The sequence below is a fragment of the Miscanthus floridulus genome, chromosome 2, assembly GCF_019320115.1.
Source record: "Miscanthus floridulus cultivar M001 chromosome 2, ASM1932011v1, whole genome shotgun sequence".
In the NCBI taxonomy this organism is placed as follows: Eukaryota; Viridiplantae; Streptophyta; class Magnoliopsida; order Poales; family Poaceae; genus Miscanthus; species Miscanthus floridulus.
The window spans coordinates 27,443,147-27,515,235 of NC_089581.1; the positions used below are offsets into that span (position 1 = coordinate 27,443,147).

Consider the following 72,089-nt stretch of genomic DNA (forward strand, 5'->3'; position numbering starts at 1 on the left):
TCCCAGGGGGTTCACCACCAGCATCACATCCCCGATATAATGCAAAGTGGAGTTAATAATAAGTATAGTGGTGTAATATGCAAGCAAGCAGGCAAGTAAGCATATATAAGCGAGCGAATGCGCAAAGCAGGGTGACGTGGTAGAGTGGGTTGCATCAGGGTAATAATGGCTCAGGTAGTAGCATGCATCAAAGTACTATCAAAGGAATAATTATAAAGCGCTAGCAGTTCTAGATATTATGCAATGTCTAATAGGATTCTCTAAAAGAGGGTGCTGCCATGACACCTGCGATGTAGAGGTAGTAGTGGCACAGTTCTCCATTCGTTGGTGTTCCATTAGCGGGGTCACCTCCTCCTGCGTTGACTCCATTCCACGGTCCTTGTCGTCGTCCACGTCCTCTTGGTCCGATCGTCAGCTACTTCGCGAAGCGACACGCAAGGCAAAAGAGCACTCAACACTCGAAAAGACGACAAGACGCAGGAAAATCCAATAACACCAGCGAGGCAATAAGAGATACACGGCTTAGCCCTCTTGGCGGTTATCCGATTTCCTCGGGCCGCGATTCACAAGTTGTGGTTTGCTAAGCACAAGCTTAAGTCATGGCCAAGCCGGTATGGCTTTACGATAAACGGCTTAAGCCAGAGCTTATCCAGAGCAAACACCACAGCTCATGATTTTTCGATCCGACGTCATTGACTTGACGGGGATTGGAAGTCGAGCCCCAAGAAAGAAGAACGACGGGGTTCGGCTCTTATAGCCTTATCCTGCAAGTCACAATTGGACACGAGTAGCAAAAAAGAACGATTAACACTACTGTGACTTGGCTCCAACGTACTTCGGCTTGCCCGCTATGGTAGATTGCGGTAGCGCAAAGAGATTGGACAGCAACGGGTTCTCTCGATCCTCATAACATAATAACGTTGGGAGCCGAGAAGAGAGTTGCTCAGCAAAACAAAAGAAATGGGGTTAGCTATGCACATCCATGTCATGTTCTCAGACACATCTTCGGGAGAGATGGTTCTAGACGGCCGATCGGGTCGACACGCACGGGTCCGAGGTACGACATAGACTATAGCTTCGCTAACTAAAAAGAGATAGTTCGGTCTTTGATCCAATCGCCATGGACAAGGCGGGATCGAACAGGGCGGGCTAATAGGGCAATAACAACATAAAATGGAGGTCTACTCCTTCTAGCACACACGCCACGACAGAAGACAGGGCATCGGAAGGAGCGACAAACACCGAGTGCGCAGACCACTCGTAGGGTACCCGACCTGGGTGCACTGACACTAAGATACCTCTCAGATTCGAAGCGGTGCAGTTGTCACCGCGAGAATCGGAGAAACGTGATGGTCAAACGGGGTACAAGCATACAAGGTCTTGAGCACGGAGAAGCAACTAAAAAGCAAATGAGTGGCGTAGCTCCATGGTCAGGGCGAGGCAAACTCGCGGCCACAAGCCATACCAACATGTGTTGGCATCCATCGTTCCACGATTGTTATCTCCCAGGTCATCTCCCACAGGCTAAGTCACGAAAGGCTCGATGTGAGCGGGTGATATCCGCATTGATATCGATATCGATATCGAATCCATCGCGACCATGTTCTAGGGCCAAAGGCAGGAGCTAACACTCGTGGTACTATGAAGCCAATCTAAAAAGCGACGGGTCGAGTTACACTCGGCATCACAGTCATGGCGAGACGGATCCCGCGATCGTAACGTCCGAATGAGGTACGATCCCTCAGCCGGCTCGGCACACAGGCAACAACACCTTCAATCAGCGATAAGAACCAAACACGACCGAAGACGCAACAACTCGACACAACTGCGGAGTAGCACATACCATAGCGAGGGGATAGGCGGACCTGCACAAGGGCATGGTGTAGATAGATATAAATAGATCAAGATCATGTAATGTAAGTGGACGAACGAGTATAAGAATGAGCGGGAAGGGGCTTTCGTCGGTGGTCGGAGATGTCACCGAGGTGGTCGGAGATGTCACCGAGGTGGTCGGTGAGATCACCGTCGTGGTCGGAAGGCTGTCCGAGGTGGTCGGAAGGCTGGCCGAGGTGGTCGGAGAGCTTTGCCATCGTGGTCGGTGAGATCGCGGAGGTGGTCGGAGTGATCATCGATGTGGTCGGTAAGATTGCCAAAGTGGTCGGAAAGGTTGCCAACGTGGTCGGAAAGGTTGCCAACGTGGTCGGAAAGGTTGCCAACGTGGTCGGTGAGATTGAGGTCCGACAAGGTAGATGTGCATATACGGGAAGATAATAGACGGGGCTTTCCATCGTCATGGTAAGGCATCGACTAAGGTTCGATAACTCAAAGATCCAGAGGTAACGACTCGCAGTAGACGGAGTCACAGCTTGCATCTGGCCAACAATGGCTCGCTATGGCTTGATACGACTTTTAGTTAGCCGGTCTCGTGGGCTATGGTGGGCCGTGGTTGGCCGGTCATGGCTACAGATGGCCAAGGGTTGGCTACGGGCGTCGAGTCATTGGCTTAGGCATATATCACGGGCGTCAGGTGCTAGGGTCCCGTGGTGGCAATCCAAAGTTAGTCCGTGAGCTGCGCGAACGTGAGTGAGCGCAAGCATTGCGTTGGCTCACCATTTGGAGGGATCAAAAATACTTAAGGATGGGTTCATGCCGTAAGGTTTGTTTTTAGAAAATTATGAAACTGGTTTCATAATTTTAGGAGCTAGGATGAATTTTTGGCGAATTTCAAAAGGTGGCCAAGAATTTCTGAAAATCAGAAAAAGGATGGAAAGGGCAGGCTTCGAGTGGGCTGCTTCTCCCTGCTGGTGGCCCATGGCAGGGGCTCGCGTGCGGGCCACAAGCCGGAGTGGGCTGGGTTGGCTTGCTGGCCGGCCCACCCGCGGGGAGGAAAAGGAGTAGAGGGGCCAGCTCTTGGGCTCCAAGCGTTCGGCGCGGCTGACAGCCCAAGAAGGGAGGAAGCCCAAGACTTGAAGTAGAGTAGGCCGTCGGCTTTAGCCTACCGGTGCTCGGCGGCTTGGGGTAGCGCCGGTGCGCTGCGTGCCTGCACGTCGTGCACGCCGGGTGGCGGCAGGACGGGGACAAGGCAAGGACGTGGTCGTGTGGCTGCTACTCTGTTGGTACGGCACCGCGCGGAGATGCGCTCACCGCGGCGGTTGTGCGCTGCGGTTAGAAGCGAGGGCCAGCATGGCGATCCTTGATGGCGACGGATGGCGGGGCGTCGGCGTCACTACGGAGAACTGGAGGTCTTCGGCCCTGGTTTGCCGGCTGGGTGCTCACCACGGCATGGCCACCAGCGTGGTGGCCGCGGTGTCCGCGTTGGCATGCACGCTGCGTGGGCGCAAGCGTGCTGTGCGCGTGGGTGTGTCCGGGGCATGCCAGCGCGACGTGCGTGTCGGCCAGCGTGAGGCGCATGGCGGCAAAGCATAGGCCAAGTCATGCCCGAGCGCCATGGGCGCGCGGCGAGGTCGGACGACTGTGACGGTGCCGTCGGTAGCTCGTGGCGAAGCCAGAGCAGCGGCGATGCTGGGCTGTGCAGCTGTTCCTACACATGTACGTGACCCAGTGGTGGCGGTGAACAAGGCGTTACCTAGCGTGAACGTGCTGTGTGAGCGGTTGCACAGGCTTAAGTCCACGTAAGGGCGTGTACGGGCGCGCTAGAACGTGCTCGTGCGGTGTGTGGGGCGATGCGTCCGGAGCCGGCGTTGGCTCAGGCCTTCGCGTTCCAGAGTGTGGAACGCCATGGCCGGCGAGAACGGGCGAGGCTGGTAAGGAAGCATGGTGATGCTCATCGGTGGATGTGGTCGAGGACGTAGTCGTGGACGCGCCGTTTGTCGTGGTCGGTGCGGTTCGGTAGGGGCGTCGATGTGCGCTTGCGGTCGCTGCGACGCGGGTCAGTAGGCCGGTGTCGCGAGGCGGTGCTGCAGCGCTTCCGGTGCTCAGCACGTCGTGGGTGGCGCTCCAGCGCGGCGGTCACGGGCTGCGCGACGAGGAAGGGCCCCTGGACGGTGAAGGCTTGGTGACGCAGCGTTGTGCGTCGGCGTTCGCCGTCCGCGTGGTCGAGGTCGTGGCGAGGACGGACAGCGTCGCGTGTTGGTGTGGACGCGACGAGCGCGGCGACGGCGGACGCACGACGCGTGGGCACAGCGCAAGGGCATGGCGTCGCTGCAGGAGAGGCTAGGGCAAGGGAGGGAGAGATGTGCTTGGTGGCGGCGGCCGCAGGGAGAGATGGCGAGGCCGAGGGCGGCGTCTGGCTTTTGTAGTGCGGGGCTTAGGGCTCGGCATAGGCCTGGCATGCCACGGGCGGCAGCGATCGCAGTGAGGAAGAACGTGGCACGCATCGGGCGGCTGCTCGTGGGAAACTTCGAGAAGATAAGGTAGGTGAGTCGCGGCGTGGTCGAGCAGTGCGGCTTGGTGCTCGTCGCGACGTGGGGCGAGGCGCTGCGGAGTCCAGGCGCATTTGCGTCGCGGCCAAGTTGTTTCTACGGCTGGGGTCAGAGCGTGGCTTGCTTTCGCAGGGCACGGCGCGGTTGGTCGCGGTGCGTACCTGCGACGCGGCTTGAGGAGGGGGCCCGGTGTCATGCGCGCGGAGGCATCCAAGGGGCTGACGACGTCGCTTGGCTTGGACAGAGAACTAAGGACGGCGCAGGACGTATGGAGAAAGAAGAATGGCGGAAGCAGTGCGACGGAAGGAAACGGCATCGTTGATTTGCTTTTTCCCCAAGCGCTGACAAGCGGGTCTCGTAAGGGAACAGCCTCACATGCAGAGCGGCTTCGCTTGCGTGCGGTGTACGCGGACGGAGGTGAGGTATTTCGGCTGGCTTGTGGGTCCACTGATGGGACATCGACATGCAGCGGCGCTGCTTAGTTCTATACGGTGCTTCTGCGTGCATTGGGCACGTGAGGGCAGGATGGGCTGGTCGTTGTTGCTCTAGGGCTAGGCCGGATTGGAGGCCAAGGCCGAAGAGGAGCTAGCTGGGTTCCGGTATTTGCTCATGGGGCAAAAATACGTATACACCATACACATATATATATGCGTATAGAGCCTTGCAGGGTGCTTGTGTCAATCATGCTCTTGCTGGCTGCCTGCTACTTACGTGGTTTATGTTACCAAACAATGGGAACAGGAGTATGCAGCTGGAGTAGAGTGCCGCCGCACCTTGCGCATGCACAAGATGAATGGTAGAGGGACTTAGGGAGTGAGGGTCCGTTAATTAGGAGATCAAGTAGGGATTTCGAGAGAGGTCATAAAAGAATTCAAAAGATATCTGCGAGGAACCCGACTAAGATTATTGAGGAGGGTTACTTGCTACGGACTTGTGCACTCCAAACCACAAGACTCAAACACGAGGCAACGCGAGAGCTTCGGCACATTCTACAAACAATTCTATATGCATGCAACGTTTAGTCAGTGGGTTTGACTCATGTTTGACCTAGCATCTACATGCTTCACACAATTACAGGAAAAATTTTAGAAAGTTCGTGTTTTTGACTTCACCAAAAAACCCGGGTTGTTACAGTCCACGCTTCTTACAGGAATCTCGTCCTCGAGATTATGGTGTTGCTCGGTCGGTGATGAGGCGGGGTGCTGCCTTCGAAATCCAAACTTCTGTCGTGTTGCTTCTTGATTGGGGTAGTTATTCCATAGAACCTTGCAAAAGGAATTGTCATCCTTTTGTTTTCTTCGATAACTCAATCCAAATTTGTATGGGGTGTCCAAGGATCTCTAGAGGTTTTGTCTAGTCATATGGCGGTCCTGGTTCATAGTCCGCTAGGTTAGCCAGGGTCCTGGAGTCACATATAAATAAAATAGCTTCTATATTCGTCACTCAAGCAATATAAACACAAGAAGCAAAAAGAAGCAAAAAGATCCAAGCACTCAAGCAACATTACAATTCCTATATGCATAGTGTTGACTTAAGGCGACTCCTAAGCCTTTGAGTCTCACACATCTATCGATCTTGCGTGGGCGACATAGGGGATCATTTTCTAGTGGTCAACTTTTTAGATCGGGGATAGTCAGTTAGTAGTAGAACTCAAGGTAGAGACGGGGAATCAAGTGTTAGTAGCTATGACTCCACTACAGATAGAATGTTTGGCTTCTAAACTAGTGTTTGGTACTAAAGGTCTCGTCCTAAGGTCAAGTATGGCTCTGATACCAACTGAAACATCCTCAATTTTCCGCGAAGGGAAAATCCACAGAATGAATTATAATATGATGAAACCAATAGTTGATTCCATTATATTATCATATATCAGTCGTTATCACAGTCATACATCGTAAGATTACAAGAATACAAGATATTACATCTCTGGGAACACTCCTATTACAGAGTTAATCTAGCGGAAGACTATCGAGTGAAGGCTCCTCCTTCACAGGTCATCATCAGAGTTGGCGTAGTGCAGCATAGATTCCATCTCCGAACCAAACTTGAGCGTAGGCACGAGACCTCCTAATCCTTCTAAAGTCAGCATCTCTGAGAAGCAGGAAATCTGCACACCGCCAGATGTGTGCAGGCCATGGTCAGCACCAATGAGCTTTAGTGGAAAAGATAAAACAAGAGGATCTGGCGATCCTAACATTTGGCTGTGGTTTGCATCCTTAGCGCATGAGAAGTAAGTAACAGTAGTAATGTAATAATAATGTCTAGTTTTTCAACACAATTCCCAACCACACACATCCACATCCATCCATATCCATCCCCAACCATCCATCCCAAACCGTCTCCATACCACCACACCTTATCTCATCTCACACACTCAGGTCGACAGGCCAACTCCCTCTCGGCACTTGTCTCAACGGCCCGCAGCCCCTGGCTCACGGCCGGAAAATACCCCAAACCCTGGAGGGAGGAAAGAAGGACTCATCTCCTATCTAGTTTAAGCGAAACCCAGGAAAGGTCCATAGCCGACAAGTCGGCATATGTATCGATCGATCAACCATACACTCTGCAGAGGTTTTACATACCCACAAGATAGCCATCCTCGACGGTGCCCCGTCTAGGCAGATTTCGGCCGCTTGCTAGCCTAGAACGATGCCACCCTACCTCTCAGCCCTGGTACATCCCAAGTCTAGTCTGGGATGGCTGATACTGTGAGTCGTAGACAGAGCCGGGGCCCTCCAGATGTCAAGAGCCATGTCCACAAGGCCTCCTAAAGTCCCGGAAGGGTGTGGGGGAAAACCGCGCACCCCGTACCTCCTTGCACACGTTCGCCTAGCAGTAGTGGCATTGTTCTACCAAGTAGTCCGACTGTCCCGCACCATATAGGGCGAGTGGGATGTAAAGGATTCCCGATGAGTCTGAGTACTAGTAAGTCCTTAGGGATTAACCAAGCCAGAATGTCTCCATCAGGGTTTCCATTTTACGTGCCACCACAGCACCTCCACCCTGGGCTCCACCTCTCCGAGGTTCACACCCAAGGCCACCTCCAATTACCATTTACCCGCCACAGGTATTCCATATCCAAGTGCCCAGGTAGCACCACATGGCAAGACTCGCCCCAGGCTCGTCGTTATTCTAGCTCGGTCGACACAACCCTCACTCTCCACGCACCCAAGACGCACGCAGCACGCTCACACACCACCAAGTCCGGCACCCATAGCCAAACCATTCCCAGGGGGTTCACCACCAGCATCACATCCCCGATATAATGCAAAGTGGAGTTAATAATAAGTATAGTGGTGTAATATGCAAGCAAGCAGGCAAGTAAGCATATATAAGCGAGCGAATGCGCAAAGCAGGGTGACGTGGTAGAGTGGGTTGCATCAGGGTAATAATGGCTCAGGTAGTAGCATGCATCAAAGTACTATCAAAGGAATAATTATAAAGCGCTAGCAGTTCTAGATATTATGCAATGTCTAATAGGATTCTCTAAAAGAGGGTGCTGCCATGACACCTGCGATGTAGAGGTAGTAGTGGCACAGTTCTCCATTCGTTGGTGTTCCATTAGCGGGGTCACCTCCTCCTGCGTTGACTCCATTCCACGGTCCTTGTCGTCGTCCACGTCCTCTTGGTCCGATCGTCAGCTACTTCGCGAAGCGACACGCAAGGCAAAAGAGCACTCAACACTCGAAAAGACGACAAGACGCAGGAAAATCCAATAACACCAGCGAGGCAATAAGAGATACACGGCTTAGCCCTCTTGGCGGTTATCCGATTTCCTCGGGCCGCGATTCACAAGTTGTGGTTTGCTAAGCACAAGCTTAAGTCATGGCCAAGCCGGTATGGCTTTACGATAAACGGCTTAAGCCAGAGCTTATCCAGAGCAAACACCACGGCTCATGATTTTTCGATCCGGCGTCATTGACTTGACGGGGATTGGAAGTCGAGCCCCAAGAAAGAAGAACGACGGGGTTCGGCTCTTATAGCCTTATCCTGCAAGTCACAATTGGACACGAGTAGCAAACAAGAACGATTAACACTACTGTGACTTGGCTCCAACGTACTTCGGCTTGCCCGCTATGGTAGATTGCGGTAGCGCAAAGAGATTGGACAGCAACGGGTTCTCTCGATCCTCATAACATAATAACGTTGGGAGCCAAGAAGAGAGTTGCTCAGCAAAACAAAAGAAATGGGGTTAGCTATGCACATCCATGTCATGTTCTCAGACACATCTTCGGGAGAGATGGTTCTAGACGGCCGATCGGGTCGACACGCATGGGTCCGAGGTACGACATAGACTATAGCTTCGCTAACTAAAAAGAGATAGTCCGGTCTTTGATCCAATCGCCATGGACAAGGCGGGATCGAACAGGGCGGGCTAATAGGGCAATAACAACATAAAATGGAGGTCTACTCCTTCTGGCACACACGCCACGACAGAAGACAGGGCATCGGAAGGAGCGACAAACACCGAGTGTGTAGACCACTCGTAGGGTACCCGACCTGGGTGCACTGACACTGAGATACCTCTCGGATTCGAAGCGGTGCGGTTGTCACCGCGAGAATCGGAGAAACGTGATGGTCAAACGGGGTACAAGCATACAAGGTCTTGAGCACGGAGAAGCAACTAAAAAGCAAATGAGTGGCGTAGCTCCATGGTCAGGGTGAGGCAAACTCGCGGCCACAAGCCATACCAACATGTGTTGGCATCCATCGTTCCACGATTGTTATCTCCCAGGTCATCTCCCACAGGCTAAGTCGCGAAAGGCTCGATGTGAGCGGGTGATATCCGCATTGATATCGATATCGATATCGAATCCATCGCGACCATGTTCTAGGGCCAAAGGCAGGAGCTAACACTCGTGGTACTATGAAGCCAATCTAAAAAGCGACAGGTCGAGTTACACTCGGCATCACAGTCATGGCGAGACGGATCCCGCGATCGTAACGTCCGAATGAGGTACGATCCCTTAGCCGGCTCGGCACACAGGCAACAACACCTTCAATCAGCGATAAGAACCAAACACGACCGAAGACGCAACAACTCGACACAACTGCGGAGTAGCACATACCATAGCGAGGGGATAGGCGGACCTGCACAAGGGCATGGTGTAGATAGATATAAATAGATCAAGATCATGTAATGTAAGTGGACGAACGAGTATAAGAATGAGCGGGAAGGGGCTTTCGTCGGTGGTCGGAGATGTCACCGAGGTGGTCGGAGATGTCACCGAGGTGGTCGGTGAGATCACCGTCGTGGTCGGAAGGCTGTCCGAGGTGGTCGGAAGGCTGGCCGAGGTGGTCGGAGAGCTTTGCCATCGTGGTCGGTGAGATCGCGGAGGTGGTCGGAGTGATCATCGACGTGGTCGGTAAGATTGCCAAAGTGGTCGGAAAGGTTGCCAACGTGGTCGGAAAGGTTGCCAACGTGGTCGGAAAGGTTGCCAACGTGGTCGGTGAGATTGAGGTCCGACAAGGTAGATGTGCATATACGGGAAGATAATAGACGGGGCTTTCCATCGTCATGGTAAGGCATCGACTAAGGTTCGATAACTCAAAGATCCAGAGGTAACGACTTGCAGTAGACGGAGTCACAGCTTGCATCTGGCCAACAATGGCTCGCTATGGCTTGATACGGCTTTTAGTTAGCCGGTCTCGTGGGCTATGGTGGGCCGTGGTTGGCCGGTCATGGCTACAGATGGCCAAGGGTTGGCTACGGGCGTCGAGTCATTGGCTTAGGCATATATCACGGGCGTCAGGTGCTAGGGTCCCGTGGTGGCAATCCAAAGTTAGTCCGTGAGCTACGCGAACGTGAGTGAGCGCAAGCATTGCGTTGGCTCACCATTTGGAGGGATCAAAAATACTTAAGGATGGGTTCATGCCGTAAGGTTTGTTTTTAGAAAATTATGAAACTGGTTTCATAATTTTAGGAGCTAGGATGAATTTTTGGCGAATTTCAAAAGGTGGCCAAGAATTTCTGAAAATCAGAAAAAGGATGGAAAGGGCAGGCTTCGAGTGGGCTGCTTCTCCCTGCTGGTGGCCCATGGCAGGGGCTCGCGTGCGGGCCACAAGCCGGAGTGGGCTGGGTTGGCTTGCTGGCCGGCCCACCCGCGGGGAGGAAAAGGAGTAGAGGGGCCAGCTCTTGGGCTCCAAGCGTTCGGCGCGGCTGACAGCCCAAGAAGGGAGGAAGCCCAAGACTTGAAGTAGAGTAGGCCGTCGGCTTTAGCCTACCGGTGCTCGGCGGCTTGGGGTAGCGCCGGTGCGCTGCGTGCCTGCACGTCGTGCACGCCGGGTGGCGGCAGGACGGGGACAAGGCAAGGACGTGGTCGTGTGGCTGCTACTCTGTTGGTACGGCACCGCGCGGAGATGTGCTCACCGCGGCGGTTGTGCGCTGCGGTTAGAAGCGAGGGCCAGCATGGCGATCCTTGATGGCGACGGATGGCGGGGCGTCGGCGTCACTACGGAGAACTGGAGGTCTTCGGCCCCGGTTTGCCGGCTGGGTGCTCACCACGGCATGGCCACCAGCGTGGTGGCCGCGGTGTCCGCGTTGGCGTGCGCGCTGCGTGGGCGCAAGCGTGCTGTGCGCGTGGGTGTGTCCGGGGCATGCCAGCGCGACGTGCGTGTCGGCCAGCGTGAGGCGCATGGCGGCGAAGCATAGGCCAAGTCGTGCCCGAGCGCCATGGGCGCGCGGCGAGGTCGGACGACTGTGACGGTGCCGTCGGTAGCTCGTGGCGAAGCCAGAGCAGCGGCGATGCTGGGCTGTGCAGCTGTTCCTACACGTGTACGTGACCCGGTGGTGGCGGTGAACAAGGCGTTACCTAGCGTGAACGTGCTGTGTGAGCAGTTGCACAGGCTTAAGTCCACGTAAGGGCGTGTACGGGCGCGCTAGAACGTGCTCGTGCGGTGTGCGGGGCGATGCGTCCGGAGCCGGCGTTGGCTCAGGCCTTCGCGTTCCAGAGTGTGGAACGCCATGGCCGGCGAGAACGGGCAAGGCTGGTAAGGAAGCATGGTGATGCTCACCGGTGGATGTGGTCGAGGACGTAGTCGTGGACGCGCCGTTTGTCGTGGTCGGTGCGGTTCGGCAGGGGCGTCGACGTGCGCTTGCGGTCGCTGCGACGCGGGTCAGTAGGCCGGTGTCGCGAGGCGGTGCTGCAGCGCTTCCGGTGCTCGGCACGTCGTGGGTGGCGCTCCAGCGCGGCGGTCACGGGCTGTGCGACGAGGAAGGGCCCCTAGACGGCGAAGGCTTGGTGACGCAGCGTTGTGCGTCGGCGTTCGCCGTCCGCGTGGTCGAGGTCGTGGCGAGGACGGACAGCGTCGCGTGTTGGTGTGGACGCGACGAGCGCGGCGACGGTGGACGCACGACGCGTGGGCACAGCGCAAGGGCACGGCGTCGCTGCAGGAGAGGCTAGGGCAAGGGAGGGAGAGATGTGCTTGGTGGCGGCGGCCGCAGGGAGAGATGGCGAGGCCGAGGGCGGCGTCCGGCTTTTGTAGTGCGGGGCTTAGGGCTCGGCATAGGCCTGGCATGCCACGGGCGGCAGCGATCGCAGTGAGGAAGAACGTGGCACGCATCGGGCGGCTGCTCGTGGGAAACTTCGAGAAGATAAGGTAGGTGAGTCGCGGCGTGGTCGAGCAGTGCGGCTTGGTGCTCGTCGCGACGTGGGGCGTGGCGCTGCGGAGTCCAGGCGCATTTGCGTCGCGGCCAAGTTGTTTCTACGGCTGGGGTCAGAGCGTGGCTTGCTTTCGCAGGGCACGGCGCGGTTGGTCGCGGTGCGTACCTGCGACGCGGCTTGAGGAGGGGGCCCGGTGTCATGCGCGCGGAGGCATCCAAGGGGCTGACGACGTCGCTTGGCTTGGACAGAGAACTAAGGACGGCGTAGGACGTACGGAGAAAGAAGAATGGCGGAAGCAGTGCGACGGAAGGAAACGGCATCGTTGATTTGCTTTTTCCCCAAGCGCTGACAAGCGGGTCCCGTAAGGGAACAGCCTCACATGCAGAGCGGCTTCGCTTGCGTGCGGTGTACGCGGACGGAGGTGAGGTATTTCGGCTGGCTTGTGGGTCCACTGATGGGACATCGGCATGCAGCGGCGCTGCTTAGTTCTATACGGTGCTTCTGCGTGCATTGGGCACGTGAGGGCAGGATGGGCTGGTCGTTGTTGCTCTAGGGCTGGGCCGGATTGGAGGCCAAGGCCGAAGAGGAGCTAGCTGGGTTCCGGTATTTGCTCATGGGGCAAAAATACGTATACACCATACACATATATATATGCGTATAGAGCCTTGCAGGGTGCTTGTGTCAATCATGCTCTTGCTGGCTGCCTGCTACTTACGTGGTTTATGTTACCAAACAATGGGAACAGGAGTATGCAGCTGGAGTAGAGTGCCGCCGCACCTTGCGCATGCACAAGATGAATGGTAGAGGGACTTAGGGAGTGAGGGTCCGTTAATTAGGAGATCAAGTAGGGATTTCGAGAGAGGTCATAAAAGAATTCAAAAGATATCTGCGAGGAACCCGACTAAGATTATTGAGGAGGGTTACTTGCTACGGAGTTGTGCACTCCAAACCACAAGACTCAAACACGAGGCAACGCGAGAGCTTCGGCACATTCTACAAACAATTCTATATGCATGCAACGTTTAGTCAGTGGGTTTGACTCATGTTTGACCTAGCATCTACATGCTTCACACAATTACAGGAAAAATTTTAGAAAGTTCGTGTTTTTGACTTCACCAAAAAACCCGGGTTGTTACAGCTCATCCGCTGTAGCCCCACCGACCGACCCTTAGGTTTTGGTGTTTGACGCCAAAGGGGGAGAGGGTTCGAGTATGTAGACTCAGGGGGAGCGACATTTAGGGGAGCTAGTTATCTAGTATTAGCTTATTATATACATTTGGAGTTTTATCTATGTGATACACTATTACTATTATGCATTCGTGTGTTACTTTCATGCATATTATTATGCCTATGTGATAGTGATATCTACGTGATTGTGATATATGACATGTGTGCTCTCTACTTTACTTTATTTATATGTCATATTACTTGTGTTATGCTCATTTGCCTTTGCTTCCGTGTTTATACTCCATAGCAAATGAGCTTTGTTACTCGTACTCATGCTTAATTCATATCTTTTGAGTACATTGTGTTGGCTTGGGTCATATAAGCTTGACTAACACTTTTGTTCTTATCGACAAAAGCTTATATGAACCAAGCCCATCAAAAACCTCACTCTTTCACATAATCGAGGTGGTATTGTCATCAATCACCAAAAAGGGGGAGATTGAAAGCATCTAGGCCCCTAGTTGGGTTTCGAGGATTAATGACAATATAAGATTACTATGACTGATGTGTGTTTTGCAGAGGCAATTAAGTTAGGTCATGGTAATGGAGATCGCTTCGGCAATCGAGATGGTCATGCCCCTATGATGGAAATCATTTCGGTTTTTAAAGGATGGACGATAAGGTTAAGGATGACTAGTTTTAAGTGTTGATTGGAGTTGGAGAGACACTTAGAGTAGTTTAGGACTTTGTTTTTCCTTTGGCCATACTATTAAGGGGGATATGGACGGGTAGCTTGACCTAAGTGAGTCTAGTGAGTTAGGTGTGGTGCACACTTGTTAAAACTAGCTCTAGGTAGTTCCTACGAATGCCTAAGATCCATTGGAGCAAACTTCATTCACATATGATCGAGAGTTGGAAGTGAATGGAGGGTCAAATACTGACCGGACGCTGGCCCCGGTGCGACCGGACGCTGGCCGTAGGGTTCGGTCAGTTCATTTGATCAACAATCTGTGTTCGGTGCGACCGGACGCTGGAGAGGTCAAGTGACCGGACGCTGAGGCAGCGTCTGGTCGACTCCAGTAAGGTTCCAGAGAAGGGAATCTACGACCGAACGCGTCCGGTCAGTACTGACCGGACCCTAGGGGTTCAGCATCCGGTCGAGTATAGTAAGGTTCCAGTAAGGGTTTAATGCAACCGGACACGTCCGGTCATTAGAGACCGGACCCTGCCAGCGTCCGGTCAACACATTTTCACTGGTTCGCGGGTTGACCTGATCGGAGCGTCCGGTCACCCCGCAGAAGCTCATAACGGTTCGTTTTTCAGGCTGCCTTATAAATAGAAGCTCTACTCGTGTGTGGAGTCACTTTTGCTTATTCCAACAGCTGAGAAACACGTTTGTAAGTGCTAAGAAGAGCAAGGTCCTAGTGAGGTGATTGAGATTTGAGAATCCAAGAGAGTAGCCTCATTAGTGAATCAAGAGTAGCAAAGTGTGCATCCATCTTCTCATTAGGCTTTGAGTGGTCAAGTGAGAGTTCATGCTTGTTACTCTTGGTGATCGCTATCACCTAGATGGCTTGGTGGTGATTGGGAGCTTGGTGATCACCCGGTGGAGTTTGTGGGTGACCCAACTTAAGTTGTGAGCGGCTTTGGGTGATTCACCGTGACGGAGTGTCGAAGAATCAACCCGTAGAGAGCACTTGATCCTTGCGCAGATTAAGAGGGAGCTACACCCTTGCGCGGGTGCTCCAACGAGGACTAGTGGGGAGTGGCGACTCTCCGATACCTCGGCAAAACATCGCCGCGTTCCTCTCTCTCTATTTACTTTGAGCATTTACTTTGAGTATTTACTTTGAGCAATTCAATACTTGTCTTTACATTCATAGAATTGCCATGCTAGAGTAAGTTTGGAACATAGGTTGTAAGTCCGTTGTGCGTTAGTTTGATAGAAACACTTTTCTAGGCACAAGGAGTTAATTGGGCTATCCGTAGGATTTGATTATTGTAAGAAAATTTAGAATTAGCCCAATTCACCCCCCCCTTCGGCATCTTGATCCTTTCAGGTCCAACATGTATGTGCCTTAAAAACCGAGATATATAATAGAACAAAGAATAACAATGACATATGACAATAAACTAATGTCCTAGTCTGGAACTACAGCGATATACAAAGCATATATAATATTCATAAGTGACAAAGGGATGGCTTAGCCTTACAAAGCATATATAATATTCATTAATGAAGAACAATTCTCATGTACATAAAATAAATAATGACTAAAAAAACAAAGTTGTACAGGCTGCCACGCTAGTTAACTTCATCAGCTGGATATATTCATTGAAACAACTCAATCGATAAAAAGTGAACCTATATTTGCAGCCCTAACCTCCGCCCTCCGTCCCCCCACTGCCACGCCCGCTGACGCCGAAGGGGTCACCTGCTCGATAGCCCACGCAAAGGGTTTGTTGCCTTTGTGCCCTCACAACCGCAGCCACCCTGCCCTCGCCCCTCTTCCTCACACACCGCCACCGCCACCCTGCCCTCGTCGTCGCCAGCCACGGTGGCCTCCCTGTCCTCGCCCCGCCATCGCCGCCCTGCCCTCGCCATCACCTACCGCGGCAGCCGCCCAACCCTCGCCCCACTGCCAACATCGTCGCCCTACCGAATGACGCTGGTGTCGAAGGTGCATCCTAGCTTCGGCACCTACCCTGCCACCGCCACTACCATCGGGAACGACGGTGATGAGTCTAAGATCCAGAAGGCACGCCCCATCGTCCTTGCCCATCACCCGTAGTCTCCTCCTACACCACATTCGTCTTCATTAGGATCCCCGGACGGGCTCCATCACTACCGTGGAAGTCCATCCTCTTCAACCGGACCCTCGGCCTCCGCTACGACGCCCTCTTCACCCACATCAATCACTAGCAGTTTAGCATCAACCACCGCTGCCTCCATAGATCCGATCCAAGGCCAATCGAAAATGATATAATTGGTTTGTTTGAACCACAAGAAAGAGTCGGGGAGCAAGGACCTAGGCAACGGCCACAGATTTGGAGGCTGCAAGATTGGCGTGGAAAGATGGGGAGGGGAGGTTGGATCTAAGGTGTTGCACGGCCGCCATCCCTATTCGCTAGTCTGTTCAGTGATGGTGGAGAGCAAAACCCTTCACCGGATCTACATGGTCCCGCCGTTCGCTAGGGACTAGTGAGGAGGGGTCTGCGTGCCCTCGCCGTCGCCGCCCTACCCTCGCCCTCACACACTGCCGCAGCTGCAGGCTCGTCGGAGCTATCACCATGAGCCAGGAAAACTCCAGGGTGGGTGTGGCGGAGCTATCGCCATGACGTCGACTGTCAAGTGCTGGAGCTAGAATGAACTACCAGTGTCAGAAGAAGAAGATATTCATCTAGTAATTCAATCATCCACCCACTATACTACTCAAAACAATATCCTTCTATTATAAATTTACCATTTTACCTTTAATTACATAAAAATTCAAAAAAATCTTTTTTATGCTGGTCCCACCAATTTAGTATGCAGCTGGTGCCTATGATCCCACCAATTTAGTAGGCACCTGGTGCTTTCTCCCTCGTTGCTTCTTGATGCCTCTGTTTTTCTAGGATCGCTCCTCACCCGCCGTCTTATTTTTCCCCACCATAATAAAAATTGTCTTTTTAATATACATTAACCGGTAGGGGCTTCTTGCCATCTTTCAAAAAAAAATTTGACGAAGCCTGAATTGCTTGCCACTGGCTCATGATTAAGAGACCAAGAGTCAAAGAACCAACAGTTGGGCCGGTGACGTATTCATGCATCTTTGCGTGTAAAACTTGGATCGCAGTGTACTGCACGTCTGTACCCCCGCTTTGAGAGTTAAAACAACGCCATATTTAGTCCACCGAACTTCTGAATTTGACACTATATAAAAAGAAGATTTCTCATCATATCAAATTTATGGTATATATATGGAGTATTAAATGTAGACGAAATTAAAAACTAATTGCACAGTTTGGTTGTACTTTACGAGTTGAATCTTTTGAGCCTAATTAGTCAATGTTTGGACAATAATTCACAAATACAAACGAAACACTACAGTAACGCATTAATTATTTGGCCACTCCCAAATCCAAAAACTAAACGTGATCCAAGGCTGTGTTTAGTTGCCCAAACTTTGCACATTCAAAAAGCAATGTGCACTGTAGTGGTACTATAGTATTTCATTTGTATTTGGTAATAATTATCTGACCGTTGACTAATTAAGCTTAAAATGTTCGTCTCGTAAAATATAACTAAACTGTGTAATTAGTTTTTTTTACCTACATTTAATACTTTATATATGTGTTCAAAGATTTGATATAATGTAATGTGATGAAAAATCTTATACCATACAAACTTTAGAGGTGCAAAATTGGTGGACTAAACAAGGGCCGCCCGTTAGCAGAGTATAGGTCCAGTAGAGCAGGAGCATAAATGCACACACTAGAGTAGAGATCTAGTGCAGGAGCAACCAATCAGGAAGCTCCACAAGTTCAGAGGGCTAAGAGACATAAACCCCCCTTGGCGTCTCCGTTCTCGGTTCTTCCATCAGTTGATTCATGGCTGGTCTCTTTTACGGTTGAAAGGCGCGTGTTAGTGATCATCATTCATCAAAGCTTGGGCTTGGCATCAGAGGAAGCTGCAGGTACTCCATATTTCTTCCTTCCGTAGCTTGGGTTTCCCAAGATGATCCAAGATTATCATTCATCAGTTTCATCTTCCGTAAAAGATGGCAAAGATCAGGCTCGACTATGGTGTAGTGCGGAGCCAAGCGATTACGAGAAATTTTGCCTATGGATTAGGCCATTTGCCTCTTTTGCCTTGAGGGCCTAAATCCCTCGTTTGGGCCTATTGATTTGTTTTTTGGACTTTTCTCTTGTACTTTGATTGTTTTCTCTTCTCTGTCAATATATTTGTCTGGCATAATCCTGCCAGCAATTTTCGAAAAAAAGTTTCATCTTCCGTAGCTTGCGATTAAGTAGTACTTCTCCAACTTCGTTCGTTCTGTTCTCTGGCATGTCCTCGGCATGCTTCGGTGTGGTAGAGATGAGAAAGCCTGGTAAGAGAAGCAGGGAGAGCAATGCATATTTCTATCCGGATCACAAGGATGAGAAGGACAAGTATTTCTTCAAGGTTCTGGTCGGTGATTTTCGTGAACGATTGGTAAGTTTTCAAGTCCGTCCACTGTCTTCCTGGGAACTGTTCTTCTCTGCCTGCTCAGAAGTGGGAACATTGTGTTAGCAATTCCATCATCTCCCATCTTTGTTCATCTGCTCCAAAACTAAGTCCCTAGTCCCGGAAGAAACCTGAATGCAAAGATTTGGTCTCTTATAGATAATTTGTGCCGTATTATTGTTCTGAAGCTATATATGCTAGAATATTGTTCATTTGTAATAAATACTAGATTTTGACAGGAATGCTTGTGCAACCTGAGAATATTTATTGGCCCGGTTCTTGAACATGTTGGACATATTAATACTAGATGTGGGCAACTAAAGTACTACTCCGTATCTGTTTTGATGTCAGTATCAGCCAACTTCTTGCATTGAAGAGAGATATATAAGAGCTTGTTCCATTTTATTGCTGCAGGCCATACCTGATAAATTCATGCAACATTTCAGAAGACTAATAGCAAACAGTGTTAAGATAGAATCACGCTGTGGACACACTTTTGATGTTGAAGTAGCTAAGAATCTGGGCAAAGTAGTCCTTCAAACGGGATGGAAGGAGTTTGTTACTGCCCATGACTTGAACATGGGGGACTTCTTGGTTTTCAAGTACGATGGGACTTCTCGATTGAAGGTTTTCATATTTGATCTTAGTTGTTGCGAGAAAGTGCCTCCATGCCTTGTCAAGAGAAATCATACCTGTGGCAGAGAAACAAGGGAAATGCACATTGAAATTTCAAGCAGTTGTGGAGATCTTCCCTTGAATGTCACTGCTAGTTCATCAACCTCCCCATCCGACTCATCAGGTTATGAGTCACTATGTTGAATTGAACCAACTTGAGTAGGATTTACTTTACAGATCATGACCTCACATTTCTTTCTCTTTGTTTCTATGTAGGAGATTCTGTATCTCCAGAAGACCAGAAATCACATTATGTTCCAGGTTACATCCTCCCAAAGGGAACCTATCTCACCTGTGTGCAGATGAAGAAACTGAAAGAGAGAGTCCGAACTAGTACTTCTACTATCCCCATCTACGGATGCATCGTGAAGAAGAGCAATCTTCGTAGGGGATCTCAGGCTATGGTGAGCTTGGAAACTTTGTTGGATTGATATTCTACTGCAATAATGCTTCATTTTGAAAGCATGTTGTTGTAGAACAGGCGTTTCCCAGCTTTATGAGGGAGCGAGCTACGATTTCAGAAACAGGGATAGGGGAACTGAAGTACCAGTGGGAGGAGAATTGGACTTCTTAGCAATCAGCCAATCACCATCTTTTTCCTACAAAGCCATAGCCCAGCAAATCCCTTGCAAGCAAAGTAAAAAAATAAAATAAAATAAACCACCTAATCCTTCTCCCATTTTTTCTTGGCCAGGTCAATATGACATTAGTGAATAAAATCAGAAAACCAAGTAGAAAGAATATCTAATTTTAAGATTCAATTTTTGAATCTTTAATTTGAAGTACTACTAGCTCTAAACAAATTTCCTTGAAGAAATTTACAATCTTGATGCAAGTACTTCCAGCTTGAGCTATTTCTCAGTTGACTTTTACACTTTCCTATTGCAATCAGGGCATACCAAGAGTATATGCTGATGTATATCTACCATTTGAGAACCAAACACTGATGCTTCAATGCTGTGGTGAGAGTTGGGACGTGCGGTGTATAACTCATAAGGGCGGACTCAGAGGCAAAAGTCTTGCGCAAGGGTGGAAACAGTTTGCTCGTGACAACAAGTTGCAGGTGGGAGATCTCTGCCTCTTTGAGCTACTTGCAAACACGAAGTACACGATGAATGTGCATATCATTCGCGCAAAATGAAATTTGGCAAGCAGTTGATGCTGTTGGTGCAAGCTTAGCTTTTGCAGTATGGTGGTAGAAGTGATTTTAGTTTAGAGCGACTAGCTTGATATCCATGGCTTGTCCATCCCCTGTTCGGGCAATTGGTGAACTCATGTTCTGCCTAAGTCCAGACTCGGCACTCCAGACTGTTTCCCGTGTAATCCATCTGTGTTTTTGTTTCTGCTGTGATGTACTTAATTAGCTACTGCAACGTCAAGCCATGACTGTTTCACTTGTAATCCATCAATGTTTTTTCTTTCTGCTTTGATGCAATTAGCTACTGCAACGTCAAGATATGAGCTTGCTTGTGAAAGATACGAAATTTCTCCATATCACTAAAAGTTAACTTGGGCGCGTTTATTTCCAGTCTCATAATCTTGCCGGCAGCACGGCGCATCATTGTCATCCCCGTGCTCTCGAACTCCTCTACGGTGTTGGCGAGCACCGCGTCCGTGCGATACCCGTGCCGTTTGGCCCGCTGGTAGAACGCCGTCCACCGGTCGCGCAAGCCAGCGTGGAGGAGGAAGACGGGCGACAGCTGCGACCGGTGGAGCACCACGTCCGGGTACTCTGGCAGGCGGAGCAAGCCGTCGGAGCCGAAGGGCAGCGCCGGCATGTGGCTTCTCAGGGCGTGAAGGATGGCCGTCCCGAACGCGCCGCAGGAGACGAAGACCGCGTGCGCGCACCCGTGCCGCCGCGCGACGTCCACCGTCCACGCGACGAACACGTCGGCGACGATGCAGATGTCCGCCTCGTCGCCGCTCTGTCCGCGGAGGCCTGAGACGTAGTCGTCGAAGGCGGGCTCCAGGGACTCCAAGGCCTCGAAGAGCGTGACGAACGATGGCATCGGGGGGAGCTGGTTTGACTCGCAGCCGACGGGCAGGCCGTGGTCGGCCGGGACGAACGGCAGAGCGTGGAAGCCGATAGAGAGAGAAGTGGCCGACGAGGAGGAGCGCAGGGCGGCGACGTTGCCTGGAGTGGAGACGAGTATGATGGCGGCGTCCGGGAGCTCACGGGCGAGGAGGCGGGCGGTGGCCATGAATGGGATGCGGATGAGGCTGCTGAGCTGAGGTAGCTATCCTTTCACGACAGCGATCCCCATTGGACAGGACGAACGCCAGCGAGCGGCTGCAGCTTGTGTGTCTCCTTTGCGTGTCCCCATCCGTGTCTCCGCATACGTGGACGGCATCCGTCTCTCCTAATCACATGCTGCCGGCTGCCGCCGCCTCTTCCGCCGCCTCACATGGACCCATCGCCACCGCTGCCGCCGCGTCCTTCTCGACAAGCAGATCGAATCGAGCTCCGAGAAGCCGTCTAGGCGGGCGGCGAGAGTGGAGTCGAGCTTGGAGCACGTCCTCGACGCTAGCGGCTAGCGAGAACTCGCTCTTGTTGACGTGCGTGGTGGCAGCCACCGAAGGGTGTCCCGAGCGTGCCGCCGCCTCTGACTGCGGCGATGCGCGTGGACCCGTCGCAGGCGAGCCTCCACCACGCCCGCGGAGCATGGCGGCGAGCACCACAGTGATGTCGGCTCGATATACCAGCAGACAATTGGATTTAAACTTCGCTGCAAATGAAGCTCTTCACGCCATACACCAACAGACCTGCAGGTAATGTATTGGTTGATGATTTCACTCTCCAGGTAGAAACTGGTTATAATCTTCTTCTATAAAAATTGTGAATTTAGACTTGTGAGTTTGTGACTTCAATGTTTAGACATATGCATGGAATATTAAATATAGACTAATTACGAAACTAATTACACAACTTACGACTAATTTGTGAGACCAATCTTTTAAGCCTAATTAGTCCATGATTTGACAACGTGGTGCTATAGTAAACATGTGCTAATGACAGATTAATTAGGCTTAAAAAAGCGTCTCGCAAATTAGCCTCTATCTATATAATTGGTTTTGTAATTAATCTATATTTAATGCTCTTTATTAGTATCTAAATATTCGATGTGACATGAATTTTAGAAGTGACTGAAGAACCCAACACCCCCCTTAACTATCACGTTGCTTTCTGTGATGAAACTTGAATGGACTTGGAAACATGTTTCTAACAAGAAGGCAGATGGCAATTTTGTAATGGATATTCTGATCATGGTTGAACATATATAAGGCCGTGTTTAGTTGGCCACCGAATCGGCGCCGCCGAATTTCCTGGCGCTACTGCAGCTACAGTAGCATTTTGTTTTTATTTGGTAATAATTGTCCAATCGTTGATTAATTGGGCTCAAAACGTTCGTCTCGTAAAGTACAACCAAACTGTGCAATTAGTTTTTGATTTCGTCAACATTTAGTACTCCATGCATCTACCGCAAGTTTGATGTGACAGAAATTCTTCTTTTTGCATAGTGTCAAATTCAGAAATTGGGGGAACTAAACATGACCTATAATAAAAGGACGAGGTTTCAGATAGCAACAGCTAGCAATGTGCAGAACGTTGGCCAGAACTGAATTTTCTTGTCAGTGCTAAAACTGAATTGCAGTCTAGATATTTAAAGTGTATAGTACCTGTATTGGTGAATAACCGAAACTGAATTTTCTTGTCAGTGCTAAGACTGAATTGCAGTCTAGATATTTAAAGTGTATAGTACCTGTATTGGTGAATAACCGAAACTGAATTTTCTTGTCAGTGCTCAAAGACTGGACAGTAATTCAGCTTTTGCCTTAGCTAAAATTACAGTCCCGAAATTGCAACTCTCTCATGTTACATTGTGTCATATCTGATATATCTAGACTAAATACTGAAACTTGGGTGTTTCCCTTTTATGTTTTCAGGTGTTCCTGATGAAACTAGAGAGGAACCTACTAGCTAAATCGAATGGCGAGATTGAAACTGAAAGTACCAGGTGGCTTGTGTTAGAGGGCTTGAAGAACTTGTGCTGAAAGTCTCTGCAGCACAAGCACAAGGGCATGACATTGTTGCAGTTTGATGTATAGAGCAATGAACAAATTATAGGAGTGTAATGTGCTACGAGAATGAGATCGTTGTACAAATTGTCACGATCAGGTAGCAGTGGAGTGGGATGGTTCCGTCTCTGATTTCTGAGATGGAACGGTTCTATTTTTTGTTTGGTTGACATGGGACAGGTTCGATCCATTTTGTGTTTGGTTAAAAGGATAAATATGAATGGGTTGGATAGTCAATTTGACGCCGTTAGCTCTGTTCAGTGAGACCTCCATGTCAATTTTTATTGTATTTTTTTAGGAATAATTCTTTTTATTATATAAAAAAATCCTCCCAACTCCCCACGGGCCACGAGCTGACGGCATCGCATCGCAGCCTCCATGGCTTCGCGCACGCTGCCGCACCCGCCTCAGCGCTCGGACGCAAACGTGCCGCCGCTCTCGGACCCAGCGGGCGAGCTCGCCGCCGCGCCCCAAGCCAGCGTGCGGGAGCACGCCGCCGCGGCCCTAAGCCCAGCGAGCGGGAGCATGCCGCCGCGGCCCCCGGCACCGCCCTCCCCTATTCGTCGGGTCGAGCTCGCTCGCCTGTGCGGGAGCCGAGCGGAGCTTGACCGCCGACGCCGGATCCGGCCGCTGCCACCGCATCCGCTCACGTCGCTATGCCCGTCCGCGGTTAGAACAGAGGAGAGGAAGAAGAAGCATGGCGCCCACCAGAGGAGAGGAAGACGAATCAGCCAGAGACGGCCATCCCCGTCCGTGCTTTTTTTTTGGGGACGGGGTCGCTCCCATTTTCACGAATATGCCAGGAATATTCGGTGGATGGGATGTCCTCGTTCTCTCCGACTCGTAACCAAACATCGCAGAAACTGGGATCGCCCCGCCCCGTCCCATCCCGTCCTCGGAACCAAACACAGCCTTAGTCACACCCACAAAATCTTCAACTCTTTTCACCCTCATTTGTAACCCCTGTCGCAAACATAGAGCATTCATGACTCGTGCTTAGGATTACGAACCAATAGCTGCTGGATGTAGTGCTTATTGTCCGAACTAATATAATTAGTCCCTTGAGTCTCTAAGTGATAAGATATTCGAACTCGACACATGGCTCTTAAATTACTAGTTGGTGCTATGAAACACCGACAAAATATTTCTTGTGGCTTAAAAATCTTATCATGTATTTATCATATTCTTATTAACTAAAAAAGGCTGAAACCGCCTAAACTACTTCAATCTAGGTTAGGGAGGTAATTTGAATGGTTTTGAGAACTTATTAGGGAGTAAGATGTCCGGTCTTAGAGTTTAATGAGAAAAATCAGACCATGATGATAATTCATAGATGCAAATTTAAAATGGATTTTTTTAAAAGGTAGAACACAAGGGATTTGATGGGTTGGTTTCGATGGTATTGATGTGCTGTGAGTGTGACACCACAAGATATACTCCTACGATATGTTTAGTTGCTAGATGGGGGCTATCTATATTGTATATTTCCAGAGGTGGTGTGTAGGCTATGAGTATCATATTTTAGAAAAGATACTATTGCAGATTCAGCCTTCAGTTTGGGGCCAGTTTAGTTCCAAAATTTTTGGCAAAATGGGCACTGTAGCATTTTTGTTGTTATTTGACAAATAGTGTCCAATCATAGTCTAATTAGGCTTAAAAGATTCGTCTCGTGGATTTCGTCTAAACTGTGTAATTAGTTTTATTTTTTATTTATATTTAATACTTCATGTATGCATCTAAAGATTCGATGTGACGGGGAATGTGAAAAATTTTGCAAAATTTTTGGGGAACTAAACTGGGCCTTGCTTGTGCCGGTTTGGATGTGAACCCCATCGCTGCTATTTTGGTCCTATTTTGGTTACGTCGCTTCAAAATTCGGCAGTTAAAATGCTGTGCCGATCTAGAGTAGTGAGAAGAGTGTTTAGCTGGTGTGATGCAAATTGAACTAAGTTTATGTTTAGTTGACTGAAAGCTGAGGTTGTATAAGCAGTTAGAAGGTGGTGCCGTTTGGCTGCATGTATTAGGATGAGCGTGTACCTAAGACGCGTGGGTATCTTACACTGTACAGGCTATGCACACCGAGAGCCAGGTCTGGCAGACACAATTGATTTTTTTCGCAAACATGCGCCGGGGAACAAGTTTTTCATTAAGAGTAAGGCCCCGTTTAGATGAGAGAATTTTTTGTTTTGGCTACGGTAGCACTTTTGTTTGTATTTAGTAAAAATTGTCCAATTATGGACTATTTAGGCTTAAAAGATTCGTCTCGCCAATTACGGACAAACTGTGTAAATAGTTATTCTTTTTACCTATATTTAATGCTCCATACATGTGCCGCAAAATTTGATGTGACGAAAAATCTTGAAAAAGTTTGGATTTTAGGTAGGATAACAGGGCCTAAGTTCTTAGCGGTGCAAGGCGCAGACCAAGAATCCCTAGACTGTCAGACCACGGAGGGGCAATAGTTCCCACTTTCCCAGTGCTGCCTCATCGAGCATGGGGTTGGCCGGTTGGGGTCCAAGATGGCAACGGGGAATTCCCTGTGGGAGGTTGCCTCCCCATCCCTGTCCTCGCGGGGAGAAAAAATCCCCGTCCCCGTCCCCGTCAAAGCTCACGGGGACGATTTCTCCCCCATCTCCGCCCCCGCGAGGGGAAAAATCCCCGTCGGGGATCCCCGTCCCCGCATTTGTTCATCACCATTCAGGTTAATTCATCATCATTCACATGAGTTCATCGACACAATATTAGAGTACACCACGAATCACAATCCAAAAATAGCTAAATAGCAAGAAGTAGGATATTAATCATCACAAAGGTGTAGAACTAGGGTTATTGCTGTTATATATACTCAGAAGACATTGGGCCTTCGTGGGTTGGTTGGGCCATCAGGAAAGAGAGCAAAGCCTGTATATAAACGGGGCGGGGATGCGGGTATCGGGGACGGGGAATGCTCCCCCAGACCCGTCCCCGCCAAACCTGACGGGAGACGTTTTCTCCCCGTTTAGATCTCCGTGGGGGCATATTTGACTCCATCCCCGTCCCCTAATAGAGAAATTCCCCGCGGGGAATCGGGAATCGGGTCCCCGTTGCCTTCTTTAGTTGGGGTCGACGACAGGTGAGCTGACAGGGGAAAGGCAGCGTGCACGCCAAGCTCCTAGGCAGGTCAGCGTCCGTAGGAGAGCCGGAACCTGGAACCTCCTCGAGCCCGTCGGCCCGGCCCTGCATGACAGATTAGCTGTTTTGCGGTGTCCTTATCCTCGGCAGGCTGCAGCGGGCACGACGACACGGCTCCAACGAGAACGGCTTTACGCGCTTCAGGAGGCCGGAAGCAGGTGGGCCCCCGGGCCCAACGACGGGCCATCACCGTCGCCATTGCCGTTGTTGCCGCCGCCACCGTAGCGAGTCGCTCGTCGCCCGTCGCTTCCGCGTGGAGGCAGACCATGCCGACACCGTACGGAACCCCGCGCCCGCCTCCGGCCTCTGCGCAGAAAGAGCGACGCCGCGGTGCGCCACGACGAGCTAGCGCCCCCCTCTTGCCATCTCTGGGAGGTCCATTTGCAGACCAGGCAACGCACAGAAAACCGGCAATCTGTGCCTTTCCCCGGACACGCTTGATTTGGCCGCACCCGCACCCGGCCCGTGACGCTGCATGTGGCCATCCGCGCTGCACCCACGGAGCCTGGGTAACATTGAAGATTCCAGCAACCAATGAACCAAATGACCATCTTGTCTTCGTCTCTCACTCGGCCACTCCACGACTGGATGTGAAACAGGCATACTCCTACGAGACACAGAGAATCTGCCATAGTAAAAATTACTACAATGACCAGAAGCGTGTTTAGTTTCAGAAAGTTGGAATTTTAGGTTACGGTAGCATTTTTTGTTTTTATTTAACAATTAGTGTTCAAACATGGACTAATTAGGCTCAAAACGCTCGTCTCGCAATTTTCCATCAAACTATGCAATTAGTTTTTTTTCGTCTACATTTAATGCTTCATGCATGAGCCGTAAACATTCGATGTGATAGGTACTGTAGCACTTTTTGGGATTTTGAGGTGGAAGTGAACACGCGCTAGATTCGGCTTGTTCGCTGTTTGATTTCTGAGTTGGTTTGAGCTGGCTGGTGCTGGTTTGTTGTGAGAGAAAAAAACATTATTGACTGACTGGTTTGAGCCAGCTGAAACCAACAAACGAACATAATGATTATAGATAATCTGTTGTTTTGCGTTGGTTCTAATGTTCTATACTTCAATTGGACCTAGATAATCGAACCGTGCTCTGCTCTCGTAGATTTTTGTAAAACAAGCGCGTGCATGCTTGCTATCCCAGAGCACGGAGAGCCCCCGGCACGACGCACCAAGTCTCATCCAGCTGTGTCCTCTGAGACGCACTTCTTCGACGTACTGCAAGCGACGACTTGTCACTGACACTTGGGGTCGCCCTGGCCTGCATTCCATATTGCCATGTGCCCACAAAAATCGTGCTCTGAATTTTACTTAAGTACTATATACTACCAGTTGTATTATATTTTTATTTATAAAATTTGTTTTTCATGTTTAATCAAATAAACAAGTCATTCTTTTTTATTTGCTATCAGACATTTTTAAGCACTAGTCCATACGTCGTACTAACTCGTAAAAACAAAACATATAGGAACTAATTAACCTGTTGTTCAATAGAATTCGCTAAAATTGACACTTTTAAACATACGTTAAATTTTAAAATCCGAGAAAATCGTTTCGAAAATTTTTCTTAGGTCTAAACTCGGTGCTAAATAAGATTGTAACACCAGGGATGTTACAGGCAGGCTTGCAGGTGGAGGAAGCTGAGGACGATACTGGCAGACTGAGCGAGCTCATCGCTCTAGCAGAGGCGGGCTTGCAGGCGAAGGAGGATGACGACGCGTTTTTCACTCAGACCGCAGAGGCCGCAGATGAAGCGGAGGCCGCTTACTACAGGCGACAGGTAGGTCAGAGCAATGCAGGTGAGCCTAGCCACAACAACAAGGTTATAGTAGAGGACTGGTACTCGGATGATAAGTTGCTTACTCAGTATGTTTCAGACTGAGGATTTGAAAGTACATTTGCCTCCTATGTCTACTGTCGGTACGTACTTCTAGTATTATTATATTGTTTAATGTGGCATAGTATTGGACTTTTCATTATGTGGTTGTTTTCATTATTTGTGGTCATAATATTCAGCTTAATATTACGGACGTAGTGAAATTTGATCACGTGCTGCAAATAAAACCTAACGAAGTAGGACGTTATATAATTCAACACACAAAACATATGAAATGGCATGTGAGAACATATACCGAACTGCACGGGCGGCACGGCCGAGGTCGGCGGTGGCGGGTGGCACGGTCACGGTCACGGCACCAGCGCGGCGGGGCACGGCCAAGGCGGCCGCGGGTGTAGGCGAGGGCGCTCGGGCGTGGGCGAACGAGGGCGGGAGAGGACACGAGCGGCGGCGGCGGTGCGTTGCTCGGGCGAGGGAGGTGCGAGAGAGAGGGAGAGGAAGAGAGAAAGGATTAGGGCCCATACGTAAGACAGACTCGGCGCTAGTAACCCTGGAGTCCAGCTCGACGCAAAAATTTTCTATTTTATGATTTTTCTGTAATTTACTATGATTTTTCAAAGATTCAGCCGAAATAAATAAATAAATAAAAAAGATAAAATCGCTTATAACAGGATCAGAGAGATAAGATGAACGGTTTTAAAAGTTGAGAGTGGTGTTTTATGTCAGGAAGATAAGATGAACTGTTTTAAAAGTTGAGAGAGATATTTTATTTAGTTTTAGAGTTGAAAAAAGTCTACTTAACCTCTCACCTTTCATACTTGGTCTACTTCACCTCCCAACTATGAAACCGTCTGTTTTACCTCCCTAAACTTTCCAAAATCGTATATTTTACCCCCCGGACGGTTTTTTTGACAGCGGTTTTGCCACAGTAACCGCGTTTTGCTACAGTAACTGTTGTTTTGCTACAGTGTTCTCGTTTTGAATTCCCCTTTTTTATTTATTTTCGGTGAATTTTTGAAAAATCATAGTAAATCATAGAAAAATCATAAAATGAAAAATCTAATTTTATTGGACTCCACATGAGTAGATCTACACAGTGAATATAAAATACGGTATGCTTTAGTACAAATTTTTTTTGTAACTTTAGATTAATTGGAAAATCTAATTTTATCGGTAATTAATTAGAATTTATCTATAACTAAGTTATATATAGTCCAATGAGTACGAAATTTTTACTATAGTTCAAGCATATAATAATTAGCGTACCATAAAAATTTTACCACAATTAGACCATAGAAGCTGCAGCTATGAATTATTCTAATTAATTAGAGACAAAATTAGATTTTCCAATTAATCTAAGGCCACAGTAAAAATTTTGTACTAAAGCATACCGTATTATATATTCACTATGTAGATTTACTCATGTGGAATCCAACAAAATTAGATTTTTTATTTTATGATTTTTCTATGATTTACTGTGATTTTTCAAAGATCCACCGAAAATAAAAAAAATTCAAACACATGGGTACTGTAGCCGCTGTTACTGTAGCAAAACGCTGTCAAAAACCACCCAGTGGTAAAATAGACAGTTTTGGAAAGTTCAAGGGGTAAAATAGACGGTTTTATAGTTGGGGGTGAAGTAGACCAAGTATGAAAGATGGGTTAAGTAGATTTTTTTCTTTGTTTGACGAGAAAAAACGGACTTCCACCGAAGTTGATATAGGTAACCTGGACTTTTTCCCCTTCTCAGAGCGTTCGGCTGATATAGTTTCAGCTTATTATCTCTCACAGAATACTATTTGATTATTCAAAACCATTAAAAACAATGCTCACCGGACCATCCGAACGAGCTGCTATCGGCACCGGCAACTTGCTGGAACTCCGACTCCAGCCACTGAATTCCCAGGCCCACACCAGAGTGCGGAGGAGCTGCGTGCACTCTGACTTGGATCCCACAGAAAGGCAGGTCCGTAACTTAATCAGCCTTGTTTAGTTCGCGAAATTTGGAATTTGGGGTTATTGTAACACCTTCATTTTTATTTGGTAAATAGTATCTAAATATTGACTAATTAGGCTTAAAACGTTTGTCTCGCAATTTCCCACCAAACTGTGCAATTAGTTTTTCTTTTCGTCTACATTTAATTCTCTATACACAAGCCGTAAACATTCGATGTGATAGATACTGTAGCAAATTTTTAAACTTTGGAGTCTAACTAAACAAGGCGTCAAGCAACTTGCGGCAGCCCAAGTCACCGATGAATTCGTCATCATCCGCCAGGACCAGGAGCGACCCCACGAAGCCTGGAATCCCGCCCGGAGAAACCGAGCTACAGTGCAGTAACAGCTCAGGCTCATCCCGGGATTCCTGCGACACGACACGACACGACGACTCCCCCCCGGAGGGGCAATAGTTCCCACTTTCCCAGTGCTGCCTCGTCGAGCATGGGGTTGGCCTGTTGGGGTCGACGACAGGTGAGCTGACAGGGGAAAGGCAGCGTGCACGCCAAGCTCCTGGGCAGGTCGGCGTCCGCCGTAGGAGAGCCAGGACCTGCAACCTCCTCGAGCCCGTCGGTCCGGCCCTGACACATTAGGCCATGTTTAGTTTCTCTATTTTTTTGAATTTAACACCATACAAAAAGAAGATTTTCTGTTATATTAAATTTATAGTACATATATAGAGTATTAAACGTAGACGAAATCAAAAACTAATTACATAGTTTAATTATACTTTGCGAGACAAACATATTAAGCCTAATTAATCAATATTTAGACAATTATTACTAAATACAAACAAAATACTATATTATACAACCTACTTTCCGGCGGCGCAACTTTGGCCGGAACTAAACGCGGCCTTAGCTGCTTTGCGGTGTCCTTATCCTCGGAAGGCTGCAGCGGGCACGACGACACGGCTCCAATGAGAACGGCTTTACGCGCTTCAGGAGGCCGGAAGCAGGTGGGCACCCGGGCCCAACGACGGGCCGCCACCGTAGCGAGTCGCTCGTCGCCCGTCGCCCGTCGCCGGCCCCGTCGCCGATCTAACGCCGCGATTCATCCACTTCCGCGTGGAGGCAGACCATGCCGACACTGTACGGAACCTCCGCGCCCGCCTCCGGCCTCTGCGCAGAAAGAGCGACGCCGCGGTGCGCCACGGCGAGCACCAGCGAGCCGCAACGACGAGCTAGCGCCCCCCTCTTGCCATCTCTGGGAGGTCCATTTGCCGACCAGGCAACGCACAGAAAACCGGCAATCTGTTTCTATCCGGTGACTAAAATATTCAGAGGTAGGTAGGAAGAATGTTGTACTACGTGTTTAAATATTAATATAAAAATAAATTACATAATTCGTCAGTATTTTATGGAACGGATTTTTTAAATATAATTAATTCGTTATTAATATATGTTTATATTGTTAAATCATGGCTTAATTAGACTTAAAAGATTCGTCTAGTAAATTAGTCGTATACTATATAATTAGTTTCGTAATTAATAAATTACATAATCCGTTAATATTATATGGGATGAATTTTTAAGTCTAATTAATCCATCATTAGTATATGTTTACTATAGTACCACATCGTCAAATTATAAACTAATTAGATTTAAAATATTCGTCTGATAAATTAGTTATAAATTATGTAATTAATTTTGTAATTAATCTGTATTTAATACTGGTAGGACAGCCAAACACCACCTATCCCGACACGCTTGATTTGGCCGCACCCGCACCCGGCCCGTGACGCTGCATGTGGCCATCCGCGCTGCACCCACGGAGCCTGGGTAACATTGAAGATTCCAGCAACCAATGAACCAAATGGCCATCTTGTCTGCGTCTCTCACTCGGTCACTCCACGACTGGATGTGAAACAGGCGTACTCCTACGAGACACAGAGAATCTGGCATGGTAAAAATTACTACAATGACTAGATTATAGATAATCTGTTGTTTTGCGTTGGTTCTAAGGCTGTGTTTAGTTTCAAAATAACTTCTCAAAAAGTACTACAGTATTCATTATATCGAATCTTGCGATACGTGCATGGAGTATTAAATATAGACGAAAAAAAACTAATTACACAGTTTGGTGGGAAATTACGAGACGAACGTTTTGAACCTAATTAGTCCATGATTGAACACTAATTACCAAATAAAAACGAAAGTGCTACAGTAACTAAATTCCAAAATTCCCTCCAACTAAACACGCGATAATGTTCTATACTTCAATTGGACCTAGATAATCGAACCGTGCTCTGCTCTCCTAGATTTTTGTAAAACAAGTGCGTGCATGCTTGCTATCCCAAAGCACGGAGAGCCCCCGGCACGACGCACCAAGTCTCATCCAGCTGTGTCCTCTGAGACGCACTTCTTCGACGTACTGCAAGCGACGACTTGTCACTGACACTTGGGTCGCCCTGGCCTGCATGCCATATTGCCATGTGACCCCAGTCAGTCAGACTACTCCCTCCTCCGTTCCATTCGAAGCGTCGTTTTTTCTTTTATACTCTGTTCGTCTTATTCAAAATTTTAATATAAATAATAAAATAAATACATTATTATTAAAGTATCTTTAATAATAAAATAAATCATAACAAAATAAATAATATTTATATAAAAATTTTGAATAAGATAAACAGTTAAATAAAAAGTAAGTCAAAAACGATACTTTCAACGTGACTGAGGGAGTAGTACGTAGCGCGGCTGTAGATCGTTGTCCTCGCGTTTTATGTCACTACGACTAAATAAACGTGTGTGGGATTCCAAAATATGCTGCCCCATTTTCTAGTAGGGATTGTATTATTGTTGTATTCATAAGGTTAAATGAATACGAGATCATGCATGGATACGATAAATCTACGTGTGTTGATTTTTGTGTACCATAAAGCAATTATTTTTAGATCTATTCTAAAGTTTGCTCTCTTTTTTTTTTTGCTCTTTTGCATATATCGGAATACGAGATGAAATATTTTATAGAACTCTTGCATCAAGAGTTGGACTAGGGACCTAGATAATTACCCCAGAGAGGTTACCAAAGTTGTGTGTGATATAAATAGTCTGGTCAGTCTTGCTACAAGTTTCATGTAAGTTTGATCTGTATTTAATAGACTACCATATATATATAGGTACTTTTGATGACACGTTAACATTTTTAAGAAGAGAGAGAACACGTGAGTTTCATCTAGAGCGCACAAAGTTGGTGGTAAAAACATGGACAAAGTGTATTTCTAGATATATAATGCTAAGTCAGACAATAAGTGTACTCAATTTTGGACAGTGTGAGTATTGATTATACTTCAATAAATGCCAAAAAAATATTGTACTACGTCTATCTAAAAAAGATACAATTATAGGTTATTCTTGTTAAAGTGCTCAAAGGCTAACCAAATACATAGAAAGAAGTATCGATGTTTATGACGTCAAATAAGTATAGACTTTTGCTACTTATTCGTTGACAGATTTTTTTTACTAAATCTGTCAGATTTCTATATGTTTGATTGTGCTTTAGGATTTGTGCTATAACTTACTAATGGGTTGTATTTATAAAGAATCTGACATATTTGACCATATAAAATCTGTCGACAGATAACTATATCTCACGAGAACTTAATGATACATATTTGGTATCATAACTATTTATCTTTTTTATATATAGTTAGTCAGACCTAAGATACTTTAAATTGGTATTGTAGAATTGTATTCTTTTTTTTGACCAAGTATATAATTTAAACTAGTCTGTGGCAGAACCGCCCGAAATAATACGTTTTCGAAGCCGCTCATCTTTCACTAGACACTAAGCACCTCAAAAGTGAGCTACATCTATACTTGGCCATTGGGCCGGCTTGGCACGGCACGGCCCGGGCACGGGCCAGGCACGGCCCGGAGGATGTCGGGCCGGCACAGCACGCCATGCCTCCCGTGCCATGCTGCTGCAGGCCTCGTGCCTTGCCATCAGCCCAAGCACGGGCCTGTGGGCCTAAATTCGTGCTGTGCCGGCCTGCTAGGCACGGCCAAATCACCAAGCCGTGCCAGCCCGAGGCCCATAGGGTTCAAAACACATCAAAAAATTCATCTCAACAAGAAGTATTCAAATTTGAAGTATTTTTCCCCAGAAGAGCTTCAAACCAAAACAAAAAATCATACACACAGAGAACAAGAGGAAATTAAAAGGATAACCGAGCTGTGTGCAATGCTACCTCATTAAAAACCTTTCTGGGTAAAACTCACCCTTGTGAGAAATCCTAGAAAGAGAAAAAGAGTGCAGCACAACTCTTATAAGTCTTAAACAAGTTCAAAGGTTTACTTGATACATCATACATCACAGATACAGATCATAATCAAGTCTCAGGCTCTCAGCTCACCTCTCAAGTCTCACACTCTCACTGTCTCAATCTCAACTCTCAACTCAAGAACCACCAGATGTAGATGTGCTAACAGAAGGAGCCCTAGAACTAGAAGTAGATGCATCTTCATCAAGATAGAGATGCTCGAAGGAGTCTACCAGTTCTTGGTTGTCAACATCATGCTGTAGTCTTCTTTCACCCAGCTCCCAATCTTTTATGCAAGCAAGCATCTCCACATGTTCAGGCAATAGTCGACGGCACCGCTCCTCAAGTATTCTTCCTATCAAGCTAAAACAAGATTCTGAAGACACTATTGAAATAGGAAATGACATAATGTCTCTAGCCATGATAGAAAGCACTAGATATGTTAGCTTATGGTCACGCCACCAGAGAAGTAGATCAAAGTCATCCTCATATGCAGTGACATTGTCACTATCCAGATAAGCAGATAGCTCACAAGCAGCAGCAGAAGTAGATAAAGGACTAGGAGCAGAGGCAGGGGAAGGTCCAACAACACTAGATGCTCTAGGGCCTCCAAAAATTCTTCCCCGTGCCTGCTTTCTCTTACTTGTGATGTTTGCAGGATGTGCAACCCTCCTTTGAGACCTAGCTGCACCAAACTTTTCTTCATACTTGTTAAACAACTTGAAAATTTCAGTTTTCACAATACCATAATAAGAACTGTAGTCAAAACTACTTTTTTGTTGCATTATGGTAAGAACATTAAATAAACCTCTCATTTTACCTCTAGGATCAAGAATGAATACAAATAAATACAACAAAGGTATGTCCTTCTAGTATTTTAGGTATTTAAGCTTCATAGGATAGACAATAGAAAACAGATTCTGATCCTTAGAACTTTCATGCAAATGAGTTATAATATCTAGCAGATGGTGCAGAATAAGTGGACTAGTTGGATAGTAAACACCAGAAAGAGTGACTATGGAGTCATAAAAAACTTCTAGGAATTCAAGTATTTTATCAGCAATATACCAGTGACTTGCAGTTAACAATGTTGAGCCATAGTTGGAATTAATGAACACAGAAAAAACATCTTTATATAGAAGCAGGTGTTTAAGCATAAGATATGTAGCATGCCATCTAACATCCATTGAACAAAGCAATCCTTTGATTAGATGAATTCAAAAAGTTAATAGCAGTTCTAAAATCCTTAGTGTAAGGTTTGAACCTTTTTAAGCCAGATTTTACTATCAGATTAATAATATGGTAAGCACAACGTTGATGCATAAGATGATACTTAACCTTATTAGGATCTGAAGGTGTAGGTGCAGGTTCAAAACTCAGATAACCAACAAACATAGGTGTTAATGTTTCCATAGCCTTATCATTGGAAGAAGCATTGCCAAGAGTAACAGAGAACACCTTGTTAAGCAAACCAAATTCTTCAATCACATAAGCAACTTTTTCTGCAATATTCTCACCAGTATGTTTTACCTCAATCAAGCGGAGACCAATTACCTTTTTCTGCAACTCCCATTTAGGAGACACATAGTGAGCAACAACACTGATATAGTCTTCCTTTGCATTACCAGACCAAATGTCTGATGTCAGACCAACAGAAGAAGCACCAGACAACACACAGTTCTTAATTATATTACGTCGTTCATTAAAAAGTTTACCAAGATCTCTAGTGGTGGTCTATCTAGAGACCTTAACAAACCTAGGATTATGAGCTCTAACAATGTATTCTTCCCAAGCATCAGTCTCACCAATTCCTAAAGGCAGATCAAGCTTAGCAATCAAATGACATAATTTAGATCTAGCAACTTCAGGTTTATAATCCTAGTTATAAATAGAACCATCAGGATTGTATGAAAGCCTAGATTGAACCCTAGCACGTTGATCAGTTTTAATCCTACATGATTTTTGGTGCCTTTTTAAGTGATCAGTGCCAGCAGCAGATCTAGTAGACAAGGTAGATTTACACATTCTATAAACAGCCTTGGTGCAAATTCTAGAACCATTAATAACCTCATAGATCTCCTCAAAATCAGCCCACACAGGTGATTTGCGCTTACTAGTATTACCTGTACCAGCAACCGAAGAAGCAGAGCCATTGGAGTTTGCAGTCACCGTCGCCCCTTCACCACCATCCGCATCCACATCGATCAGAGTCGGAGCAGCAGAGCCGTCCCCAAGATCGATACCGAACAACACAGCAGTGTCGGCTCGAGTGCCGTCGTCATTCTCGCCCTCTAGGGCCAGGCCAACCGGTAGGAGGCCATCCTCATCGGCCATGGCCGCCTCTCCAGTCCCGTTCCTTGATGGTGTGGGTGGCCGCCTTGCTCACTCTAAGCCACAGCTGGAAGACGATGCATCGACTACCGACCAACGAAACAATGGAAGAAGAAGAAATTAGAAGCATACATTGAAAGAAAAAGAAGAAATTAGAACATGGTTAGGGTTAGGGTTAAGGTTAGGGTTAGGGTTTCACCTGTGCAGCCAGAGCCCGGTGCTGGAGAAGACGACAAGAGAGAAGACGACACTCAGTCAGCAACGACGGTGGACAGTGGAGGAGGGACAAATAGAGACAACCAACTCACATAATCAATGAGATCTAGAGGGAAGATAGGGAGATGGAGAAGGGAGAGGTGGAGAGGGAACAGGGAGGGGATCATGTAGGAGGAGTGGAGAGCTGCTCGCTGGCGATAGGCGGATCGTCGAGGTCACCTCACCGAAGTTAGGGAGGATGGAGACCGTGAGACCCAAGAGTGAGGCGAGGCGAGGAAATGAGCAAGGGTTTGGGGGTGTGAGAGCCACCGTGGCCGCAGCATGCGCTTATATATGAGGAGGGGGAGGCATCGAGGTCACCTCACCGGAGTTGGGGAGGACGGAGGCGAGACCATGAGGGCAAGAGCCAAGAGTGAGGTGAGGCAAGAGAGACGAGAAATGAGCTAGGGTTTGGGGTGTGAAAGCCATCACGGTCGTGGCGTGCAGCTTATATATGAGGAGCAGGGGGAGGCTGGGCCAAGCAGCGCGCTGGGCCACGGAGAGGCCAGGAGTGGGAGGGGAGGAGGCCAGGAGGGGGAGGGCCGAAGGGGGATTGACCGGGCCGCTGCCGGGCCGACTATCTGAGGCCGGGCCGGGCCATGCTAGCCCATGGGCCTGAGCAGTGGCCCAGGCACGGCCTGCTCCCTTGGGCCAGGCTAGCCCGGGCCCACATGTCATCAGACCGTGTCATGCTCGTGTCGGGCTAAAAAAACGGGCTTCGTGCTGTGCCGTCGTGCCTCGGGCTGCATGGCCAAGTGTAGCTACATCGGACAGTTCCGTCGAGCACACCCCAAGGGAGAACTCGAAACAATCTACGTCTTACATCCAGAATCCAATAATGAGTACGAGCTTACAATACTTAGTCCATTTCATACAACGAGAGTTCTTGGAAATTATTTATTACAATACCAGAGTTCAGAGTACGATAATTAAACAACAGAATGAAAATAAACATCTAGCAAAAATGATACAAGGATCCATCTATGCCCACTAGAAGAATCCTCCACACAAGAGCTACTCCTCAAGCTGCACCTGCAACAGGGGTAAAATAAACCCTGAGTACACAATATACTCGCAAGACTTACCCGACTAGTGGGAATAGTTTCCCGACTTTCAAGGATATGATAGGCAGTATGGGTTTGCTGTTTTCTTTTTGTTTGCGGAAAGCATTACTAATAGTTCATCCTTACAGTCAAGTTTTATTAGCAGTCATGATTACTTCCTTAGCTAACCATTCTAGGTAAGTACCTGTTCTACTTTCAAGTAAGGGTTAAGTAATCAGAACCATTTCACCATCTTTCATCTTCTAGTTTTTACTATGGTGCTAAACCATAGCCAAGTCGTACCGTCTCACAAAAATGGCGATTCGCAAACCAATGTATCACTGCTGGGTACCCCGAAACACACACCCTGTTTGTACCTCAGGCACAAACAAGACCAACCCATTCCACTCCTATCACGGGGTCCAGGTCCCCGTCCAAACTTGGACTCTAAGCCCCCACCCTTGAGACTTGGTCTTAACATGGTGCTTAGACCTCCACCTTTCCCCGCCTCCAATCAGTCGGTCTGAAAAGAGCCGAAACCCATGACAAGAGCGTAACGAGCCTTCCCGCTCTCATAAGCAAGTATGTGCTTAGGATAATAAGTCTGTGACCTGACTACCATCCACAATAATGGACGGTCCTTAATCGACACGAACAGGGAAAATAGTGTAACCAAGCTAAGCCTCGTTGGCCATGGGACATAACCTGTTACACCCACAATAGCCATACCATATCCCTACCATGTCTCTATTTTTCCTATCATCATTTTATTATGAGAGTAATAATAATCCCCTATTCTAAGCAACGGCAGGTTACTCACGCTACCGATGACCTAAGCATAGCATCTACTCGAACTTGCACTAGTAAGACTCTTAGGACAGGTATATCTATGCATGTGGTTTCCATAAAATTCTTATAATGTAAATGCACAACACATATATATACGGTAAATTATAAAATATATGTTATGCACTGGGGCTTGCCTTGGGTAGGCACGGTGTCAGCTGAGTCTATAAGTGGCGGCTCTAGGACCTCCTCCTGCATGAGAATATCCTCCTCATACTCCTCAACGATCTCCTCGAACTCATGATCACCGGTGGTCACGATCTCCGTTAACTCGTTCTCTACATCCATGCGATGATGATGCAACACTTATGTAGCACCCAGTTTTAAGATCAAAACCAGATACGCACCATATGTGAGCCCAGGAAGTCAAATCTCACGTATAGCTACAAATAAGGGTAATATCAAAAGACAATGCTCAATATATAATGTACTTAATATAAAGGATATAACCTTAGACAGTAGACAGTAGAAAGACAACTCCGTTCTTCGGGTGAAGACTAAAATTCCACAGGGACAACTAACTGGTTGATCACAAGTCTAACTCCTCCAGACTAGCAATCTGGTACCCATCTAGGATTTTCATCCAAATATTTGAAAAGCAAAGCAAGCGTAAGTACATGTCGTACTCAACAAATATAATATGGGGTTCATGAGGCTCAAAAGGCTGACACTGGTTTAACTACGATTAGCTTTTAATTAGTCATCTTTTAGCATAGGAGTAGCAACAAGTCTATTCACAAGCCCATATAAACACATGATCAGGTAAACATGAATAATGAATAGCATAAATAGTAATAATTAGTGAGCATCGTTATCATCAGTATCATCAGTGTTCATTATCTATTCCATAAGGGTTCCAAGGCCGCTCATGACCGTGAGCACGACTGATATACCAGTTTTATACTCTACAGAAGTTGTATACTTTCACTGTGAGTCGTGATTTACCCTTTCGCCCGAGGTGATCAGCCTCTTGACCCACTACTAAGGAAGGTCGGCAGGTTTCACTATGAAGCCTTTCAAAGGTTCGTCTAACAAGTTAGGGCCGCTAGGTTTCTGTGGCCTATGAATGTAGGGCTCTCCTTCCGACAGGCACAATGATGCGTAGCCTATACACTGACGGACAGAGGCCGCACTATATCCAATCCGGAACATACCTCTCTTGTGCCATAAAGGTAACCACTAACAAGCTAGAAAAGGTCCTAATACTAAGCTAAAGTCAGAGCCATATAGCCCTCACAGCTGTATTGTAAGTCTCGGATGATCACTTACAGATAAGTCCTTAGGGAGAGAAATCTAGAGCACCATAAAAACAGCCCAATGCTCTAGCCCCTTGTTCCATATTGCTAAAAAGCATCTTTTAATGTTTATTGCATATACCATTAGTCAAGTTACCAGATCATGGTTATAGTTGAGCACTAGCATCATACTACCCAATGCAATACCCCATAGGTATCAAGGCACAAGGTACAAAGTACTAGAAAATCCTTAGTGGTAGTCAAGGTAGACACATGCGGCATAATTTAAATGATTAAAGGTGTATAGGACAATAAGAAAGATCCCATGCTATACTTGCCTTAAACTTGCTTTACACCCAAAGCAACTTGCTTAGAGAAGCCTCAACTTTATCTTCCATTCCATAGCTTCTTGTTTCCAGCGCTTACGTACGGTTCTCTTCTACTCGTAGCAAACACCAAGCACACAGAAACATACAAGCAAACAAACATAAATAACTAAGCATAGTACACCAATCATAATAGAAAGGGTTCTAAAGAGATGGCTCGTTGCTACAGTCACGGGACCGCAAGAAACGCCAAAAACGAAACTACAGTTAGAAAGAAACGTTTACCGGAATTCCATATATTATAAAAAGAGAAGCCTACATGCTTGATTCATTTTAATTGAGCAAAATCATATGGAGCATATAAATCACATTTATTTTAAAAGCCAAGTTAAACTAATCAGATTTTAATTATGAACACGCATATATTATTTAATCCATTTAAACTTTATAACAGTATAAAAGAGAAAACATGCGATCATCTTTGTATATGAAACAAGTTTAAACTAACCAAGTTATAATAATCAGAAACATACAAGTTATCATGAATCAAATTAGTGTTTATTTGCGAAAGATCAATGTTTACTGTGTTGCTTTTAATTATAAAACTAGCTGCATACATATTAACCAAATTAACATTTAATCATAAACATATAAATATGTAGAAAGATAAATGTCGAAAACTAACATGTAGATTATATTGACAAGAGCGTATCATACAAATTCTGAGCTAAAACGAACAAACGATGAAGAATTGTTTTTGACGGAATTAGCTTTAGATATCGGGTTATCAAGGAGAGCAGAGGATTCGAAGAAAAGTATAACGTACTGTACTTGGACATATCAGTTGTTCCTTTGGCCGGTCACGTGCTTGCAGGGAAGTGCTATTTGCTTAGCTGATAGCCGGTTTGGTCTTTGATTGCTGCTGGTGATGGCAAACAGGACAGCTCGTAGAACAGGCAGGAGGCAACTGCTTGCTTTGCATGAACATGGCTGAAGACGAACGAACATGCATAGATGACATCATGCTTGCCTCAGATGATGAGAAGAGCCAGCGGTGAGATCTTTGCCTGGTCGTGCCCCTCCATCAGCGGTCCCGCGGTAGCCGGCGGGGCCTCTAGACGTTCTGCACGTATTCACGATCTTCATGGCCCTGGTCCGCTGGCCACCAATGGGCAGCGTCGGGCACAACAGCTCCAGTTGATGAACTTGTAGATGACGCTAGACAAACAATTGAGAGGATGAGTAGCTTCATACCATGGTTCGAGGCTCGCGGCAGTAGTCAGCCGCAGACGGCGTTGACAGATTCATCACCTCGATTTGAACCTCGGCAGCGGTGTAGCGAACGGCGATGAAGTAGCTGGTGGTGCCAGCGGCGGTGGCGGCATGTCTTCATGGACAAAGAGCTCTAGCGATGAGTAGAAGAACGATGACATACAGCTTGACAGGGCGGCAACGGGCAGCGTGGCGGCGATGGCGATGGCGATGATGAGAGAAGGAGGAGAAAAATCAAATTTACTGCACGAGGGATTTCCCAAACCAGGGCCTCCCCTTACGGTAGTTTTGGTGTGCTTTGCCTAAGGGGTTGGTACAAATATATAGGGAGAAAAACTCCCCACCTCCACATCAACTAGCGATACGGTACTAATTGACGTTGCACCATCGATCTGCACTAATGAGCCTAAATAAACATTAAAGCCCATTAGTAAATAAAGACATGTGCCTTTATGATTTATTATGATTATTGCACATTGACTTCGAGAGACTGGAAAATTGGGAATGCATTATCCAAATTTCAAAATTAATCAATATCATGAAATAAAAATAATTCTAGAAAGTCTAGAATTACCATTTATATCATAACAATGCTTCGAAGCTTGGAAAAATCCTGGAGACAGATTGAAGGATGAGGAACTCAAATAAAATATTTGGAGCTCATGATAGGATAATTTTGGAGCATCTAAAAATTAAATTATGGTCACAGAAAAGGGAGAAAAAGTTTAGGAAAAAGCTGAAATAATTTTCAGAAAGTTTTTAGAGATATGTAGATGGATGATGAACTCAAAGAAATGATTTGGAGCAGAAGAAGAGGATCTTGAGAAACTCCGAATGAAATTATTTGGATCGAGAAAGCAAGAATTTGATTATAGGAAAAGATAGAGACGAGCCAAGGACAGATAAACGACTTACTAAGCGCGTTTTGAAAACTTTACTCACTCACGACACACAAAGAAGCAATAAGCAAACATCACATCATCCAAATCCCGTCAAAATTAGAAAACTTTGAAAATTCATATTTTTTCTATAACTAAATTTGTGCTAGCTCAAACTAAACTTGGTAAATTTTATCCAAATATTAAAATAATTTATTTTATTTTGTGTTTTCCATGCACAACCCAAAATAAAAAATTTTGGGGTGTGACAACTTAGCATTTAGGCAACAACAACTCTTAAAATAAGAATACGCATACTAAGCTACTAAGTTAGCTCTAATGACTAAGATACTAACCTAACTATCATTTTCATCAAGTAAAGTATTGAGTTCAACTAACAAACCCTTAGCTTGGTAATTTAAGGATATATCTTTATTTCTAATAGTGATTTAATGTATATTGAAACAAAGAGCATTTAACTACCCTAATGCTTAGTCTATTCTAAAGCTACAAAAATTACAGTGAGCACATAATAATACAATGAAACTGCTGTATAAATTTTAGGATCAAAACTATCATCAATTCACCACAAAAATTCCTACAATAATTAACTTAATATTATTAAGCATTCTCAAATGATTTAATAGCCCCTAATGTCAACATATATAAACATGAACTAAATACACCAATAGATAGAGCATAATTTTAGGAACCTAACAAAATTTGTTTCATAATTTTTGACACCTACATGATTTTATATTAATTAGCAAAGATCAGCTCAGAAATTAAATTAGAAAACTATTTCTAATTCCTTAGGAAAACGAAAAGCGAATCTCCCGTGCGGCCCACACGCGTGGCCCGCGCGACCTAGCGCCCGCACAGCGGCCCGCTGGTGCGGCCCACGTGAGGCCGACTTGCTTGCGAGGCGGCCCGTGACGAGGGAGTCCCGCGCGCATTGGCGCTTTTGCAAAAGAGGCCTCACACTTCTCCCAAATCACAACTAAGTGCTAACACTATTTTTGCCTCTCTCAAACCTTCTCACTTAACCCTCCATCCTTTCCCTATTTCACCCGCATGCAACCCCGGTGGCTCAGTGCGTGGCGGCGCGGTGGACGGTGACACAGCATGGCCGCGCCAGCCACCAGAGGCTTGCGCTCGCCCATCGGTTGGGCCAACTTTCGACTATAGTCCAACCGCCTACACCAAGCAGCAATGCAAGGCGATAGGACACGCTGGAGCGAGCTACAGCGACGCGCGGCCGTCCGCGACGGTGGCATGGCTGCCCGGTGAACCAGAGCACCTAAGAACCTAACTGACTAGCGAGGGAGCATCAGTAGACTTCTATGGACCTAGCTGAGATGATGGTTGGGGTGAAGGATGGTGGAGGAGGTGTGGCCACGTGCGGTTGAGCCACGCGGCGACGCACTATGGTGGCACGGTCGCATCAGCAGCAACGAGAGGCGGTAGCGGTTCCATTGGTGTGCGCAAGGTGGAGAGGGAGGCAAGGCAAAGCTAGTGGTGCAAGTGAATTGGCTCAGGAGGGACGGTAGGAGGGTTGTCCTCGTCCATGGCACGGTGGCAGGAAAAGCGCCAAATTGAAGCTTGGTAGTGCCTTCTTCATGACTAGGTGGGGTCGGGCAGCGAGAGAACTTGATGGTGAAGCTGCAGATGTGCTGAATTAAATGGAAATGATCCCTCGGTGGCCATTGGATGGCGCGGCTCGACGGCGGCAACAGAGGGAGAGTGAGAGAGATGAGGCGGCAAGTGGGCTCGTCTCGGTCTTGCCTTGGTGGGACATGGCCGACGTGATCTAGGTGCGACGCATGCGTAGACATAATGGACAAGCACGTGCGTCCACAACCAGCATGGCCCATGCGGCCGCAGTGCCATAAATGACATGATGATGGCAAGCTCAACCACGTGCGCACGGCAATGGTGGCATAGAACTAGGCTGAAAGCGGTGTAGAGGTGCAGAGGGAGGCGCGAACATGGCGGCGACATGATGGCATCGGTAGTAGTTGCGTCGTGGCATGGGGTGGATCAGCGGTGCGGCTATGTGGTGAGGCAGGCTATGACGTCTCTCGGCCGTGCGAGCAGCAGCAATGGCTCCACGCAGCAGAGCCAGTGGCGGCCAGACCAGGGCAGTCACAGCAGAACAAGCGCAGCAGCGCGCGTGCGCATGTAGATCAAGCAGGCGTGGCGACGTTGCGCCCCCAAGATGTGGTGACCACGCTCACCCAGTGAACTAGCCCAAAATCACATCTTGCTCGAATTTTAAAGCGCCTATAAAAACTAAATGGTTGCTCTAGAACCTAAACCATGTTCACCATGCTCTAGAGGGGATATGAGGCTATCAACCCGAGCTAAAACACGACATCACCTCCTAACTCGATTTCACAAAATAAATCGCCAAACATTGCATTGTCTAGCTATCAACATACTTGAAAATATTCTAAATTTTTGAGCTGAACTTGATTCCAAATTGCATTTATGGGCTATTAGAAATGTTGGCTAGCACTATTATTTTTCCACGGCAAGTATTTCATTGTCATCTACAAAGCTCATATTCCAAACTTTATTTAGCACCACATATATCTTCTATAGCATTTTTGTTTAATAAAAATTAGTTTTAAACCCTACTTGATATATATGAGTTATGGAATAGCTTATCATTTAACATTTTATTGATCATCTAAAGTTACAAAAATGTTATCTACACATTCCATCACATACATTATCACATAACATGATGCTCATGACATGATTTAGTAGTTTGTTTAGGGCATAACACCAAGGGTGTTATAGGTCTACCCCCTTAAACAAAATCTCGTCCCGAGATTTTATGTGTGTGCCTAGTGTGGGAAAGAGATAAGAAGTAAATTTCAATTTACATAATTACCTTGGTGAACTAGAAAGCAGATGGGGATAATGCTCCAGAATATAACTCTCCTGTTCCCAAGTTGCTTCGTCCTTCGAATGATTTTGCCATTGGACTTTATAGACATTTGCCACTTTGTTCCTAGTGATTCTCTCTTTTTCATCCAAGATTTTGATAGGGTGCTCAATATAAGAAAGATCATGTTAGAGAGGGAGTCCTTCAATTTCCACCACTTTGTTGGGAACCCTCAGACACTTCTTTAACTGGAAAACATGGAATACATTATGGGCTGCTGACAAAATATCCGGGAGTTGGAGATGGTAAACAACAGAACCACACCGCTCCAAAATTATATGAGGTCCAACATAATGAGTAGCTAACTTCCCACGAACTCCAAACCGATGCACACCTCTCATCAGGGATACCTTTAGGTACACATGGTGACCAACTTCCAACTACAAGGGCCTTAACCTCTTGTCCACATAAGCTTTTTGCCGGTTCTAAGCCACTTTCAAATGACTCTGAATAACACTGACTTGCTCTCTTGCTTCCTTTATGAAATTAGGTCCAAAGTAACCATGGTCACCCACTTCAACCTAGTTAAGAGGCGTCCTACATTTCTTGCCATACAAAGCCTTGAAAAGTGCCATTCGAATGCTCTCTTGATAGCTATTGTTATAGGAAAACTCAGCTAAAGTCAAGCATTCGTCCCATTTTTCTAGACAAGAAATGGCACAAGCTCTCAACATGTCTTCAAGTACTTGATTGACCCTTTCTGTCTAACCGTCAGTTTGTGGGTGATAAGCTAAACTTTTGAGGAGACGAGTACCAAGACATTTCTGGAGTTGCTCCTAGAAATGAGAGACAAAGACTGGCCCTCTATCAGAAATAATGGTAAGAGGAACTCCATGTAGGGTCACAACCTGATCAAAATATAACTTGGCATACTTCTTGGCTGAATACCTTGTATCCACTAGGAGAAAATGAGCAGACTTGGTCAGATGATCCACAATGACCCAAATAGAGTCATACCCCTTTGCCGTGCAGGGCAAACCTATAACAAAGTCCATGGAAATATCCTCCCATTTCCAAACAGGGATAGTCAAGGGCTATAAAAATCTAGGCGTACGTATATGGTCCACCTTAACTCTTCCACAAATGTCACATTCTGAGATGTATTTGGTAATATCCTGTTTCATATTTGGCCACCAATACAAGTGACGCAAATCATGATACATCTTGTTACTTCCCGGATGAATGGATAATTTGGAGTCATAGGCTTCATCCAAAATTGTTCTCCTAAGCTCATCACTTGAGGGAACCACCAATGGGTCATCTTGCCTTTGCTCTATAATAATTTGCTCAAGTAAATCCGAGACTAGAGCAATATGGGCTAACACTTCAGAATGGGTGAGGGACAAAGATTCTTCATCAACTTGATGCAAATTCCTACTTAAGGCATCAGCAACCACATTAGCTTTTCTAGAGTGATAATGAACTTCTAAGTTATAATCTTTGATTAACTCAAGCCACCTCTATTGTCTCATGTTCAGCTCGGATTGAGTGAAAATATATTTGAGACTCTTGTGATCCATGTAGATATGCACTTTATTTCCCAACAGGTAATGTCTCTAAATTTTTAGAGCGTGCACAACTGTAGCCAGCTCTAAATCATGGGTGGGATAATTCAACTCATGCTTTTTCAGCTGATGTGAAGTATAAGCGATCACATGTCCACCTTGCATAAGCACACATCCCAGTCCAGTCCTATAGGCATGACAATACACATCAAATGACCTATCAATGTCTAGTTGGCCAAGAATAGGAGCAGAGGTAAGAAAATTCTTCAGGGCTTAGAAAGCTTCTTCATAAGCCGGACTCCATACAAACTTGATATCCTTCTATTTTAGAGAACTCGGGGATGAAGCGCCGATAATAACTAGCAAGACCAAGGAACTGACGAATCTGATGCACTAACTTTGGAGATTTCTAATTTAACACATCCTGCACCTTGCCAGGATCCACAAATATGCCTTTAGGTGTCAGAACATGTCCCAAGAACTATACTCGATCCAACGAAAACTTGCACTTGCTAAATTTGGCATACAACTTATGTTCCTACAATTGAGTCAGGACTATGCGAAGATGTTGTTCATGCTCCTCATTGTTCTTTGAATATATCAATATATCATCAATGAACACGACTACAAACTTGTCTAACTCTGGCATGAAGACTGAATTCATGAGATACATGAAGAATGCAGGAGTATTGGTGAGACCAAAAGACATGACTAGGTACTCATAGAGCCCATGCCTAGTAGAGAAAGCTATCTTGGGTATATCTTATGGTTGGATCTTAATTTGGTGATACCTAGAACAAAGATCAATCTTTAAAAACACCTTGACACCAGCCAACTGATCGAACAAAGTATCAATATGAGGTCAAGGATACTTGTTCTTAATGGTTACCATGTTGAGAGGGGGTAATCCACACACATCCGAAGAGTGGTGTCCTTCTTCACAAAAATAGCTAGACAACCCCATGGTGAACAACTTGGATGGATGAATCCCTTCTCCAACAATTCTTCTAACTGTTTCTTCATCTCAGCCAGTTCCTTTGGAGCCATCTAGTAGGGACGCCGTGAAATAGGAGCAGTACCAGGTTCTAACTCAATGGCAAACTCCACATCCTAATCCAGTGGTAACCTAGGTAGATCCTCAGGAAAGACATCCAAAAACTCATAGACCATAGAAATAGAAGCATGGTCAGGAGAAGCTTTAGCAGGAGCAACAACTGGTAGGGTGGAAACTGAAGACATAAGGAGAGACATTCTATTCTTAGAAGGAGGCTTCAACTCAACAATTCTTTGCCTAAGGTTCAAGACTACCCCATAGTTTCTCAACTAGTTCATTCCCAGAATTGCATCTATGCCTTGACTAGGCAGCACCATAAACTGGAGACGATAAGAGTGAGTTGTTAGCAATAGTCTCACTATGTCTGTACGAGTTTTAATGCACAACTGCGCACCCTGGGTTCTGATTCTATAGGCAAAAGGAATAGCCATAGTAGATATATTGTACCTTTGTGCAAACCCCATACTCATGAATGAATCTGATGCATTAGAATCAAATAATACATATGCTGGGTGAGAATCAATGGTGAACATACCAGTCATCACAGGCTCTCCCTGCGGGATCTCCTTAGCCTCAGTGAAGTTAAGCTGTCCCGAGCGGCTCATGGGCACCTTCTTCCTAATGATAGTCCTCTTGACCAAATGAGAGTTGGCTGAAGGCTGAGAAGACTAGGGAGGCTGATTCTGAGGGCACTCTCGGGCGTAGTGACCTTCCTTACCACACTTGAAACAAGCACCCGGCTTGTTCCCCTATCCTTGATGAGGCAGAACCTACTATCCCTGAGGTGGCTGCACCTGCTGAGTAGGTGTACGGTACTGAGTGGGAGGTGCCTGGTGAGTCCGCTGAGTCTGGCAAGACGACTGTCCACCTAGAGAGTGATAGGACACCCTCCTCACAACCTGCACCTTCTAAGACTGTGGGTGATAAGAAGACCCAGTGATCACCCTCTTGTGCTTCCACTTAGCCTAAGAGTCACGCTAAAGTCCCTCCATAGCAATGGCAGCATTCATCAAAGCACCAAAGGTCTGATAGCCCCCTATATACAACTTCTCTTACAAGATGCAAGAGAGACTGTGATTGAAACGGTCCATCTTATTCTCATCAGTATCCACATGTGTCCTAACATACTGTGCAAGATGGTTGAACTTGTTCACATACTCCATCATAGTCATGCTTCCTTGCTTTAGCTCCAGAAACTCGGATAGCTTCCTATTCAGCAAACCGGCAGGAATATAGTACTGACAGAAAGCAGTGGTAAACTCCTGCCAAGTCCCATGGTGGTACATAGGTTGCATGGCATTGAAAGTGTCCCACCAAGCACTGATAGATCCTAGAAGCTGTTGTGCGGCAAATCGCACCTTTTGCTCGTCAGTCACATTGAGCAGCTGAAACTTTTGCTCCAGAATATGAAGCCAATGCTCCGTGTCCAGAGGCTCAGCAGTCGACGTAAACGTGGGTGGGTGTGTCCCCAAGAAGTCCTGATAGGAATAGTGTAACACCCCGGTGTTACGATCTTGTTTAGCACCGCGATTTAGGCCTAAGAAAAACTATCGAGACGATTTTTCAGATTTTAAAATTTAAAAATCAGCTTTTCGCGTCAACAGTAAAATCAGAAAGTATATTTAAAGCATTGTTTGTGGTGAATTGTTTTGTGTAAAATAATCGCATAATGCTTTAAGGTTTTGTTTTAGGGCTTGGTACGAGTATGAGCTACCATGTCTGATGTTTTTAGGAGAGCGGCAGTCGCACCGAGCTTTTAGACTGTAGCACGTCCTTGTTCTTTTCCTGCTCTTTCTCACGCGCTTGCTTTTCAATGACTCCCATTATCTCTTTGCCTGTCTTGCATGGTCTCATCCTTGCCTGCCTCAGTTGTCTGCTCTTGTCCTTCTCTCTTGCATCGTGTTCGAAAAATTTAGGCGAGCGCCAAACAAGCAGGTACCCTGCCGCATCATTGAGTGTCCTGGCAGTAGTAGTAACCGCACTGGACGCATGTGCACTCAGCAAGCAAGTGCATGCACACAAGCAATCGTGTCATGTTGTTTCTGCTGTCTCTCTGGCCGGCGAAGCAAAGCTCCAATTCATGAGTCCCCACATCTCTGTCATGTCTGTCTGGCCTCTGCTTCCTGTGTTCACGAAACCACAGCTTCTCTCATAACCCCATGATAAAGGTGCAAGTTGAGTGTTTTCCTCTCTATGCGTTAGAACACCAGCAGCCGAGGCATCACATCGGCATTAGGCCCTTTTTCTTCCTCGGTGTCCGTGCGTTGCACCCCAGTGTTCGTGCTATGCCACCCGCCCGCCATCACCGCGCACGTCTCCACCCCACTGCCCCATGCTACCGTAGTCGCCGGCGCCCCTCCTCGGTTCTCGCCCATCGCGCGCAGGTGCGCCTAGGGTCGCACACCATGTCTCCATGCTGGACCATGGTCCCATAGAGCGCTGCTTGTCCCCTCTCCTTCCCCTTCCACCTTGGTCTGTTGCCATGGCCAGGCGCCCGTGCCCAGCTGCTGCCCAGAACCAGGGAGCCATCCTACCAGCGCGCGCCCCTTGGCCCCGCGCTGCCCCATCATTCCAGCGTAGCACGCCCGAGCTACCGCAGCTCCTGCTGCCCCACCGAGCCCACGTGGCCCCACTGGTTGTAGCCGTGTTTAGCACCTCCAAACCCTCCACCACCTTCTCCAAGCCATGCCTCTTCCTCTCCTTGCCTATGTCGAGCCGCTCCCAAGCTCCAGTGGTCGTCAATGGTGGTTCCCCGTGGCTCCTCGTGCCTACGCACCCGTGCCCCATTGTCACATCCCTTGCTACGCCATGGTCGCGCCTGCCTTCCAGTTCCTTGCTGCCTTGTGCAAGCCCTTGGTCCCACGTAGGAGCCACCGTTCGAGCTCCGCAGCCGCAGCGCCTCGCCCCATCCACGTCGAGCGCGCTGCTCCTCCTAGGCGCCTTCTTTGTCGTCATCATGCCACACCACCACGCGGTCAGCCCCGCCGACGAGCCGCCCCTTCCACGCCTAGAGGCCTTCCCCATGCCGCCGCGACACGCACGCCGCCCGACCAACGCAGTTGCCGTGCCTTCCATCGCCATCACGTGTGCACGCGTGCACGCGTACCCCGCGGCCGTGCCCGTGCTCTACCCCTATGCCACGCCGTTACTGCTGCTCCACAGCACCTGCGCGTCTCCACTTTGCTCCCCACGCTGCCTTTCTGTCTACGCTGGGAATCGCCGTGGCAGCGCCGCATCGCAGTGGCCTGCTTCCCGCGTTCATGTCGCGTCGACGCCGCTGTTGCCGGGCCACAGCACATCGCCGATCCGCCCACTCCTAGCTCGGCCACCGCCTCTGTGTCTGCACTGAGCCACCATTGCCTCTTCTATGCTGTTTGCCACGCCTTGCTCAGGACCATGGCCACTCCAACCGCCCTCCATGTGCGAGCGCGCCAAGCTGTGGAGCCGTCCTACCCTCACCAGCCGTCCGGACCGCAGCGACTCCACTATCGGCTAGAGCTCCTTAGCTCCTCTGCTTCGAGCGCTCCGCTCCTGGACAAGAGAGAGCATGGTGAGGGGGGTGTATATCCAAGAAAAAGTTTTATACGGGGTCCTTTTTGCTAAATACATGACTCAAATGAATAGTGTAGTTAGGACTGCGGATCGATTTCATAAAACTACAGGGCCCTTTTTGCATAATTTCGCGTCCACTTTGGATCCTGGCCGCGTGGGCCGGCTGCTCACCCGTGCCTGGGCCAGCTTGTCGGGCCGCGCTCGCGCCCGCGCTGCTTGGGCCGAACTCGACCGCGCTGGGCCGGCCATTGGCCGCCGCGCCTAGGCCACGCGCTATGCGTCTGCGTGGGCCGTCGGCTCGCTCTGGGCCACACGCGCGCTGTCTCTGCCTAGGCTGCTTGGCTCGCTGGGCCAGGCCGAGCTGGGCCGCTTCGGGCCCAAGGAACCTTTTACTTTTTCGGTGTTTTGTTAATTTCAGCAATTGTCTAAATGCTTAGAAATTGAAAATAAAGTGTAGAAAAATCAGAAAAATGCGAAACTAGTTTTGTTGGGTCTCTAAAATCATGATCTACCTGTTAGTATAGTTAGTTCACATAGTTTGATAATATTCATGGAAGCTATATAATTAATTTAAGGTACTTAACATTATAAAATATAAACTTGTAGGAGTTTCCATGATAATTTGGTAACGTTGTTGAATCTAAAATTTGTACAGTAGGCTCTTAGCAATATTAGGTACTCGTGGTAATTTTTGTAGCTCCGGAATAATTAGTTTACTAGAGTAGTTAATGATGTCCTATTGCGAATAATGATTAAATCAATAGAATGGAACAAAGAAACCGCTTGGGCTTATGTAACAAAAATAATTGTTGGGAACTAGCGTCTTATCTGACAACATATATATGTAGCCTAAGTACGGTTGTCGTTAGAAGTAGCCCGTTAACTCAAGAGGTGTACGTCGTATTTTATGAGTCCTAATTGCAGTCAATTAATTACATCTTTGCATTGCATTACATTGCATATCATAATAGGGACATCGATGGATCACGGAGTCATCGGGAGTTGCTGGAGAAATGGTGCTTTTGGAGATCATGTCGCCATGATGGAAAGCTAACTTCTAATTATATTTTATCCAGGCAAGCCCCGGGGCATAACCTCTACTTTCTGCAGTTTAAATTATAATTGTGCACTAAGTTTTAAGGAGTTGAATGAAACCCACTTGCATATATATCTTTATCCTATGAGTCTTATTAGTATGACAGGATCATGTAGAATGCTATGCTACAGGACTCCAGTAGAAGTTGAGTGATTGCTTGTCACTCACAAGAGATAGGAAATATACTACTGTATTATTATCACTTGGAAAATATAAAATGGTGGAAAGGAAAAATGGTGACCGGGCATGGATATGGTTTGGGTATTAGTGGGTGTAAGAGGTTGTGTCGCCATGGACTCGGGGCATAGCTTGGTTAAATTGTTTTCCCTGTTTGGTCGGTTAAGGACCGATCGTTGCATATGACTCTAGGCAAGTCATAGATTTATTGTCCTGAGTGCATACTTGGGTATGAGCGCAGGGAAGGCTTGTTGCTCTTTTATCGTAGATCCGACTCTTTCCGGACCGACTGATTGGAGGCGGCGATGGTGGAGGTCCTTGCACCACATGGAGTCTGGGACTCAGGATGTGGGGGTTTGGAGTCCAAGTTTGGACGGGGACCTAGACACCCGGGACAAGAGAGTGATGGGTTAGTCCTGCTTATGCCTAGGGTACAAGCGGAGCATATGTTTTTGGGGCACCCAGCTGGGCTTATTGGTTCGTGAATCGCCGCCAAGTTAGTATGACTTGCCTTAACTCTAGCATCGTAGTAAGAACTGAAAGATGAAAGATGGAAAAAGGAAATCTGATTGCTTACCACCTGCTTGAAAGTAGTTCAGGTGCTTACATAGAATGGTTAGTTAATGAACCAATGCGGCTATTAATAAAAATCGAATATAAGGACGCACGCTTAGTAATGCTTCCTGCCAATGCGATAAACCCACAAGCCAGATAGCCTTGCATATCCTTGGAGTCTTTTCTTTCTTCCTGTCGGGTAAGTCTTGCTGAGTATAATTGAGTACTTAAGGTTTTATTCCCCTTGTTGTAGGTGATAGGTGGATGCTAGAGCTGACCCTTGTGTGTGGATACCTCTTGGTGGGCTCAGCGAGGATTCCTTTATGCTGCGATCGTAGTTTATTTACAACTCTCACCAAATGTTTTCATAAATGAAAGATTTACAATCTGTTGTCATAACTTATATACTAATGCTTCATGATGCTATGAATATCTATTTATTTCCGCTGTAATTCTGATCACATGTTTATATTCTGCTGTTATAATAAATTATTCATAACTTTGGTAATATGATTACATTCCGTTGTTATACTAATAAATATTATACTCTGATGTTGTACTACAAGTGATGTAAGAAATGGTTAAGAATGATGTAAGCTTTATTCTCTCATTTGTGATCCTGATGGCGAAAATGTGGATTTTCGGGTTCTCCCCTGGGGTGTGCCTGATGGAACCGAGTAATTTAGTGTTCTCCCTCGAGTGCTTAGTGTCTAATGGAAGACGAGCACTCCTATGAGGCATTAGATTAGGCGGTTCTGCCACAGGTGCTATCAGAGCGCAAATGAGGAAATAAGGCTTCGAAAACCTTTTATAAACTAAAATTTGACAACAAATGCTTTCAAAAAGTTAGGGTGTCTTTATGCGAAGTATATAAGTAGCCCTATTACTATGGTTATGTATCCAGGATAGATGGCACTTTGCTAACTTAGATAGGATTAATCAAGTTTCTGCAGGTACACGGACTCGAGCATAGTCTGATAGTATCGACTAGCTATAGAGAGAGAACGATGTGCCAAAAACTCTGAGAACGGTTGCCCTATATGTTGGCAACAGTGAAAGGACATATAGGACGTGCATTCATGCATATCCTGTTTGTGCATTGTAGCGCTCGTATTACATACTGATACGCTACCCATAGGTGTCACGTGTGTCGTATTGCGCACGACTGGCTCATTTCTGTCCTAGAGTTAGGGTTGCACTGTGGTTTCGTGCTCCGCGTTTGCCGTGGTTCACGCCTACCATAACCCATGTCTCCCCGTACCTCTATTCTATGCTCTTGTTGGACCCTTGTCCTACAGTTGTACTAGTCAGTAATGGCATCACACGTCGCTCGCCTCAAACGTGTGGAGTTTGGTCGATTTGTCATAGTGATCCCGCATGGGAACCCTGGTGAACCACGCTAGGACCACTAAACGCTCTGCCTTTATAAGCAGAGTCTAGCTTAGCCATTGGTACCACCACTCGGCGCACTTTAGCTCACTTAGCTTTTCCTTTGAGCCCGCCTTTTGCTCAGCCTTACTTGCAACCACCGCCAGAGATGGCAGGAGCCTGGGTTAGTACCTACTGCCTGAACATAGAGGGTTTTCCCAAAATTCTACATGCCACCCTTCAAAAGCTCGGTGTCAAAGATCGTCCCGAGTATGAGGGCCATGAGTATGAGGAGCATGGCACCGAGTGGTATGAGGTTACCGTCTACATTGGGAAGAGTGAAGAGTTCCCTGACCTCACTGAAGCCTGAAGTGTGACCACAACTGGCTTTAGCTTCATCGATACCTACCAGGTTGTGGGCCGTAAAGCCTTGTGGTACCTCTACCAGATCTATGAGGAGCCCATTGCCCATACCCCCATGCGGTTCTTTCCACCTTTGGATAGGAATCGGCGGGCATGGAGGGCTCGCATGGAGGCTCTATAAGGGCAGGATGCGCTAGAGGACAGTCCTACCGTGGTGCACTTGACCACATACCTGCTCGCTCTAGATGAGAAGTATGACCATCAAGCCTTGGAACTAAGGGGCTACCTCCATCGAGCTGAGGAAGCTGAGATCTTCAACCAGATGCTACAGGTGCAGCTCGCCGAAGCGCATGCCAGTGCTGCAACTGCTGAGAGCCAGGACACTGCCATGTCGGAAGCCTTGAAGGAGGCTGAAGATCGGCATGTCCATCAGTTGCAGGTGGCCTATCTTGTCACTAGGGCCGAGCGAAGGACGTTGGCTACTGAAAGGCAGGATGCCCCGATCTTGGAAGGGATCCCTATCCACCCACCAGAGAGAAGAAGAACTGGTGTTGCAGCACCGCCAACACCTCCACCCTCGAAAGTGTTAGAAGAAGAGCCCTTGATTCCTCTCACTCAGCCATTGCCCCGAGAAGATGCAGATTAGTGCCTTGGGATGATGTACCCGTGGTAGTAGTGTTTTTCGTTGCTGTCCCCCGGTATTGTACTCTTGCCGTTGTTGTCGTCTATAGTTGTTGAGCTCGTCCGACCATAGGTGAGTGTTGTGTCATGAATGGGAGCCTGAATGCCTGTAGGATGTACCCGTATAAGACCATTGGAACATGCATTTTATTTGGTTCGTTGTGTTTATTGCGTTCATCTACCCTTAGTTTGATAGACGTGCTTAAAGTTTTCTAGGGTGATATTAAGCAGGTTACAAGAGGAGTTGACATTTAGATACCAGCAGATCAGCCGTGATTGGATAATATAAGACACTGTGTTGACTAATTGTGGATGTCCTAACAGAACACTTGAATCTCTTTAAAACAAATCCGCCGTTGGATTGGAATTCCTTGTCCCTTGTTGTGAAGGGAACCTTTGTTGTTTGAATTTTTCCCTTGCAATACTCCCCTTACTCTATGGTCTATGACCCCACTGCCTTCATGGCGTGTAAATTGGTAGTAGTTGCCTGGTTAATAGCTTATGGTGCTGTGACAAAACTGAGGGCTCCATGTGGAACAACTGCCACATGGTGACGCTGCTCGGCATGTGCTGGTATCGAGGTTGTTAACCAAGTACATTTACCAAGTTACACCACCGTACCATTTTGTTTTGAAATTTCCTCCTTAGAAATGTTCGGGTGTTCAAGCAGGAAATCCACAACAGGTTGATGCAGAAGTGTTCTCTCAAGGTAAACAAGAGATGGTTTTGGAGGCAGAAAGTATGACATGATCTGGGTTTACAGAAAGGACGGATGTGGTCAAGGCAGGAAAGCAAAAGAAGAGTAGTAAGGAAAGTTAGCCTCGGGTAGTCAGGAGTAATAGAAAATTCTAAGTGGACGTCTTGTCCCAAGCCCTATGCTTAGTTGACCGTGCTGTGCATGCGGGGTTATTTCGCTGCGTGCCCTACGAACGCCGCCTGTGTCGGGATCTGTAGCACCCTATTTTCGCATGGCCGCGGCATCATGCAATGCTTGCCGTTTTTGTGCACTGTGTGTTTCTCCTTTTCCCAATATCCGGTCGGCTCTCGACTCTCACACCTCATCCCTCGTACCGAACCCCCCCTTCCCTCTCCTTTCTTTCTTCTTTTGGGGAACACGATCGCCCGCACGCTTACCTCATCGAGCAGACCCCCTCTCCTCTCCCTTATCGTTTGCCGCTCGCGCAATGAGTGCACCGTGGCTGATCTTATCTCCCCAGCATGACTTGTCTGTGTATTCCACACATGCCATATTTAGTCCGGTGTGTTGTGCCTCACCACCGTTTGCCCCTATAAATACCCTTGGTCCTTGTTCTTCTTCTTCATCCCCATTTCCTCTCACTTTCACAGCAGAGCTACGAAATCTAGTTGACGTTGTGAAGCTATGTTCGTTAGTTTGAGGTGATGGTGTGATTTGAGGAGAAGAAGGGATCCGGTTCGTCGAAGAAGTTCAAGTTCCCATTTTGGTAGTCAATATTAGGGTTTACAATGTTTTATTTCTCCGTCGACTGTTTCTGGATCTATTGGTGCTACGCCATGTTCTGGATAATCATCTTCTTATTGCTTCTCCATTGTCCTCGTCTATCCTGACTTCTAGAGTAAGTCTCAGTTGTACCAAGTTGCTCTTAACCATGTATCCCTAGATCCCCACGTGGTTTAGCATTCGAAGTCATGTAATCTTTCGTGTAATCCCTGATCTACGTAATGTAATCGTGTTTCCCCTTTTTTGGTTTGACTTCGAATCTTGGGATGAGATTCTTTTTTAGGGGGGTCGGTTGTAACATCTCGGTGTTACGATCTTGTTTAGCACCATGATTTAGGCCTAAGAAAAACTATCGAGACGATTTTTTGGATTTTAAAATTTAAAAATCAGCTTTTCACGTCAACAGTAAAATCAGAAAGTATATTTTAAAGCATTGTTTGTGGCGAATTGTTTTGCGTAAAATAATCGCATAACGCTTTAAGGTTTTGTTTCAGGGCTTGGTACGAGTATGAGCTACCATGTCTGATGTTTTTAGGTGAGTGGCAGTCGCACCAAGCTTTTAGACTGCAGCACGTCCTTGTTCTTTTCCTGCTCTTTCTCACGCGCCTACTTCTCAATGACTCCCATTATCTCTTTGCCTGTCTTGTGTGGTCTCATCCTTGCCTGCCTTAGTTGTCCGCTCTTGTCCTTCTCTCTTGCATCGTGTTCAAAAATTTTAGGCGAGCGCCAGACGAGCAGGTACTCTACCGCATCATTGAGTGTCCTGGCAGCAGCAGTAACCACACTGGACGTGTGTGCACTCAGCAAGCAAGTGCATGAACACAAGCAACCATGTCATGTTGTTTCTGCTGTCTCCCTGGCCGACAAAGCAAAGGTCCAATTCACGAGTCCCCATGTCTTTGTCATGTCTGTCTATCCTCTGCTTCTTGTGTTCACGAAACCACAGCTTCTCTCATAACCCCATGATATAGGTGCAAGTCGAGTGTTTTCCTCTCTATGCATTAGAACACCAGCAGCCGAGGCATCACAGCGGCATTAGGCCCTTTTTCTTCCTCGGTGTCCGTGTGTTGCACCCTGGTGTTCGTGCCGTGCCACCCGCCCGCCATCACCGCGCGTGTCTCCACCCTGCTGCTCGTGCTACCACAGTCATCGGCGCCCCTCCTCGGTTCCCACCCATTGCACGCAGGTGTGCCCAGGGTCGCATGCCGCATCTCCATGCTGGACTGTGGTCCCCCAGAGTGCTGCTCATCCCCTCTCCTTTCCCTTCTGCCTCGGTCCGCCGCCATGACCAGGCGCCCGTGCCCAGCTGCCGCCCGAAGTTAGGGAGCCCTCCTACCAGCGCGCACCCCTTGGCCCCACGTTGCCCTGTAGTTCCAACGCAGCGCGCCTGAGCCACCGCGGCTCCTGCTGCCCCGCTGAGCCCACGCAGCCCCGCCGGTTGCAGCCATGTTCAGCACCTTCAGACCCTCCACCTTCTCCAAGCCACGCCTCTTCCTCTCCTTGCCTATGTTGAGCCACTCCCAAGCTCCTGTGGTCATTAATGGCAGTTCCCCGTGGCTCCTCATGCCCGCGCGCCGGTGCCCCGCTGCCGCGTCCCTTACTGCGCCATGGCTGTGCCCGCCTTCTGGTTCCCTACTGCCTTGCGTGAGCCCTTGGTCCCATGCAGGAGCCGCCATCCTAGCTCCGCAGCCGCAGCGCCTCGCCCCGTCCACGCCGAGCGCGTTGCTCCGCCCAGGTGCCTTCTTCTTTGTCGTCGTGCCACACCACCACGCGGTCAGCCCCACCGACGAGCTGCCCCTTCCATGCCTGGAGGCCTTCCCCACGCTGTTCCATGCCGCCGCGACCCGCACATCGCCCGGCCAACGCTGTTGCCGCGCCTTCCACCGCCATCGTGTGTGCGCGCATGCACGCGTGCCCTATGGCCGTGCCTGTGCTCTGCCCCTGTGCCGTGCCATTCCTACTGCTCCACAGCACCCGTGTGTCTCCACTTCACTCCCTGCGCTGCCTTTTTGTCTGCGCTGGGAATCACCGTGGCAGTGTCGTGTTGCAGTGGCCTGCTTCCCATGTTCACGTTGCGCTGGCGCCGCTGTTGCCGGGCCACAGCGCATCTCCAGTCCACCCACGCTGGGCTCGAACACCGCCTCTATGTCTACACCGAGCCACCATTTCCTCTTCTGCGCCATCTACCGCGCCTCGCTCGGGACCATGGCCGCTCCCACCGCCCTCCGTGCACAAGCGCGCCAAGCCATGGAGCCATCCTGCCCTCGTCGGCCGTCGCGACCGCAGTGACTCCACTGCCGGCTAGAGTTCCTCAGCTCCTCTGTTCCAAGCGCTCTGCTCCTAGACAAGAGAGAGCATGGTGAGGGGGTGTATATCCAAGCAAAAGTTTTATACGGGGTCCTTTTTGCTAAATACATGACTCAAATGAATAGTGTAGTTAGGACTGTGGATCGATTTCGTAAAACTACAGGGCCCTTTTTGCATAATTTCGCATCCTCTTTGGATCCTAGCTGCGTGGGCCGGCTGCTCACCCGCGCCTGGGCCAGCTTGTCGGGCCGTGCTCGCGCCCACGCTACTTGGGCCGAACTCGCCCGCGCTGGGCCGGCCATTGGCCGCCGCGTCTGGGCCGCGCACTATGCATCTGCGTGGGCCGTCGGCTCGCTCTAGGCCACACGTGCGCCGTCTCTGCCTGGGCTGCTTGGCTCGCTGGGCCAGGCCAAGCTGGGCCGCTTCGGGCCCAAGGAAGCTTTTACTTTTTCGGTGTTTTGTTAATTTTAGCAATTGTCTAAATGCTTGGAAATTGAAAATAAAGTGTAGAAAATCAGAAAAATGCCAAACCAGTTTTGTTGGGTCTCTAAAATTATGATCTACCTGTTAGTATAGTTTGTTCACATAGTTTGATAATATTCGTGGAAGCTATATAATTAATTTAAGGTACTTAACATTGTAAAATATAAACTTGTTGGAGTTTCCATGATAATTTGGTAATGTTGTTGAATCTAAAATTTGTACAGTAGGCTCTTAGCAATATTAGGTACTCGTGGTAATTTTTATAGCTCCGGAATAATTAGTTTACTAGAGTAGTTAATGATGTCCTACTACGAATAATGATTAAATCGATAGAATGGAATAAAGAAACTGCTTGGGCTTATGTAACAAAAATAATTGTTGGGAACTAGCGTCTTATCCGACAACGTGTATATGTAGCCTAAGTATGGTTGTCGTTAGAGGTAGCCCGTTAACTCGAGAGGCGTACGTCGTATTTTATGAGTCCTGATTGCAGTCAATTAATTACATCTTTGCATTGCATTACATTGCATATCATAATAGGGACGTCGATGGATCACGGAGTCATCGGGAGTTGCTGGAGAAATGGTGCTTTTGGAGATCATGTCGCCATGATGGAAAGCTAACTTTGGATTATATTTTATCCAGGCAAGCCCCGGGGCATAACCCCTACTTTCTGCAGTTTAAATTATAATTGTGCACTAAGTTTTAAGGAGTTGAATGAAACCCACTTGCATATATATCTTTATCCTATGAGTCTTACTAGTATGATAGGATCGTGTAGAATGCTATGCTACAGGACTCTAGTAGAAGTCGAGTGATTGCTTGTCACTCGCGAGAGATAGGAAATATACTACTGTATTATTATCACTTGGAAAATATAAATGGTGGAAAGGAAAAATGGTGACCGGGTAGGGATATGGTTTGGGTATTGGTGGGTGTAAGAGGTTGTGTTGCCATGGACTCAGGGCATAGCTTGGTTACATTGTTTTCCCTGTTTGGTCGGTTAAGGACTGATCGTTGCATATGACTCTAGGCAAGTCACAGATTTATTGTCCTGAGCGCATACTTAGGTATGGGCGCAGGGAAGGCTTGTTGCTCTTTTGTCGCAGATCCAGCAATTTTTGGTCCGACTGATTAGAGGCGGGGATAGTGGAGGTCCTTGCACCACATGGAGTCTGAGACTCAGGTGTGGGGGCTTAGAGTCCAAGTTTGGACGGGGACCTAGACACTCGGGACAGGAGAGTGATGGGTTAGTCCTACTTGTGCCTAGGGTATAAGCGGGGCATGTGTTTTTGGGGCACCCAGCTGGGCATATTGGTTCATGAATCACCGCCGAGTTGGTACGACTTGTCATAACTCTAGCATCGTAGTAAGAACTAAAAGGTGAAAGATGGAAAAAGGAAATCTGATTGCTTATCACCTGCTTGAAAGTAGTTCGGGTGCTTACATAAAATGGTTAGTTAATGAACCAATGCGGCTATTAATAAAAATCGAATATAAGGACGCACGCTTAGTAATGCTTCCTGCCAATGCGATAAACCCACAAGCCAGATAGCCTTGCATATCCTTGGAGTCTTTTCTTTCTTCCTGTCGGGTAAGTCTTGCTGAGTACAATTGAGTACTTAGGGCTTTATTCCCCCTGTTGCAGGTGACAGGTGGATGCTAGAGCTGACCCTTGTGTGTGGATACCTCCTGGTGGGCTCAGCGAGGATTCCTTTACGCTGCGATCGTAGTTTATTTACAACTCTCACCAAATGTTTTTATAAATGAAAGATTTACAATCTGTTGTCATAACTTATATACTAATGCTTCATCATGCTATGAATATCTATTTATTTCTGTTGTAATTCTGATTATATGTTTATATTCCGCTGTTACAATAAATTATTCATAACTTTGGTAATATGATTACATTCTGCTGTTATACTAATAAATATTATACTCTAATATTGTACTACAAGTGATGTAAGAAATGGTTAAGAATGATGTAAGCTTTATTCTCTCATTTGTGATCCTAATGGTGAAAATGTGGATTTTTGGGTTCTCCTCTAGGGTGTGCCCGACGGAACCGAGTAATTTAGTGTTCTCCCTCGAGTGCTTAGTGTATAATGGAAGACGAGCACTCCTATGAGGCTATGAGGCATTAGATTAGGTGGTTCTGCCACAAATAGGGCCTCTCGGGACCACGGGCACCACCCCCATTCCTGCCATTGCCACCGGGGCCTCCACAAGCGAAGCCACCAATAGCCTATGCCAGCATCTCTAGGGTACGGGCTAACTCGCGATGAGCAGCCAACATCTCAGCCATCATCTCGGGATATGTCATCAAAGGCAGTGGTGGTGGCGGAGGAGGACCAAGGAGTGGGGCCTCGTGGCTCTCCCCATAGGCATTACCATGATCATCACCACGACCATTTTTGCCCTGGTCTTTACCAAGACCATGGCCCATCCTAGCACTGGTGCTCTCATGACCAGACCTCAGGTTCATCTATAAACAGATAGGAACCCAACATTAGGGACCAGGCCTCCATACTTAGAAACAAACAGCTAGAGAGATGATAAGACCCAATAAATGGTTACAAGCGAGAACTTTTACTTAAGAGTTAAAGCATTTCTCTTTATTTATTATCCTATCAATTTACTACCCAAAATATTATGTGTAGGGGAGTTTAGTTTAAGCAAAATTCTCTTTTCATGATGCATGGATCGACCTATTCGTTCGCTCAAGCTGAAATATAGTGGCATTCGTATATAATTTTTGGCACAGCGCACACTCACTTTCTGTACGATAAACGATTCTTACGCAGCGTAAGTTAGTGTACCTGAAGAACATTGATTAGATAAAACCAGTGCCACTATCCTAGATAGACCATATTACTAGAGCTTATAGTTATTTACATAATTATCGTATCCTACTTTTCGCAAAGCTTTTGTTGGTTAAATTTTAGGTTTTGAAAAGAGTTTTTAAACTCGTAGACTCATTATTGGCTCTAATACCATCTATGAAAGAACTGCCCGAAATAATACGCTTTCAAAGGAGCTCGTCTTCCAATAGACACTAAGCACCTCAAAAGTGAGCTATATCGGACAGTTCCGTCGAGCACACCTAAGGGAAAACTCGAAATAGTTCACGTTTTACATCTAGAATCCAATAATGAGTACGAGCTTACAATACTTAGTTTATTTCATACAATGAGAGTTCTTAGAAATTATTTATTATAATACCAGAGTTCAGAGTGCGATAATTAAATAACGGAATAAAAATAAACATCTAGCGGAAATGATATAAGGATCCGTCTGTGCACACCAGAAGAATCCTACGCACAAGAGCTACTGCTCAAGATGCACATGCACCAAGGGTAATGATAGGCAATATGGGTTTTCTGTTTTCTTTTTGTTTGCAAAAAGCATTACTAATAGTTCATCCTTACGGTCAAGTTTTATTAGCAGTCATGATTACTTTCTTAGCTAACCATTCTAGGTAAGCACATGTTCTACTTTCAAGCAAGGGTTAAGCAATTAGAACTATTTCATGATCTTTCATCTTCTAGTTCTTACTACGATGCTAGACCATAGCCAAGATATACCGTCTCACAGAAATGGTGATTCACAAACTAATATATCCTAGCTGGGTATCCCGAAACATAGGCCCCATTTGTACCCTAGGCACAAACAAGACCAACCCATTTCACTCCTATCACGGGGTCCAGGTCCTGTCCAAACTTGGACTCTAATCCCTCACACTTAAGACCCGGTCTCAATATGGTACTTAGACCTCCACATTTCCCCGCCTCCAATCCGTCGGTCCGGGGCCGAAACCCACGACAAGAGCGTAACGAGCCTTCCTACTCCCATAAGCAAGTATGTGCTCAGGATAATAAGTCTATGACCTGACTATCATCCACAGCAATGGACAGTCCTTAATCGACATGAATAGGGAAAATAGTGTAATCAAGCTAAGCCCCAGTGGCCGCGGGACACAACCTGTTACACCCACCAATACCCATACCATATCCCTACCCTGTCTCTATTTTTCCTTTCATCATTTTATTATGAGAGTAATAATAATCCTCTATTGTGAGTAACGATAGGTTACTCACGCTACCGATGACCTAAGCATAACATCTACTCGAACCTGCACTAGTAAGACTCTTAGGACAGGTATATCTATGCATATGGTTTTCATAAAATTCCTATAACATAAATGCACAACACATATATATACGGTGAATTATAAAATATAGGTTATGCACCGGGGCTTGCCTTGGGCAGGCATGGTGTTAGCTGAGTCTGTCAGTGGCGGCTCTGGGACCTCCTTCTGCATGAGAATCTCCTCCTCGTACTCCTTGATGATCTCCTCGAACTCGTGATCGCCGGTGGTGACGATCTCCACCAACTCGTTCTCTACATGTATGCGATGATGATGCAACACTTAGCATTTAAGCAACAGAAACTCTTAAAATAAGAATACGCATACTAAGCTACTAAGATAGCTCTAATGACTAAGATACTAAGCTAACTATCATTTCCATCAAGCAAAGTGTTGGATTCAACTAACAAACCCTTAGCATGGTAATTTAAGGATATATCTTTATTTCTACTAGTGATTTAATGTATATTGAAATAAAGAGCATTTAACAACCCTAATGCTTAGTCTATTCTAAAGCTACAAAAATTACAGTGAGCACATAATAATATAATGAAACTGCTGTATAAATTTTAGGATCAAAACTATCATCAATTCACCACAAAAATTCCTACAATAATTAACTTAATATTATTAAGCATTCTCAAATGATTTAATAGCCCCTAATGTCAACACATATAAACATGAACTAAATACACCAACAGATAGAGCACAATTTTAGGAACCTAACAAAATTTGTTTCATAATTTTTGGACACCTATATGATTTTATATTAATTACCAAAGATTAGCTCAGAAATTAAATTAGAAAACTATTTCTAATTCCTTAGGAAAATGAAAAATGAATCTCCCGTGCGGCCCACACGCGCGACCCCGCACGCGCGTAGGGACCCGCTGGTGCGGCCCACGCGAGGCTGGTCCGCTCGCGAGGCGACCCATGGCGGGGGAGTCCCGCGTGCATTGACGCTTTTGCAAAAGAGGCCTCGTACTTCTCCTAAATCATAACTAAATGCTAACACTATTTCCCCCTCTCTTAGACCTTCTCACTTAACCCCCTGTCATTTCCCTAATTCACCCACGTGCACCCCCGATGGCTCAGTGCACGGCGACGCGGTGGACGGCGACACATCACGACTGCGCTGACCACCAGAGGCTCGCGCTGGCCCATTGGTCGGGCCGACCTTTGACTACGGTCCAACCGCCTACACCAAGTAGCAACACGAGGTGGCTGGACGCGCTGGAGCGAGCTGCAGTGACACATGGCCGTCCGCGACAGTGGCACGGCTGCCCAGGTGAACCAGAGCACCTAAGAACCTAACTGGCTAGCGAGGGAGCATCAGTAAACTACCGTGGACCTAAGCAAGGTGACGGTTGGGGTGGAGAATGTCGGAGGAGGTGTGGTCACGTGCGGCCGAGTCGTGCGGCGGCGTACCACGGTGGCGCGGTCGCGTCAGCGATGATGGGGAGGCGGCAGCGGTTCCACTGGCGTGCGAAACGTGGAGAGGGAGGCAAGGCGAAGCTAGTGGTGCAGTTGAATTGGCTCGAGAGGGACGGTAAGAGGGCTACCCTCATCCATGGTCGGACGCGGCCTTATTGGCAGGACGACGGGAAAAGCACTAAATTGGAGCTTGGTAGTGCCTTCTTCATGGCTGGGTGGGGTCGGCGATGCGGCAGCGCGGCGAGGCAGGCTGTAGCGTCGCTCGGCTGTGCGAGCAGCAGCAGCAGCTCCACGCGGCAGAGCCAGTGGCGGCCAAGCCATGGCAGTCGCTCACCCGGTGAACTAGCCCGAAATCACGTCTTGCACGAATTTTAAAGCGCCTATAAAAACTAAACGGTTGCTCTGAAACCTAAACCATCTTCACCATGCTACAAAGGGTATATGAGGCTACTAACCCGAGCTAAAACATGACACCACCTCCTAACTTGATTTCACAAAATAAATCGCCAAACATTGCATTGTCTTGATGTCAACATACTTGAAAATATTCTAATTTTTTTAGCTGAACTTGATTTCAAATTGTATTTCTAGGCTATTAGAAATATTGGCTAGCACTGTTATTTTTCCACGGCAAGTATTTCATTGTCATCTACAAAGCTCATATTCCAAACTTTATTTAGCGCCACATATATGTTATATAGCATTTTTGTTCAATAAAAAAAATTTTAAACCCTACTTGATACATATGAGTTATGGAATAGCTTATCATTTAATATTTTTATTGATCATCTGAAGTTACAAAAATGTTATCTACACATTCCATCACATGCCCTATTCGCTTGTCTTATAATCCGTACTTTTTAGTTTATTTTTTCAGCTGAAACAGTGCTTTTCTCTCATAACAAATCAACTGAAACAGTGTTTCGGCTTGTTTTTTCAGCGAAGCGAATGGGGTCACATATATTATCACATAACATGATGCTCATGACATAATTTAATAGTCTATTTAGGACGTAACACCGAGAGTGTTACATAGTCCTATTAATTGAATAAAAGCGACACCTTCTTTTCTACTCTCTATCCCGAAATAAGTACACCTATCACCTATTGAGAAGTTAAACCTTTTAATTTTAATAAACAACTATATATACAAAAGTACTAATGTATATGATTGTAATAAGCATCATTGTATTGATAGGAGAATATATTTTATACTTCATCCGTTCCAAATTATAAGCCGCTTTGACTTTTTTTGATGTATTTATTTTGCTATGCATCTAGACATATTATTATATCTAGATGTATAGTAAAATTGATATATGAAAAAAGTCAAAGTGATTTATAATTTTTAGAACGGAGGGAGTAATAAATTTATTTAGAAATACTGATGTGGACACTGTATTTTACTCCCTCCGTTCTAAATTATAAGTCACTTTAATTTTTTTGTTTCATTCATTTGCTATGTATTTCGATATATTATTATTATATATATATATAGTAAAATAGAGATAAAAAAAATCAAAGTGAGTTATAATTTACGAGGGTGGAGTACTCGTTAAATTTGAAGGTGTTTGACCTATAGAGACAAGCAATAAAGTTAAAGCTTGCACACATGAGTACATGAGATGACCATCCACGTCCCTCGGCGTGGATAAAATGGGGCAAACTCTGCTCCCTGGCGTTCGTCCCGTCCAATCAGTGGAAGGATAGCTACCTCAGCTCAGTGGCCTCGTCCGCATTCCATTCATGGCGACCACAACAACCAAACACGTCGTTCTCTTCCCCTTCCCTGGTCAGGGCCACCACGCCAGCTTCCTCGCCATCGCCCGCCTCCTCGCCCGTGAGCTCCCGGACGCCGCCATCACGCTCGTCTCCACTCCACGCAACGTCGCCGCCCTGCGCTCCTCCTCGTCGGCCACCACTATCTCTATCGGCTTCCACGCTCTGCCGTTCGTCCCGGCCGACCACGGCCTGCCCGTCGGCTGCGAGTCAACCAGCTCCCTCCCGGTGCCATCGTTCGTCACGCTCTTCGAGGCCCTCGAGTCCCTGGAGCCCGCCTTCGACGACTACGTGTCGGGCCTCCGCGGACAGAGCGGCGGCGAGGCGGACATCTGCATCGTCGCCGACGTGTTCGTCGCGTGGACGGTGGGCGTCGCGCGGCGGCACGGGTGCGCGCACGCGGTCTTCGTCTCCTGCGGCGCGTTCGGGACGGCCATCTTTCACGCCCTGTGGAACCACATGCCGGCGCTGCCTTTCGGCTCCGAGGTTTGCTCCGCCTGCCAGAGTACCCGGACGTGGTGCTCCACCGGTCGCAGCTGTCGCCCGTCTTCCTCCTCCACGCCGAGTTGAGCGACCGGTGGACGGCGTTCTACCAGCGGGCCATACGGCACGGGTGTCGCACGGACGCGGTGCTCGCCAACACCGTGGAGGAGTTCGAGAGCACGGGGCTGACAATGATGCGCCGTGCTGCCGGCAAGGTTCCGGTCAGGCCCATCGGCCCTCTCGTCCGGCCCATCGGCCCTCTCGTCCGCTGCGGCAACGACTCAAGCATGGACGAGACCGACGGCGGCGGCGTTCTCCGGTGGCTGGACACGCATCCTCAGTCGTCCGTCTTGTACATTTCTTTCGGGTCACAGAACACCATACAAGCCAAGCAGATGACGGAGCTCGCCGCAGCGCTGGAAACCACTGGCCGGCCGTTCGTCTGGGCGATCCGGCCGCCCGTGGGGTTCGACGTCGCCGGCGCGTTCCGCGACGAGTGGCTACCCGAGGGGTTCGAGGCGCGGGCGCGCGCCGAGAACAGAGGCCTCGTCGTGCGCGGGTGGGCGCCGCAGGTGCGGATCCTGGCGCACGCCGCCACGGGCGCGTTCCTCAGCCACTGCGGGTGGAACTCGGTACTGGAGAGCCTGACGCACGGCGTGCCCATCCTCGGGTGGCCCATAGCTGCGGAGCAGTTCTACAACGCGCGGATGCTGGCGGAGGAGTGGGGGGTGTGCGCGGAGGTGGCGCGCGGGAACCTGGAGAGCTCGGCCGTGGAGAGGTCCAAGGTGGCCGAGGCCGTGGAGACGGTGATGGCGGACACCGTGGCGTCGGCGGCCATGCGGCGGCGGGTCAAGGAGGTCCAGGAGGTGTTGACGAGTGCCTGGCGGCAGGACGAGGGATCGTCTACGACGGCGCTGCACCAGTTCTTAAGAGCCATGAACCTGCAATGAAACAGAAACAGAGCGATGCCATTGCCATCCCGTGTCAAGTTTGTAACTTTGTATTGGTGAGCGCCTGAGCGCCATGCCCGCGCCTTTTTTCATTTTCCACTCACCACTTCACCAGGCCGTCGTGGACGCGGGCGAGGTGTCAACAAGCGAGGCCGTGGCGTGGCAAGGCGGCAGGGCGACGGAGACACGCGGCGGCTTCATCGGCTTGGCTCTGACGCCGGTCAGGGCGGCGAGCACGCCATCGACATCCGCCGAGTTCAGAGCTCGAGACCGAGCTAGTTCTGACTTTCTATTTTCTCAAGATTTTTAGTAGAAGGCTAGAAGCTTCGTGGTCGGTTTTAAGGTTTTTAATAAACATGCTCGAGCTTATTTCGAACTATTTTTCAGCTATAAAATAGTGTTTTCTTTCTACACCATTTCAGTATAAGCATCGACATAAGTCAAATTTCAGCATCAGCGACCAGTGCGAAAAGTTTAAGTTAAGCTATGGTTGGAGAGATTTAGGAGCTCAAAGGCAGTTTTTCAACTTTGCCCGAGTTTTTCAGTGGGGTTCAAAGGTCCCAGTTTTTCAACTTTGCCCGAGTTTGAACTCATATTAGAATGGGCAAACTTGTTTACATTTCGACAAGAACATTGTGCATCATTCCCAGTTCAACTATTTGGTGACCTAAGCCAAAACAAAGTTTGGTTATAGCACTGCAACCTTGATTACTAAATTTTGGTAATTGAATAGGAAAAATAAATAAACAGTTAAGCGGCCGTAAACCAATAAGCTGATATCTTACATTTCATGCACATGGAACTTTTGCAAGTTAGACCTCCCACCTAAGTATTTTGCATATATACTTTTACTAAAAGTTAATTAAACATATTTTGAGGGCTATTTGATAAGTAGGCCAGGGCCTCATATATATTGTGTGAGGATACAATCTCTCTCCACGAGGGCCCCTATCCGGACCCTATCCTGTATTTTAAGTGCTAAACACACTTGGAGAGAGTAGCCGTAAGCGTGAGCCTAGGAGAAAAAGAGTCATCGCCGACGCTAGAGGGGAGAGAGGAGATGTGCGACCGCCGTTAGACTACAACAAAGTGGCAGCCCATGATCCAAGGGTGAGGGAGAGGGTGGGGGTCACTCATTTATAATGTTCATCCTCTACCTTCTCTTCCCACTCGTCTTTTACCTCCTGTCCACCCCGCCGCCTCCAGCCCTGCCCCGTTCGTGTTGTCTCCGTCTGCCAGTCGCACCGCCCACCAACCACCCCTAACCACGCCGTTCTCTAATCTGAATCGAAGCTCTTCGTTCCTACCGCCCCACCACCGCCAGCCTTGTGTAGCGCCCATGGTCATTCAGAAACTCAAATGTGATACAAATACTAGTCTCACGATGCTAGTAATATATTTATTATATCATATAAGTCTCAGTGTAGTAGTCTCGATAAGCATGGACAATGAAGACATGCCACAATTAGAAATAACCAGACCATAATATAGGTCCAACAGACTCAGAAACAAAAGGAATCGTAGTCAAACATTTGACGGGTTCCAATGCCACATGCTTAGTTGAGTGCAGACACGATCTTACTCTAACGCAGCTTTAGGATTGAAGTCTAGATCTTCCTCTGTTCAACAAAGTAAGGGTGAGTGTAAAATACTCAGCAAGTCCAACCTTACCCTACGGAAGGGGATAACAGTACATGCATATGAATATATTAAGGATAAGGCTTGGTTTTATTTGTATAAAGCTTTGTTTAGACACATGCAGGGTTTCATTTCATAAATACATTTGCAAAAGTCATCTATTTTCTGTATATATAAGAGTAATTCTAAAAGGGGAGGGGGTTTGTCACGATTTTAAGTGTTGCTGAACACTCTGTTCCCACAACACATGGCTGGTAACCATTCATTTCCAAAATCACACACACTCATGTTTCCACTCATCCCAACCCATCTAGTTGTTGAAACCAAATTATAACCCGTCCGAGACCGAGAACATGGGGAGAGGGAGGAGAGGTAGGAGATGCATGGTGGCTGCCCACCTCGGTTTATTGTAGTTCGGACACGGAGATCGACGGGGCGACCAACTTTACTGAAGAACAGAGCAGAGAGAGAGAGAGAAATTGGAGCAGCGCAAGGAGGAGCTAGGCAAGCTCGGCTGCTTGATGTGGTGGTGGAAGGGCACCGGTGTCGCTTTTTAAAGGACGAAGAAGTGAGCTGTGCCACCGGCTCACCTGCTCGCCATGAATGGTGCTGCTACCTGCAGAGCGAAGGACGATGGGTGGTGCGGCGTGTAGCGGAGCGGTGGCGCTGAGGCAACGGCCGCGTTGACGGCGCGCAAGACAAGGCGGACAAGGCCGGTCGAGGACGGCCGCAGCGACGTGGGTGGAGCAGGGCGACGTGCATGGTTAGCTTGCTCTGCTGTGGGCTACGTTTTTGTGTACGAGTGTGCGCTAGTGTGTGCTGCGCTGTGTGCTCCGTAGGAGAGGAGGGATAGGAAAATGGGAGGTGGGGCCCACAACACGGACAACGTGACAGAAGGGATAGGAAAATGGGAGGTCGGGCGAGGACAAGCTGAGCGCGTGCGAGAGCGGTGGGGGACGGCTAGAGATATTATTGATGTGATGCAAGGGATATATATTTAGACGGAGAACAAAGGGATATACTTGAGATAGAATAATATCGACAGAATATCGTCGACAGTCCTCCGAGGAGTATCTCACGAAGGTAGATTGATCGGTAGAGGAGCGTGAGATCAAGAACATGAAGGCAACAAAGACACACGAGTTAGACAGGTTCAGACCGTCAGTATGACGTAATACCCTACTCCTGTGGTCTGTTGATTTGTATTAGCTATCATATGATATGCCGTGATTTTAGAGGGGGTCCCTGCCAGCCTTATATAGTCCGGGAGGCAGGGTTACAAGTCGGTTAGATCTGAGAGATAACCGGAAAGTAATAACTGATTACAGGAATCTTGGGATCATATATATCATAACAGATCTTGTAATATCTTTAGGATATCTTCCCGATGTCTTGCGGTAGGCGCCGAGCAAAGTCGTGCCCCATAAGGCTTCTTCTTGTGGGCTGGGCCACCCCTAGGGGCGCAGCCCATGTGGCCTGCCATGAGTATCCAGGGTCATACACCCT

The 72,089-nt window shown here is 47.4% G+C and overlaps 2 protein-coding genes and 1 pseudogene across 2 annotated transcripts; 2 read left to right on the forward strand and 1 right to left on the reverse strand.

Annotated features, from left to right (window-relative positions):
- The first annotated feature begins 10,791 nt into the window (after positions 1–10,791).
- Positions 10,792–20,214, forward strand: LOC136536263 (putative B3 domain-containing protein Os03g0621600). The gene is made up of 6 exons (XM_066528618.1): positions 10,792–10,966; positions 17,737–17,829; positions 18,229–18,347; positions 18,774–19,158; positions 19,251–19,438; positions 19,927–20,214. Exons 1-6 carry the CDS (start codon positions 10,792–10,794, stop codon positions 20,173–20,175), a joined length of 1,209 nt encoding a protein of 402 aa, XP_066384715.1. The 3' UTR covers positions 20,176–20,214.
- Positions 20,215–20,473: 259 nt separating this feature from the next.
- Positions 20,474–21,235, reverse strand: LOC136536264 (crocetin glucosyltransferase 3-like). The gene has a single exon (XM_066528619.1). It carries the CDS (start codon positions 21,233–21,235, stop codon positions 20,474–20,476), a length of 762 nt encoding a protein of 253 aa, XP_066384716.1.
- A 46,188-nt stretch (positions 21,236–67,423) lies between these two features.
- Positions 67,424–69,295, forward strand: LOC136538293 (UDP-glycosyltransferase 92A1-like; annotated as a pseudogene).
- Positions 69,296–72,089: the final 2,794 nt, after the last annotated feature.

Excerpts from the sequence above, each read along its gene's own strand:
- LOC136536263 (XM_066528618.1), top strand. The coding sequence starts at position 10,792 with ATGGCGATCCTTGATGGCGACGGATGGCGGGGCGTCGGCGTCACTACG. Across the intron at positions 17,830-18,228 it reads GGCATCAGAGGAAGCTGCAG|AGATGAGAAAGCCTGGTAAG; the intron begins GTACTCCATATT and ends TCGGTGTGGTAG. Across the intron at positions 19,159-19,250 it reads CTCCCCATCCGACTCATCAG|GAGATTCTGTATCTCCAGAA; the intron begins GTTATGAGTCAC and ends GTTTCTATGTAG.
- LOC136536264 (XM_066528619.1), bottom strand. The coding sequence starts at position 21,235 with ATGGCCACCGCCCGCCTCCTCGCCCGTGAGCTCCCGGACGCCGCCATC.